The sequence below is a fragment of the Borostomias antarcticus genome, assembly GCF_949987555.1.
Source record: "Borostomias antarcticus genome assembly, chromosome: 17".
Classification (NCBI taxonomy): Eukaryota; Metazoa; Chordata; class Actinopteri; order Stomiiformes; family Stomiidae; genus Borostomias; species Borostomias antarcticus.
Window position 1 is genome coordinate 11708266 of NC_140250.1, and position 72089 is coordinate 11780354.

A 72089-nucleotide genomic window follows, 5' to 3' on the forward strand; every position below is an offset into this window, starting at 1 on the left:
AGGCGTGGCCAGGGGCAGTCCTGGGACAGCACCACAGGCTCTGTGAGTCTTGTTCAGTTGAATGCCCTCATGAGTATTAACAGAAGAGCACCATATACATATGCACACATACACTCTAACATGTCGCTCTCTCCTCAGCTCAGCCCAATGGTCTCTGATGGTTCTGTCTGGCCAGCCCTTAGGTGGAGAAACACCTGATCATCAATATAGGCAGGCACACGTAAGTACAAATGCACATATGTTTCCATAGACGGGATAAACAAATGGGAATATTGATATTGAGTTAGCGGTAGACATGTGAGATTCATAAGACGCATCACTGACGCCAGTGACGCCACAATATCAGGGAAATTGAGCAATTGCTTCCCTGTAGTGCAAACTTGCAAGATTCGCTCAGTTATTAACCCTTCTTGCCTTTTTTGTTGTTGGTTTTCTCTCTCCTCCTTCCTCTCTGTGCAGTTATCCTGTGTGCTGAGCCGCTATCCCATGTATTGCCACTGCTGACAGGGTAGAGCTCAGCCCCATGCAGAAGTGAGTGATGAGGAGAGGTAAGATCATTTTCCCGTTTTTTTTCCCTCCAGTTTTAGGAACCGTCTCAAGAATGTGTTCCCCACTTTTATGCCTTTAAATCAGGGTTGGAGTATTCCAGGTGTGTGGCCATGGCCATGAACACCAGTAGAGGAGGGAACCAAGTGTCTCATTCTCTCTCCACAGTTGTGTGGTTGTAACCCCCCACTAGCTACATATTCATTCAATCTTTATTTAACCTCGTGAATCAATTGAGAGTAAGCTCTCATTTACAATGACGTATAATCACTCTATATTTGAACTTGTACTACAGGTGAGATAATCCTTTTTAATGGTCTCTCTCATTGCTGTGCAAGACTTGGGTGTTCTCCTGCTCTGAGTGCCCATTCTCCTATACCTCCCAGATCTACCTCCACAAGCAAATCAAGAGGAGCCATGACAACCTCTGTCTCTGCTGAGGAACACACAGAGCATTATGAAGTAGCCAGTGCCTTGGCGAAGGTGTTTGAGCAGCAGTCATCAATGGATTAACTCCCAAGACACAAGGAAGAGACAGCGCAACACACGCTATGACTCCAGTGACGAAGGTAATATAATAAAGTGCATTCAACAGTCCCAAAAGAGTACTACTTGAGTTGACTAATCTGAGCTAATTTACCTCTACTATATGTTCCAGTGCCCAGGCAGCCGGTCGGCAGAACTCAGACCAGACCAGCTATGCCAGGTGCCAGAGCCGGAAGGCCTGCTCTGCCAGTTATCAATGCAGGTATCCATGCATGTTTGTGTTGGTGAAATGTCTATGCATATTTGCACACTTACAGTTAACTCAGGACTGTCTGAAGACTCATGTACTCAGTTCACTAATTCGCTCATCTCACATCTCACTACTCGGCAGTAGATGTTCATCGCCCGGGTCCTTTGAGCCAAGGCGCTGTGAGCCCAGGCCCTTCAGCCCTTCAGACGTCCAGGCACGAGCAGCATGCATCAGCGATTAGCACCCCGGCCAGACCAGGTCAGGGTCTGACATGTCTCATGTCGAGTTGATTCTTCCCCTTATGCCAGAATCACTACGCCGCCAGCACCATAGTTTCCTGCTCATCCCTTTATCCTCTGGTTTTCAGGTAGTTCTCTGATGCCATCGCCTGTGAGACCAACAGCTCCAGCAGGGTTGCCATCAAGCTCTGCAGATGCTGGTATGCTGAATTTTGTGAACTACTTCATGCTGCATGTAGGGATATACTTTGAGCTGAATATCCATTATGGGACCGTACAATTACTTATAGCCACATCTGTGTTTAATATCCAGACTTCCAGAGGATGATGTGTCAGCAGTTCTCCAGCGTCATGCAGAGTCTGAGGGAGATGGCACAGACAATGATGAGGCTGGAGCAGAGACTGGAGCAGAGACTGTCCGGCGAGTCTGCAGACAGCTATCGGGGAGCAGTACTGGATGACCTGCACCCTGCTAAAACGGAGGAGGAGCTGCTGGTCTTGGAGGAGCAGCTGAAGGACAAGGATCATCAAAGGAAGATGGTGAGTAACTTCAAGGCAGAACTTTGTTCCTTATTTTTGCAGAGAAGTGTTAAGGAAATGTAAAAGTAAATGATTGTCTTTATGTTTTGCAGACACGATATCTGAGTTCCATTGGCGGCAAAGATCTGCCAGATGTGGTCCGGCGGGTGCTGTCAGCCATTGCCATACACAGAGTGTGGTGTGTCTACAGCGTCCATGGGAAGAGGGGGAAGAAGCCTCTGAAGAATATGACCCTCTACAATGTCATATTACGTAAGGGATTGTTCATATTTTCGCAAAATAATACATTGTCTTTGCTTCATGCCATGTGCATTGAAACCATTCCCTTTTTGGTTAAAAGGTGCAGTTATGGCCTGTAAGCCAAGCACCACTGTGACGGAGGTGTCTGCCCAGCTGCAGGAGATGCTGAAACATGCCCCTGCTCGATGCAAAAAGGTATGTGATGTCAGGCAGTTAATTTTCTCGTATCCAGTGACATGGCACGCTTCCAATGAACGTATGCGACTTGCTTTTACAGCCATTTCATTATGTCCTTAGGCATCTGCTCCAGCCCAGCTGACCTCCCCAGCCCAGCCCCAGACCGCAGCTCCAGCCCTGACCACAATGGAGTATTCAGATGACCTCTTCTGCCCAGACCCTCGATTCAGATGTGGGTGACCCCCAGCCCGTCTCCCTAAACCTGCCTTTCCAGCCTGCCAGGATGGATGCCTTTTTTGTAAATAGTTTTTGTAAATTTTAACCTTTTTTTTGTGGGATACAACGGTCTGTTCCCGGTCTGCCTGCCACAGAATGCGCACTGTTTCATTTTTGTTTTTAGAACTTTTGCAATTGTCAGATAATGGGTTGCTAGCCAGAGCTTGTACATGCTTTTTTTTGCTTTTCTGGCTATGCGTAATGTGACAGACCGTAAACCTCATCCTTGTAAATATGTATACTTTTAATTTGTAATGTACTTTGTGTAATAAAATGTTCTAAACTGTTCAGTCTTATTTTGGTTTGTATCATAATGCTTGCTGCTATATCCCCATATAGCATTAATTCATTTTTGTACTGGTAAATGCTAAATATAGCCAGTGGTACTGCAAATGCTAAATATAGCCAGTGGTACTGCAAATGCTAAATATAGCCAGTGGTACTGCAAATGCTAAATATAGCCAGTGGTCAGTAAGTGACCATATTTGCACCGTGCGAAAAAGACGTGCAGACCAAGTCATATAAATACCTGTAAATCTAGTGTCAGCCAAGTGAGTTTATTACGGAAGTTCCTGCCCACGTTTTTTGCACGCGGCCGCACCGTATTTGCACCGTGCGAAAAAGACGTGCAGACCAAGTCATATAAATACCTGTTAATCTAGTGTCAGCCAAGTGAGTTTATAACGGAGGTTCCTGCCCACGTGATCACGTGCGTTCTTTGCACGCGGCCGCAACTTCGGAATGACGTGTCGTTCTTACGTAGCGTCTACTAAACGGCAGATCTCGCGTTTCCGTAAATGGCCGCGTAATTTCCGCACGCGGCGCAGACGAATCGTCACCTATAGCGGCCGTATGTCGAACGTTTGCGCAACCTGCGTGTGTTAGTAGGGAAGCTAGTTCTTGCCAACGTTGACTAAAAACACCCAAACTTAACCATGTAGGCTAATTATTGTGGATTGTTGAATGGCAGTGTATCGTTTCATCTTTATGCCTACATATCAACTCCTTTCCATTGTATGTGAATAAATTCCTGTTATTCTAAAAAAGATCCCGTTTCTGTCCATTTCTGGAAAAGGCTAATAATTGCTGTCAAATGATCACTCCAGTTTATCACCGTATCCCACTACCATTTCAACTATGCACAGGAGGTTGTCTTGTGGTCATTTTCATTAAAAAATGATTAGCCTGATCAGTTTGTTGTATGTATTAAGCCCTTTTTGAGCGGTGTGCTTTGACTACTCTCCTTTTTTGTGGTCATTTTCATTAACACATTTGATTAAACAGTCAATGGTATTAAAAGACTATATCCGCACTGGCCTATGAACGGCTAAAGATTCCCCAGGCAGAACTGGTTGATGCTGCTAGGGAAAGGGATGTCTGGGGCTCCCTGCTGGAACTGCTGCCTCCGCGACCCGACCCCGGATAAGCGGATGACGGTGGATGGTATTAAAAGACTTTAGCCGGGACCCCGTTGTTGTTAGAATTAATAGGCTACCTTGATTTGTGGTACTTGAACTTGTGTCTGCGTTGCTGGCTTGCCATCATGGATGTATTGTTCATAGGCTATGTTTATCGGATGAGATGCAGTTGTCCGGGCAGGTCAGCTAATGTGATTTATGAATGGAAATACATGCTTGGGAATATTTAGACATTATCAAAAATGAGGCAAAATCTATCTATGAAAATAACCTCAGATTGAAACATATTTTGTGGTGAATAAGGCGATATAGGCTTAATGTGTATTTATACGGAGATAAGATTCGATTGATCAAGGGCGAATGTGAAATAGCAGCCACGAACTCAGCGGGTTATCCAAGATGCGGGTAGCAGCGGCCAAAGCTCCTGCTGGCGGGGAGTGAAGCTCTTCAACTCGCCGGTCACTGGCTCCCTGGAGGAATTTAGCCTGGCTGCAATAACGTTATCACAAACGGAATGAATACCATCTACTAGCAAACAAAACATGTTCAGTTATATTTAACCTGTTAAAACTAAGATGCCTGGATGAAAAAATAATTTCTCCAATGGATATATTTGACAAAAACAGGTTAATATGCAAGCCGGTTTTCATTGCTAAATCAAAGTGGGGAGAGCCGGGAACGTGCGTCTACATTTCACATAAACGTGAACTTTTTCGTGGACGCGCGTCGGACAGAAAAGCTCAACTGCGCAAGTACAAAAATCACCGGAAGGCCAGCAAAGCACAACTGCGCAAGTACAAAAGTCACCGGAAAAAGTCAAATGACTACAAATTTGCCAAGATGGCGCGGTTCAATAGGGCGTCATTGTTGATAGCGGTCAGTGAATGGAGTGGCTGTATCCAGTTCTATTAATACATCCATGGTGCACGCTCCCGATAGCCGAAGCAGGAAGTGCACGTGCCAAATAGATGCCGCAGGAAACCACATATAAATAAAGTTCCGTCTTCCTACACTTTAATTATTTTAGATTATTTTACAGCATTCAAACATTTGTTTTTCTCACACCGATTTCACTGCATCAAACAAAATTGCAGAATATGGTGTCAAAAGATACAACCAAGTGATACAATCACTTTATCCCTAGATTACTTGACTTGTAGCAAACTCTTAAAAGCCTGTATTCATAGCCGACATAAAATAAATCTAAATAGGCCTAGGTCTAGGTCAAATGTACATCATATATTTTATATTTACAGGGACAATGGAACAGACAAAGCAGCTGATTAGGCTGCGATATGCAAATGCCTCTTCACAAAAGAAGGAATGCTGCCAAAGAGGCATGGGAGTCGGTTATTAATTTATTTATGTATTTGTCTCGGGACAGTGTTATAGTATTCATTTAGTTAGAGTTCATTTGAAAAAACATATTTGTGTTTGGATTTTTTACCATTTCTCATCATACATGGATTTAATTATAGTGATTTATATTTGTATTATAAATCATTAACATTTTCCCATAAATCAACTAAACATGCCATGGTGACGGCCCTGTCCCAGTCGGTTCCGGTGGAGTGGGGAGTCCGTCCCACATTTGGCTTTCCATTTATATACCCTCCCCCTCGATTGAGAGTGCCCTCCACAGCTGCGAGTGACCCTTAATATGGAGGGACACTCGGTGGCGGAGTGGGAGTGGGTAGGGGGTGGTTTGGGAATGGGCCGAGGTCGTTGGGCCCCTGTGTTCACAACTTTTGCGAATGTCGCCGCGTGGCGATTTCGGCAATTCGCGCCGCCCGTGACGCCCGCCGCCCAGTTTGCGTGAATTGTATTGATTTTCTATATAAACTCGCCGCGCCGCAGGAAAAATCCGCTCCCGGTGTGAACACAGCTGTGCCACTTTGATCATACCTATGAAAATATGAAAACAATAATGACTATACTATACTCATGTTAGCCCTTGATCCAAGACGGTCATAGCCTAAATGTATAGGCTACACATACTAGTGTATAACAGTCTTGTGTCAGGGCTACCTCTGATATCAGAGTAATCCAAAGATCTTTAGCAAAGTGTAGGCTACGCAAGATGTTGGCTATAACGTTAGCTAGCTGATGTTGGACTGATGTCTGAAATGCATGCTATAGCCTAACCTATGTAAACTAGACTCAAACAAGTCAGACACATCACCACACAATAGGAGCTAGCAAACGTGATAAGATAATAGTTTACAAACCGGTCAAGGAGAAATGAGGCCATGTAGTCAAACACTTTTTTGGTACCATCTGGGTGGGCAAATTCTAGATGTGATTTTTTTTATACCTATACATCCCTAGATTATGTTTTGATATGATAGACCTTTTGGTTTAGTAGCTTATTAGTGGTTATCACCTCCTAAAGGTATGGAGTGCTTTTGTTCAAAACCGGAGTTTTCGCAAAATAAGTCTCTTGCCATATTTTGCTCCCCTTCGCAAGATTCACTCGTAGATCGGGCCACGGGCGAATTTATAAGGGGGGCAGGGGGGGCAAGTGCCCCCCCTGATTGGCCAGCCCAACTCTGCTCAAATTAAAAAAAAAAAACAAATATATATATATAATATTTTTTTTACTAATTAACAAAATTATTAAATACATAATTGTGGTTTGTACCAGTTTGTGTTAGGTCATCATTCGTTTTAAAAGTGTATTTATTACTTAAACTAGGCTACCTTTAAAAATAAATAAATAATCATAATCCACGAATGGCACAACTCGTCCGTCGACCTCAAATATTTCCGGTTTGATCTGTTACCGCAAAAAAATGAGATCTGACTTTACTGCTCAGTGCTCAACAAGCTACAACTAGCCAACCTGCTCACAATGGCGAAATGAGCTATATAAATAATTGGCCACTTATTCATAACAAAAAAAAAAAACTGGCAATGCTAATGAAGAAGCTACCACTCGAAATGACACCGCAGCAGGTGCAATCAAATGCAGAAGTGCTCCAGAGGCTATCGAAGCTAGCACTAGCACTAGCAACATCACCATCGGCGAGGAAGCTAGCACCAGCAGGCAGTTTGATGTTGTGATGTTGGGTATGGCCTAGTGCTCGGTCATAACATCATATTGACATGCTCGTGGTGTCTAGATGAAGTTTGATGCGTTGTGCATATTGAATTGTCATACGGATTTCTTATTAGCATACTGTTCACAACTGGCATTCTTTGTAAATAGATGGACGGGAGAACTTTTTTTTTTTTTTCTCACGTCAAAATGTTGCCCCCCCTACTCTCAGTGGGTAAAATCGCCTATGGATCGGGCTGTGGGAATGCTAGAGACATGATCCTGATAGTTTGAAGCGCCCGGGTCTCCTGAACACGGGGAGATCAACCGCGAATCGATCATCAGACCTTCCTCCGCTGAGTTATGGCCACTATCCCTAACCCCGTTTTCCGGAGGTATTGTGCAGTAGGTGCGCGAAAGTTACCACAGCTCAGCGTAGGAGCTCTGATCGACTCGGGGTTTGTCCCTACGTGTTTGGGAGACTCAGCGCATTAAAACCCATCCAAGATCATGTCTATCACAACCTCAGCCCGAACTATGAGCGAATTACGCAAAGGGGAGCAAAATATAGCAGGGGCCTTTTTTCGCTCCACCAGAAAAGTTGAACAGACAAAAACATTTTACCTAATAGATACCTCCACGAAACTTCCCCAATTGATTACTCACATTGAGCCAATTATGTTTTGTATAAAAAGTTTTAAGAAATGTTATGTTTAAATATGCAAATTATGCATCATATACATAAAATATTATTAATTATGTTTCCAGAACATTGGTCCACAGATTGGATGAAGCCAGTAATTAATTTCTATACATCCCTAGATGATCTTTTAATGCGATAGACCTTTTTGGACATTTTTGTTGGCAGTTTAATAATAGTTAGCCTGCTGTATGGACTACTATCAATTCAAATAAAAAAATAAATTGAATTGTGCAATTTGTTTTATGATATTTATAAACTCACATATTGTCATGTTATATGTTACACGCTGCTGGTACCTGTCTGTATGTTTTGATGCTACTTGCTGTATGCAAGACAAATTACCTTTGGGGCAATAAAGCTTTTCATTCATTCATTCATTCATTCATTCATTCAAATGTGTGTTAGCCTTCGGGGAGTAGACCTGAATGCATGACACTGAGGCGGAGGCAGATGAAAGGTAAAACCCACCTACAATGAACCCAGAGGAATTTGGATGGAAAAAGGGCACCAGTAACAGGGCACTGATCCCAATCCACCTACCAGAAGATGTCAAACTTGTTCCAGACTACATCCTGAAGATGATCCGGTGTGGCTGCAAGAGTGAAACTCCTTGTAGCTCCAAGAAATGCAGCTGTAAAGTGCACGGTTTGCCATGCACAATGTTCTGTACATGTTTCAGGGTAGGATGCTCAAGACCCTAATACATAATATTACCATAACTTGGGCATAAATTGTGCTTCGTTGCCCACCCATTTTTTTGGGTATTTTCTGGTTGCCCACCAGATGATTTCTGGCTACGCCTCTGCAGTATTCATTTAGAATACATTACCTCCTTTATTAATAGTCATTGTAGACGATCCATTTGATGCATTTAATCCTATAATGCATGCAATATCATAAGTCTCTATTTTTGTGCGATTTTGGCATTTCCGGGCATAAAGGGGTTAATATCTGAAAATGCTCAAGGGATATCACCGAGCACCCTCCTGTATTTTGAAGAGGTACCCCCAAGATCTTTCTACTGAGGTGAATTCTGGGGGAACATGTAGTATGTAGAGAATGATCTGTTATAATTACACCACACATTAGTTATGTTTTTTTTCCATACTGTTTTTGTAATGCACATGTGCATAAGTGTGGGTGCATACTCACTGGGTGGGAGGCACTTGTTTGATTTAGTTAGATACATTTTGTGGGGGGAAGAGCTGCACCCCTTTCCTGTTGCTCATATCGATAAATGGACCAACACAATGCAAACTTGAGCTGTGTGTCACAGCTAATAACTCCTGCTACAAAAGTTGTTTTACAGGCCTGGCTTGAAAGGGTTAATACTAATCATTTGGAATGCAATGCATTTCCCATCACCCCTTGTATGAAAAAAACATTAGGGAATGTGAATTGGATGCATTTAATTTAGATATTCAGCATGGAATATCATAAGTCTCTATTTTTGTGTGATTTTGGCATTTTTGGACATGAAGGGGTTAATATCTGAAAATGCTCAAGGGATATCATCGAGTACCCTCTTGTATTTTGAAGAGGTACCCCCAAGCTACAAGAAACAGCAAAGAAAACTAGAAAGTACATTTCCTGGAGAAAATGTGATGTGGGCTAGCTGCTGCAGCTGTATGTAACAGCTACTGCTAGAACTATTACGGACCAGGCAATCTCCATGCACCCACCGGCGAAGACCGTGTGTCTCTATCCCACTCAGGGGCTTAGTTGTGGGGTCTGTGGCGTGGACAGTGGCGTGGTGGTGAGACTCCGCCCTCTCAGGTCAGAGCCAGTCAGGGACAGTGTACCCCTCAACGGGCCACCTACCTGCCCGCACCGGTGAAGACCATGTGTCTCTAGCCCACTCAGGGGCTGAGTTGTGAGGCTCGTGACGTGGATAGTGGCGTGGTTGTGAGACTCCACCCCCTCAGGTCAGAGCCAGTCAGGAACAGTGTACCCCTCTCCGGGCCACCTACCTGACTCCACCGGTGAAGACTGTGTGTCTCTAGCCCACTCACGGGCTGAAAAGTGGGTTCTGTGGCACAGTGGCGAGGCTCCGCCCCTTTTGGTCATAGCCAGTCAGGGACGGTGTACTCCTCTCCGGGCTACCCACCGGCCCTCACCCGTGAAGATCATGTGTCTCTATTCCACTTTGGCTGAGTTCTGTGCTACCACATTAGTTATAATAGGGTGCCTGTACCTTTAAGAGAGGCTGCACATGCACACAAATTCAAAAAAAGCAACAGCTGCCACCACTCTACTCCCAACTGACACTCTGATCCTAGACATGGTCTGTTTCAACAGCTCTATCGCGAAAACTATAAATGTTAAAGCTTGCAGAACATTTCTATGTATAATTATGTCCGTATAGCTTAAACACTTTAGGCATGGCGACAAGTTAGAAAAAAGGTAAAAATGCAAAATTAGCAGCTCAAAAGTTAGTGCGGCACCATATGTTTCAATGAGATTGACGGTGCATTAATACTAATTGTTATGCGGTCGCAGCCGTGGGTTACGGCGATTAATACGGAGTATTTTACAACGGCTGCTAGCCAATCAGAATCAAGTATCAAATAGTAGGACTACTGCGCTTCCCTAGGATTCCCCTACATCTTCAACGTCGACCTGTTCTGGGAGAGGCCTAGCCTACTGAAACGTGATGTTCTCCACCCCAACCGGCTGGGGGCCAGGCTGCTCTCTGAGAACATGGCTCCTTCCCTCAGGCACTGACATTGTACTGACATTTCTAGCGATCCATCTTCCTTAGGTCCCGACACTATTGACACAGTGTACACAAATGGATCTGGCCGGATTTTCGACATAGTAACTACCTCTGATCGATCAGTTTTAGTGATCCTAGTGTCTCTAGTGGTAGGCCTATAAACACTATCACACAATGCTTTGCTTTTACAAGATCCTACAGAGCTAATCACAGACCAAATGGAATATCCAAGGACAATTTGATTTCTGTGCCTCTAACAATGTGTAGCTTAAGGCAGTCCTTCTATCCAGAGAATATACAGTATCAATGGCAAATCGGAATATCAGGTCCCAAGCTGGGAAAATGTTTCTCATCAACGATCTTATATGTGAACGTAAATTAGACTGTTTTTAATTGAAACCTGGCTAAATAAAAATGGATCAGCAGCCCTTAGTGAAGCCTCTCCTCCCAACTATAGTTTATTTTAGTCTACTAGAAGTGGAAAAAAGGAGGAGGGACAGCCACCATAGCTACGGATGCTCTGAGCTGCAGGAGCATTTCCTTTGATGATTTTATCTCTTTTGAATATCATGCTGTAATTTAAAAGTTCCAGCCTCCAGTTCTGACAGTAACTGTGTATAGGCCACCCAAGCAATGTCCAACCTTCTTAGCAGATTTTTCTGAACTTCTGTCTGTTATCCATACAAACTATGATAACATTATCATCACAGGCAATTTTAATCGACACTAGATCATGATATCCTTCTTGGAAGACTTGAGAACTGGGTCGGCCCTCTCCAGTCCAGTCATTGATTGGTTCAGGAACTACTGTACATAATTGACCAAAAGCTTTTTGTCGCCCTTGGTGATCACAGCTCAAAAAATACTTCAATGACATTTGGGGTCCTACAAGGATCCATTCTAGGGACCCTACTTTTCAGTCTAAATATGCAACCCGTACGTCATTAGGAGGCACAATATTAGCTACCATAGCTACACAGATGACACCCAGCTCTCCCGATGACTACAGCTCAGTTGACCACTTGGTAGAATGCATTGCTGATATAACTGCATGGATGTCACAGAATTTACTTCAGTGAAACCAGGATAAAACTGATGTGCTGATCATAATGAAACAGTTGAAAGGGAGAGACTATCTGGGCACTTAAAAACACTGACACTGAACACCAAATGCCAAGTCAGAAACCTAGTTGTCAGGTTTGATTCAAACTTGATGTTATTGATTGATGTTAATTTTGAGGCCCATATTAATAAAGTGACAAGGACATCTTTTTATCACTTGAGAAACATTGCTAAGGTGAAACCTTTACCCTAAATCTGTTGTATGATTTTTGTTTTTATCCTCCTTTTTATGTAAAGCTACATAGATTTTTATGAATGGTTCTATATAAATAAAATGACATGGGCCACGTTTCCTGAAACCTTCTTAGCACTAAGAATATGGGACCTGAAACAGGAGACAAGACAAAAGGGATGACAAGGTCAGTCTTTAATGGCCAAGGCCCTGAAATGTTTTCATTTACCTTTTTCATAAAAACACCTCCCTTTGATCTTTTATTTCATTTTGGGGGGGGTTTTAACAAAACATCTTAAACCAGCCCCTGCAATTCACGGAAATAATATAATTTTCTCCTCACAGCGGTGAAATATATAAATACCAACAGTATGCATTGAAAAGAAAACTACTGTAATGTCATGAACATGCACAAAACACACAATTACTCTTACAGTAGATTAAAAACAACAATCATAGCAGGGAACACCATCACTCCCTACACCGAGGGATCAGGTTTTATTCATTTCTAAGGGTTTTCACAGTGGATGTGTCTAAACAGTGTTCAGTATTCATGTGGGTTTATCATTTTCCAATCACTGAAAAAAGCGGTAGCTCACACAGACTGCTGGAGGAGTTGTGAGGGTGATGTATTGTCAAACTTGGGATGTTAGCTCATTAGAAATTATTGTTCTGACTCATTAATGTCACAATTGGCTCAGTGTACTTACACACAACACGTACAAAGTGAATGTTGAATTGAGTCTGTGTTGAACGGAACATTCCTATACAAAATCTAAACTGGTAGATATATTTATACTTATTCATCCTTATTGATAATGTGATCCCATCAACTTAACAATGGTACTTGGTAGTTTGCAGCATTAAAGGATCATCTCTTAGCAGTTGATGGTTGGCACCACAACTATGGGATCCCTGACATATTAATCAGACAGAAAGCAGAAATACCATACGCCAAACGTCATCTTAAAATGCAGGTTATACCCACAAAAGGTTCCATAAACCATGCTTCTCAAATGTACCACATCCATTGAGACAATTATTGCAGGCCTAGACCAAGCATTCAAAAAGAAAGTACAATAATATGAAACATTACTCCTCACTCCAATTATAGGTAGAAATTCTAAAATGTACAAAAACAGCGGTTGAGTCACCATTTTCTAAAAATAGAGAAGACAGAGAAGCACTTAAAAAGCATCTCCTGTCAGGTACTGGAAAGCTCTTTGGAGTGACACCAGGAGAGGCATGTAGCAGAATAACAGCACACTTCCTGAAAAGCCATCTGTGGGATTTAAGAAGAACAAAGCAGTCAGAATGGAATAATTATTACGCTAGCCTGATTAGCTATCCAGTGTTAATTTTTTTTTTAAAGCACGCCTTTGGTCTGTTGTTTCAGCATCCTACAGCGGACTTAGATAATGACTTTCCTTGAAGAGGTAAGGGTTGAGTTGTACTTGCACTACCTGCACAGGGTTGACAGTTCACCTTCATGTATATATCAGGGATGACTTACGGGCCAGTACTAGAGCTCATCCTGGGTCATATTAAAAGAGGACAAGGAGTAAGGTATGGCAGAGGGCTAGAACAAAAGCCTGCATCTCAACAGCCACTCCTGAGCTGGGCTGAAATGGCTGCTACAGTGTTTGGTGTTGAAGTACCACTGCAGTACCAATACAGTAAAATACAATACGAATGCACATCAGGAAGGACAAGTATGTTTGGCATCGCAATGCAACGCTCCATCTGATAAATATCTCGAAGATACTCAAATACAAAGAAAAGACATGATTTGCAAACTAACAGAGCCGCTGTCAGTACAACCATTATCTATTATCCAATGGCACTAATAGAAGAAAGATAAAGTAAGAAAAAGATTGATATTTTTCAAACAGGTTCCTCATACACTTCAACATAATATAACTGATCAAACAGAACCATTTAAAACATTGGCTTGATTACAAAAATACCTTTTTGTTTTTCTTTAAAATATCAAAAAATGTACAGTATTGTCTTTTTTGGCAAAGTCATGCGTCATCATGTATGTAATAATCATAACATTATATCAATGGTATACAGAAAAGTTATAATTATAATCATTATTATAATATAACATGGTGACACTTTGCTCGCACTCTGACACAAAAGCCTTGAAAGAAACCTGCATAAGCTCTACGTTTGTGTTGCTTCTATGTATGAAATGCGCTATACAAATAAAGTTTGATTTGATTTGATACGTTAACCCCAGCAAACCTTCAAAGACATTCACCTCAACTGGCATCTTCTGATTTCAGAATGCAAAGCACTGCAGAGCATGTTCTCCACAGGCTTATGCTAATTACATCAGTTTCATCAACAGCAATGGAGGTTTACGTTATATAAGGCTACGCAGACCTATAGCTCTCACAGGTTGATATCAGGCTATGTAGACCTATCCCTCATGCAGGTTGATGTCAGGCTTTGTAGACCTATGCCTCACTCAGGTCTGTATTGTAAGGATCTTAACCAAAGTGTCACCAGAAGTATGTAAGTATGTAACAGTATACAAATGAGGGGGAGGGGGTCGATGTGTGATGGAGGCTGGGGTCTGGAATGTCCTGAGGCCTATGAGGCTGCTGCTGCCTGAGAGAGGGAGAGACAGGGGGTGAGGAAGAGAGAAAGAGGGAGAGAGGCTAATGAAAACACAAAGGCAGGGATGTGCACAGATAGACATGAGGTGGTGCTAGAGCACCTGCCCTCTGGAAAAGGCAAGTGCCCTTTTTTTTTTTTTAACAGTGTAGGCCTACTGTATGTGGCCCATGATGACATCGATCAATTATCAATTAAAAGCGTGTAATAATAATGCTCCTAAATGCGTAGTAATTTTGCCCCCCCCCCCCCCCCCCCCCGCACACACACACCCGTGCCCCTCCCCTCCCTCTCTTCCTTTGTCAACGGTAAACGCGAAAAGCGGACACAAACGGAGGCGCGCTGCAGCAGCACTGCACACAGCACACACACATCTCCTCCCCTGCTCTTTCCCCATCCAGAGTGCCTGAGTGATGACAGCTAACCAGCCAGGTAACACATGAACTCAACGAGTGTACTGTTTGCCCCCTAAGCCTCAGTTGCCAAACTATAACTTGCATTTATTTGTCTCTGTTGTGAAGTAAGTCTCATACAGCGGCAAACAGCTGAGCCTAAATTGGCCGAGTGCCCACCTGCTTAACAATCTAGACGCTAGGATTTAAATGGATTTAACGTAATGATGACCACCACACGACCAATGTCGGTAGAATTAGTTGTTGGTACAGCATGTGAAGCTATCAGTATACTTAAACTCGCGCACCATCAAAAAACTCTGTCAGCACCTCTCCCCCCCCTCTCCCCCACCAACATCTTGCCGCGCAAGGTGCCCTAATTTTTCACTGAGCACCTGCCCGCCAAAATGTCTGTGCACGCCACTGCACAAAGGACAGGGATTGGTAATGGTAAGACCACACACATGCACATACATACACATACACACACACACACACACACACACACACACACACACACACACATGCCTACATACCCCCCCCACACACACACACGTGCGTGCACACACACATGCACGTACACACTCATACACACATAAAGCTACTCTCTCTCTCTCTCTCTCTCTCTCTCTCACACACACACACACACCAACACACACCTATACACATCTGCACATACATACACATGTATGCTCTCTGTGCATGGCAGTTAGACCTCACACACTTCCACTCATTTCTCATCTCACATATATTTTATTCAGAGTCGAAACACAAAAACTAGAGTTGAAAACTAAAACACTCTGGGAAACCGTCAGAGTCAGTCTGCAGGCTTTGAAGCTCAACTCGGCAGATGTCTTTGGCAGCGCAATATTGTCTCTGAAAACTTTCCCCTCGGTTTTCACAGCTTTTTCCACAAATCTACACTTTCAAATCAAATCTTCTATCGGACTGGGGCTCAGCCACCACTGTAGGTGTGTTTAGCACGTTTCGGCTCTGCCTGGCACCATCTCAAGGCGTAAAAACCGCCAAGTGTTTGACCATGAACTCACCGACGGTCCGCTGTGCCTGAAAACAGATGATCAGAAGTTGTCCTGGTTGGACAGGACAAGAGAACCGCAGGCAGCGCCATCATGGCCGACCGCGGCCACCATCACACATCAGGAACCTGTGACCGCAACAGAGGAGAAGCGCCCCAGTGAAACAGGCTACAGAGTTTTCTACTACAGTCTACAGAGAAACACAGTGAGTGATGAAAGTAGTATATGCTGAAAGAAGCCGGACTTCTATGAGGAGTGTTTCCTGTGGTCGTATCAATGTACTGTACACAATGTGCAGAGTAACAATGTACAGTAAACACACTCTGCTTTGGGTGGTTGAGATAAAGTAGGCCGTTCTCAGTTTGATACGCTTCCATAACTTGATGCTGTAACATAGGATGAACAATAGTAGTAGTAGTGGGCAATCATGGTAAACAACATATGTTACACAAATGTGTCCAGGAAAATGCAGAAGAAGAATTAATAGTGAACTTCCTGTTCACTATTACTGTAAAGCACAGAAACCCATGACCCCCCCCCCCCTCCCCTTGGATCAATGAGAAAGGTCAACCTTCAGACCCTCAGACCCTGAGCCCCACAGATGTTTCACCCAAAATAGACATCACTCGTCAACAATCATGACGGGTCACTCTATGAAAATAAACAAAAAGCAACATGGCCATGAGAGACGACCGGGGGGGGGGGGGGGGGGGTCCTCTGACAGTCTGGGAAACACTGCGTACGTCCAAGGTAACATGCTCAGACATGGCTGGCCTGTCTAATGCCTGTTGCGTGTTCAATCAGGGAGAAGGAATCAATGCGTAGTGCTCCGGCTAAATTCCCCACACCCCCCCCCCATTCTTCTACACTTGTATTTGTTCAGACTGAAGTGTCAAGGTTAAAGATTGGGTTTGTCATTGACGTCTGTGTGGATTAAGGTTTAGCCATTTCCGGTTTAATGTGTTACTTTGCTCAGGTGTAGTGCACAAGGTTGCCAAACATGTTTCTGTTTGAGAACAGAGAATGTCTTTACTTCTCATGAATGTTCCCACTATGCAGTTCTTATCTGGGCCGTTCATCAGTGGTTCTTCTGGCAGTGCCATTTATCAAAGGCCTTGTAAATTGCTAATACTAGTACTTGTCCAGGGTGATGGCCTTCTGCAAATGTGCTGGCACTAAGGGGACGGGAGCAAAACAGAACAGAATCATAGATCTGAAAATGTAACAAGACAAATCCTCCATGTTAACTGATCTGTCTCCAGCAGGGGTTTTCAGCTCGCCAGATCACCCACTCACTGAATTACAGTAATAATCACACTTTGAATGGGTAGTTGGGTACGAGCGAACATCTTCAATCACTCTTCCACCCCTCTGTGGGCCCATGTGAGACCTCTACAGTACCTGGGTGACACTGTCATGAAAGGGGGAGGCCAGAGCCTCCTAACCCCATGAAAAGCCTTTAGGCTCGGGACGTGTCTCTCACATACCAGTCTGCTGGTAGGACTAGGTGCTGATGAATGCAGCTGTTGACATGTATCTACTGTAGCTCCTGATACAGAGCACAAGGACAGTGTGTGTGTGTGTGTGTGTGTGTGTGTGTGAGTGGGTGGGTGGGTGGATGTGTGTTTGTGGGTGTGTGTGTGTGTGTGTTTGGGTGGAGGAACCTGTGTGTGCGTGTGTGTGTGTGTGTGTGTGTGTGTGTATGTGTGTTCATTGTTGGGGAGGGTGGATCAAGTCCCACTTCCTTATTAAAGGGGCCACAGCTGGGTCAGTCCCCCACTCCCTGCTGGGAGTTAGTCAGAAGTTCAACAGGAACTGCTGGGCCTGTCAGGCTATTGGCCAATAAGCCCCTCAAGGCAGTCAGCCAGGCTGCGCGCACACACACACACTCACTCACTCACTCACTCACTCACACAGCCACACACACACACAGCCACACACACACACAGCCACACACACACACACACACACACACACACACACACACACACACACACACACACACACACACACACCACAAACCCAGATTACCTTTCCCTACAGTTAACCAGGCATTAATGCATTAATGTCTGTTATCTGCTTGTCTGTGCACCTCACCATGTATTGGGGGGTGTGTTAGTAGGGAATAGCAAATGGAGATCGCTTCTGACATTAAACAACCAGACAGAAAAGCATTTCAACCTCTAGACTGTGGTGCATGAAAAGAAAATACATCTGACAGAAATACTCTGAATGCCACAGCCATCAGCAGAAACGCCCTCTCCCTGGCCTGTTAGAACTCACTCGCATGTTGACGTGTGAAGGTTCCAGAATGGCCGCCACAGCAACAGGCAGGATGCCAGGTGATTAATAAAGCTTATTAGCGGCCTTGACTGAAGGCCTTTCCTGTGCAGGGCAAAAGCCTCGTTGAACTTTTCAGCTGTTTGCCGTCTCCCACGGTTACGCTCCCCTGGTGCGACCTGCATAGCATGACCGTGAGTGTGCTCCCCGTGTACAATACTCAAGACCACCACAAGTGGACTGTGGCCTTTGATGACTGCGCAGAAGAGAATTCCTGTTGGTTTGGACTCCAAAGTGAACGAACACTGAAAAAAGCTATATTGTAGCCAGGCTGCTCTGGTATGAGTGACGAATAGCGTATCCACAACTTTCAAGTCAATACTGATATAAGACTACAAATACCATAAGGCTGCCAATAGACCTTCAAAATGTAGTCAAAATTCAGGAAAGTGTAGTGTACTAGGTTATGCCCAGCTGCACTTGAAAGAATGTGAGATATGTACCACGCATAGATAAATATGTATTTGTTGCAAACATGCTTTCCCTCAAATATCAAATTGCCTGTCTTGACGAGGGCTTCATGCCCGTTTAGCCTAACGGGCCTGCGACAGCCGTGGGGCAACGTGAGGTCTGCCAGCATGTGCTGGTACCGCTAAAAAGGGTGGGGATGAATTAAGCCTTTATGCTTAACTTGGTTACGGGCTCTCCATCCGCTCTGCTGTACAGTACATCACAGGCGGCATGGGAAATGAATGGCGTTACATGTTACAATGAGGGACTATGGGTACTAAGCATCCGACTTAGAGTGCCTTAACACATTTGTTACTCGGCTTTGTGGGTGTGAAGAGGGGAAGGGGTGCACGTGTGTTGTGTGGGTGGGTGTGGGTGTGGTAGAGGGAAGTTATGTATAAATGGGTTGGGTGTGTGAGATCAGTATCTGTGTGTGTTTGTGTGTGTGTGTGTGTGTGTGTGTGTGTAGGTGCTTTGTTGGATGTGCCGATATTTCTGGTGGAATTTAAACAACCTGGTTAACCAATCTGACGATGCGACAACAGTTCCCATCCTGCCGTCCCCCTCCCCCTTACACCCTACACTCAGAAGCAGGATGTGGGGATGTTGTTTTTTCATCAGGGGGTTAAGATCGTGGAGCGGGGGGGTTCCCCTGTACACTTCCCCCCCTCCCAGAGAGAACCCCCCAGAAGACGACAGAGAAAATGAAAGAGAAAAGAGAAAAACATTTTATTTATCACCACTTTTCAGTCTCTTGTCGAAGTCTGTAAATAGCCATGTGCCGGGCAGGCCTGTCAAGGAGGGTTGGGGCGGCACAATGGGGCTAGCACAAATCAACACCCCATCCCTCACACTCCCCCCGCCTGCCCCCCCATATCTCCCTAGGGGGTCTTGGGAACATGTCTCATCCTGTCTGGAGACTTTGGAGCAAGGGGGGGGGGGGTTGATGATTGTGTGACTGGCGCCTAGTTTACACACTTACTACACCTACACACACACACACACACACACACACACACACACACACACACAGATACACTCCATACACATGCACTTATGCACACAAACACACTGTAGTAGACACATCACACACATACACACTACAGAGGGGGGATTTATCGGCTTAGTGGTTCCGTGGCTCTTTCCTACAGCAGTGTTGTGTTTGCCTAGCCAAGTCTAACCGGAGGAGTAGGGTTATACAGCAAGCAAATATTCTCTTGCATCTGTTACAGTAAACGATCTGCTTTCAGTGGCATTAGCATCATGCAGGCAATGCATACTAAACAGTAACATACAGCAAGTAAGAAGCAAGTTCCAGCTACTGCACATACTGTAGTTATTTCCTTAACTGACTACGTACGATGTACAAAAAATAACACAGTTTCTCCTCAATTTGAAATACTGCACTTCCAAAGCTGTTACAAACAATATTCCACTATGTCTTCACTTGCATCAGGCCTATGCAATCCCAAGTATGTACGAGTGATGTTTTGGACAGGTACAGTATGACAGGTGTCACACACACATGTGGATCCATGTAGCAGTCAGTCCCCTCCACCCCACCAGCACCCTGTATTAAACCATTGCTCCCAGGGCCGGCTGCAAGTCCGTCAGTGCGCCATATCTGACAGAAGAAAAACCAGCACCAGCACTCACAGCAAGAAAAAAAAAGCATGACATCAAGCGAGAGGGTGGCGCCCGCCATACTCCACCCGAGAGGCGAGGAAGACCCGCCATCGTGTCACCACCGTCGGGTGGGCGGGTGCTGCGTCTGGGTCTCACAGGTCCTGATCTGGCTCACAGGATGGAGGTTTTTGGGATAAGCCTCTAATTGGGGTCTCCCGGCACCAATCAGATATAATCTCCCAACACGATTTTGTAAGGGCACCATTGATATAAACAAACAAGCTTAGCGTCGCCCAAGAGGACTGTGACTGCTTTGAAGCCCCATTATGTAGCGGTCCAGTTTTGTGCACTTTAGCGGCCCCTAAAGGCCACTAGAGCCATTAAAACCGCAGTAACATTGTCGTAAAACGCTGAGAGACGCCTGTTACGCCTCTCACGTGCATTTGTTGACAACTGACAAGCTGAGGAAAACGGAGTCTGCCGGCAAATTGGAAGAGGAGAGCTAAAGGTAAAGCAGAACGTTCATGCGAGAGAAAACCGCGGCTCGCGGTCAAAAGTTACATAGTGCAAATACAGGCCACCGGACCCCTCTGTGGGAATGGAAGAGGTGCTGTTCTCGCTATAATAATCCAGCACACTAATAGATCGACTTTGAAACTGATATTTTAAGATGAAATCAACAACATAGTGGGGCTTTAAAGCAAAACAATGTTTTTTTCCCCCCTACTCCAGAATGGTAATGGGTTGCAGCCAGACCTTCCGACAGCGCGGTCACAGCACTAAAACCACGTGTGGAGACGGGTGTGGCTATGCGAGGCTCCAGACGTCCTGGCTCACTGGGTCAATTAGGCCCCGCCCTTATCCACTTCAGCACGTGTGTCGTATGCATAGGTTGAGGAGTCGACTGATACATGACACATATAATTCTGAGTGGGGTGACTCAGCGATATAATACAGCATCTGACACAGATGAAGGACAACGGAAATGTGTCTTCTGCTCTTCTTTGTCAGAGGAACAAAAAAATCACACAAAGATCCAAAACGAAAATAAAACAAGACTATAAGAAACATACAGTCCCCAGTGGGAATGGAACTGGCGACCTTTCGCGTCTGGTCTGATGCTCTAGCCGCTGGGCTACCTACTGCCTTGTGTGTGTGTTTGCATGTGTGTGTGTGTGTTTGATTTGGGTGTGTTTGCGCGTGTGTGTGTGTGTGTGTGTGTGTGTGTGTGTGTGTGTGTGAGAGAGAGAGAGAGAGAGAGACAGAGAGAGTGTGTGTGTGTATGTTTGTGTGTGTGTGTGTGTGTGTGTTTGTGTGTGTGCATGTGTGTGTGTTTGCGCGTGTGTGTTTGAGAGTCAGCTGACATGACACCATGTGTGAACATAGTTGGCCTTGAGCTCTCGTTAGGGTGAGAATGTGCTGGAACCGGCAGGCTACTGTGTTTACCATGAGAAGGTTTTATTGTTAAGGTGAGAAAGCTTTGGAACCGACAGGCTACTGTGTTCACCACAGGAAGGTTTTAGTAGTCCTTGTCTTATTCTTAACATGTGTTTAGGAAAGTTTTTGGACTGTTGTGTATTGTGTCATAATATTCACTTAAACATTTTCAAGGCATGTACGCAATGTATACCATTTGCGATAGAACCAGGCCATGTTTTTGTGTGTGTATGCGCAAGTGGGTGTCTCTGTATCCGTGTGTATGCGTGCATGTGTGTGTGTGTGTGTGTGTGTGTGTGGACATGAATAAATTGTTAAATGTGTGTGTGTATGTGTGTTGCTGTCATTACTCACACATACTTCAGCAGAACTGCCTGGACTTCCATCCCTGAGGAGTTCCTTCTGCAGGAGGGAGCCAGCGAATCTGAACACATGCACACACACACACACACACACACACACACACACACACACACACACATACACACACAAGATGACTAATCAACAAGTTGACTCACAAATTCCATTGACCAGACAGATAAAAAAAATGTCATATTCGTCGAACTTGCTAATGTTGTGTTCATGCTAGCCGTTATGGCTCAGTTCAAAAGTGTAGGGGCTTGTAGTAGTTCAAGCTACTGTCTCTCTCACCCTTTCAACAGCTCCACACCTGCTTCAGAGCCTTATCACTTACCACATGAACTGCACTTTTCAACCTTACTGAAAATACAAAACTCTATTGTCTCTCTCTCTCTCCTCCTCTGTGTGTGTGTGCACAAGCACACCAGAAATGAACTGCGTACTAAGCACTTTCAGCCCCAACACTCACCTCCTAGTTATAATATCCCTTTATCCTCAGAAATGTACAGTATCGTTGAACCTTACCACAGAAAATACATTACACATGGAAACGATTGCTTATGGTGGCGTTATATCCTACAAATGTACTATTATATGTGTATGTTACAGTTGCTCGTTTTCTATATGAAAAGACTCTTTGATCACAGACAAGCTTTCAGAACCACCTGAGAAATTCAAGAGACAAGGATTTGGACAGATCAATAATGAACTCCTGTGTGAACTCCAAGGTAAAGCCAGACAGATTATTAGGAGTTAGGTAATTGGGTCATGGTTGAACGAGGCTTTAATAGGTAATACTCCCGTGAATGATTAAAACGTTTCACATGATTGGGTGTTTCATTCAGCCTTTATTATTCCATTCTACTCTGTCAGGATGTACAAATGCATCAGCATCCATTCATTCATGATAAAGAGAGTTGTGTAGCTTTTTATAAACACTGCAAAAACACTGCAACGAGAGGAGGTACTTAAACCAGGCAGTAGCTGCTGGTTTTCCTGGCCCATACCAAACACTATGTGTGACCTATATCGTGTCATATTGAATGTATGTAGTATGTGTGCAGAGCGGTAAAAGCAGGAAACGAGGAGGGCGGTGTGATGTGTTTCGGATGGATGAGACAGTCTTGGCAGGGGGTGATGTGGAGAACGGTCTGGCGGTGGTGTGGGGGGAGTGGGGGCGTTACCTGAGCGTGGAGGGAGGAGGGGTAGGTGAAAGCGGGTGGGAGGGCTGGCGACAGCTCCGCCGGGTACAGCGGGTAGGAGGCCCAGACATCTGGGCTGCTGGGGTACAGGGCAGGCACAGTGAGCTCATCTGTGGAAACAAGAACAAGGTGGATGGATGCCCGGTAAGCTGGGCTGTGCCGTGGGGATGCTGAACATGGGTACAGACAGAGTGCGTGTGTGTGGGGGGGCTACAGGGCGGGTGGACATTGGTGTGTCTCCATAGTCTCAAATGGCTTCCTCCCCTCTGTCCGTCCTTATAAAACATGGAGCTCCGTATATACATGAATATATGATAAAAGCATGTCCTTGCTGCTCGACCATAATGCTCGTTCAGAGGACATGAGGAGGACAGCTGTGAGATGCTGGAAGGCCCCAGAGAGGGAGGTACAGTACAGAGGTGAGAAGGTGAGAAGACAGAGTGAGGAAGTGGGGGAGACCTATATAGACAATTTAGAGAAGCAAAAGCACAATTAAGAAAAGTGACTGTTGTGAGTAAAAACATCCCAAAATTGTTACTCAAATCAACTCGGCACAAACCTTAAAATATCAGATCGCTCTCTAATATACTGTACATTTTCTATGTAAACAGTGACAGAACTGTTTTTTGTCTAATCTAAGCCAGATCAAATAAAATGGCTGATTTTTAATTACCTCTTATCACAAAACTACACAGACATTCTCTTAAGCTCCTTACATCATGTCCTGATTAATTGTTTCCTTCCATATTCCACAGTGTGCTCCTCCCCTGCCTACTACACTAGATCTCAGATAGGAGTGTGCTCCTCCCCTGCCTACTACACTAGATCTTAGATAGGAGTGTGCTCCTCCCCTGGCTACTACACTAGATCTCAGATAGGAGTGTGCTCCTCCCCTGGCTACTACACTAGATCTCAGATAGGAGTGTGCTTGGTCATTTAGTAAGAATGTAGCCAGATCATGTCAATTCCTGCCATAGACTGCATGCTCGAAGCTTGACAAAATATTTAAATGAATTGTAGAGCAACATCCACAAATTTCACATCATCTCGAGACCCCATGAATACAACCAGGACTAAAAATGAAACGTTCATGAAACATTTTTTTTACTTTTTACATGAAACATTAATCTAATAAGGGGAATATGTAACTGAGGGAGTTTAAGATACAAAATTAATTATTTATTACCCACATTGGCTGCTCTGTATGTAACCACTGAATGTTTGTAAACATGTTTGTTGACGTGTTACAACACCTGGTAATGATGACAGCCTGTCCCAACAGAAGTATGCAGCAAACCCCATCTTACTGTTACCATCGTCAAGTCATACTACTCTATGTCAAGTCATACTACTCTACGTCAAGTCATACTACATACAACATACTACTATCACCCCCAAGAAAGAGGTTTCCACAGCAGTCACAGGCCCCTTCAGCAGCGACAGACAGACAGACAGACAGACAGACAGGCAGGCAGGCAGGCAGGCAGACAGGCAGGCAGGCAGGCAGGCAGGCAGGCAGGCAGGCAGGCAGACAGGCAGACAGACAGACAGACAGACAGACAGACAGACAGACAGAGACAGACAGACAGGCAGGCACAGACAGACAGACAGACAGACAGACAGACAGACAGACAGACAGACAGACAGACAGACAGACAGACAGACAGACAGACAGACAGACAGACAGACAGACAGACAGACAGCAGTACTCACATGGGAACTGTGGGCCAGGACTCTGCTGGGAGGGCAGTGGGTTGGGAGTGCCCACCAGCTTGTTCTTGGCCATCTTGGTGTTGGCCTTGGCGAACTCCAGACGCAGGGTCTGGGGGATCTCAGGGTCAAAGCGAACACCCTGAGGTCAGAATTAGGGAGGAGAGAGAGTGGATGGATGATGTCATGTCGGTCTGTTGTGGATGATAGAACACAGTGTTTCACAAGTTTCACAAACTTGGGGTTGTCTTTGATAGGGAGAGAATGTGAGGGGTGCTTAATTACAGACATAGTTTTTCCCCAAACTACTGATATACTTAGGTATTGTTTTATTCAGAGTTGGATAAGGTATTAGTGTGACCTGAAGCATAGGAGCTGTTGTCTTGATGGTCTGCGCAGGTATTAGCATGTAATTCAGAGACAGAGTCTGACAGAGGTGACATTACTGTGGTTGACATTCAAGGCTCGACAGGCGGGGACATAAAGTTGGGATACAGACTACACATGGTTGTCGTTCTCGTCAGCGTCGGAACACAGGCTGAACCACAAGGCCGTCGACTCGTCACTTTCCCTCGTGAACTCTTGAGCGTAACCCAATACCGTGACCCCAAACCTCCCCGCCATCACAACACAACACAGACCGCCACCGGTAAGAACAAGCCGGAAAACCCAGACAAGTTCTTGGCATAGCACAGCATAGCGTAGCGTCCGTCAGCCTGACATAACATTTGCCCTCCCACAAAAAACAAACGGAAGTTTATCTAATTTCAGTGATCAGTTTTAAAGGAGTAGTAAAGGGAAAATGCATGTTTAGCCCTGTTTTAAGGTTACTTATGATCAAATAAATCGAGATCGAATCGAGATGTTTTTGAATGATTTTTCAAGAAGCCCATCCACATCCATTGTATGACCAAAACGGTGGTAGAGAAATTATCAACTTTCTAGAAAATGCTAGCTTTGTCAACGTTTTGATCTGAACCATTGTATATGATCATAAGTAACCTTAAAACAGGGCTAAACATGCATTTTCCCTTTACTACTCCTTTAAATATTAAAAACCTCCAAACTCCAACCAAAACATTAAAAAAAATTATATTATTCTGTGCTGGAGTTCACCCCAGTGGACGAGAGGGTCGCCTCCCTGCGCCTTAGGACTGTGGGGGGGGGACTCTGACTGTGGTTTGTGCTTATGCACCGAACAGCAGTTCAGAGTACTCAGCCTTCCTGCAGACCCTGAGTGGAGTCCTTTTGGGGGCTCCTGCAGGGGACTCCAGTGTCCTACTGGGGGACTTCAATGCACACGTAGGCAATGATGGAGAAACTTGGAGGGGCGTGATTTGGAGGCATGGCCACCACGATCTGAACCCGAGTGGTGTTTTGTTGTTGGACTTCTGTGCTAGTCACGGTTTGTCCATAACAAACACCATGTTCGAACACAAGGATGCCCACAAGTACACCTGGCATCAGAACACCTTAGGCCGAAGGTCGATGATCGATTTCGTTATCGTATCATCTGATCTGAGGCCATGCGTTTTGGACACTCGGGTAAAGAGAGGGGCAGAGCTGTCCACTGATCACCATCTGGTGGTGAGCTGGTTTCGATGGCGGGGGAAACTTCTGGACAGACCTGGAAAACCCAAGCGTGTAGTGAGGGTGAACTGGGAACGTCTGGAGGAAGAGCCTGTCCGGAGAGATTTCAATTGCCACCTCCGGCGGAGCTTCTCAGGCATCCCTGTGGAGGTTGGGGACATCGAGCATGAGTGGTCGGTGTTCAAAGCCTCCATTGCTGAAGCTGCGGCTGGGAGCTGTGGCCTGAGGGCCATAGGTACCTCAAGGGGCGGTAACCCTCGGACACCGTGGTGGACAGCGGTGGTGAGGGAAGCCGTCCGACTGAAGAAGGAGGCCTTCCGGGTTATGTTAGCCCGGGAGACCCCAGAAACAGTTGCAGGGTATCGACTGGCCCGGAGGGCTGCGGCTGCGGCCGTGACCAAGGCAAAGCAGCGGGTGTGGGAGGAATTCGGAGAAACCATGGAGAAGGACTTTCGGTCGGCACCAAAGTGTTTCTGGAAGACCATCAGACACCTCAGGAAGGGAAAGCGGGGGACCATCCAAGCTGTATACAGCAAGGAGGGGACACTGCTGACCTCAACTGAGGAGGTTGTTGAGCGTTGGAAGGAGCACTTTGAGGAACTCCTGAACCCGACTAATCCACCCTCTACGATCGAGGCAGAGCCGGAAGATGATGGGGGGTCGTCAATGTCCTTGGAGGAGGTCACTGAGGTAGTCAAACAACTCCACAGTGGCAGAGCCCCAGGGACTGATGAGATCCGTCCAGAAATGCTGAAGGCGCTGGGTGTAGAGGGGCTGTCTTGGTTGACACGCCTCTGTAACACTGCGTGGAAGTCTGGGTCAGTGCCGAAGGAGTGGCAGACTGGGGTGGTGGTCCCAATATTCAAAAAAGGGGACCAGAGGGTGTGTGCGAATTATAGAGGCATCACATTACTCAGCCTCCCAGGGAAAGTTTACTCCAAGGTGCTGGAAAGGAGGGTCCGGCCGATAGTCGAACCTCAGATTGAAGAGGAACAATGCGGATTTCGTCCTGGTCGTGGAACTACCGACCAGCTCTTCACTCTCGCAAGGATCTTGGAGGGGGCTTGGGAGTTTGCCCAACCTGTCTACATGTGTTTTGTGGACTTGGAGAAGGCTTACGACCGGGTCCCCCGAGAGGTCTTGTGGAGGGTTATGCGGGAGTATGGGGTGAGGGGGTCCCTACTTAGGGCCATCCAATCCCTGTACACCCAGAGCGAGAGCTGTGTCTGGGTCCTCGGCAGTAAGTCGTCTGCCTTTCCGGTGGGTGTTGGCCTCCGCCAGGGCTGCGCTTTGTCACCAATCCTGTTTGTGATTTTCATGGACAGGATATCGAGGCGTAGCCGGGGGGAGGTGGGTTTGCAGTTCGGTGAGCTGGGGATCACGTCACTGCTTTTTGCAGATGATGTGGTCCTGATGGCATCAGCTGCCTGCGACCTCCAGCACTCTCTGGATAGGTTCGCAACTGAGTGTGAAGCGGCTGGGATGAGAATAAGCACTTCTAAATCTGAGGCCATGGTTCTCAGCAGGAAACCGGTGGCCTGTCCGCTCCGAGTAGGAAATGAGTCCTTACCCCAAGTGAAGGAGTTCAAGTATCTGGGGGTCTTGTTCACGAGTGAGGGAACCATGGAGAGGGAGTTTGGCCGGAGAATCGGAGCAGCTGGTGCGGTTCTGCAGTCGCTATACCGCACTGTTGTGACGAAAAGAGAGCTGAGCCAAAAGGCAAAGCTCTCGATCTACCGGTCTATCTTCGTCCCCACCCTCACCTATGGTCATGAAGGATGGGTCATGACCGAAAGAACGAGATCACGGATACAAGCGGCCGAAATGAGTTTTCTCCGGAGGATGGCTGGGGTCTCCCTGAGAGATCGGGTGAGAAGTTCAGTCATCCGGGAGAGACTCGGAGTAGAGCCGCTGCTCCTTTGCGTCGAAAGGAGCCAGTTGAGGTGGTTCGGGCATCTAGTGAGGATGCCTCCTGGGCGCCTCCCTAGGGAGGTGTTCCAGGCGTGTCCGGCTGGGAGGAGGCCGCGGGGTAGACCCAGGACCAGGTGGCGGGACTACATCTCCGCACTGGCCTGTGAGCGGCTAAAGATTCCCCAGGCAGAGCTGGTTGATGCTGCTAGGGAAAGGGATGTCTGGGGCCCCCTGCTGGAGCTGCTGCCTCCACGACCCGACCCTGGATAAGCGGATGAAGATGATGATGATGATGATGATATTATTCTTTGCCCAGAGGCCAATACTAAAAAAAATGCAGAATATCTCCAGTGCACTGATGTAGTGGAGGGTAAACCCAAGTAAACTCAGTTTACCCACCTCTTTAAAATGAGGCTGAGAGTTTACTTTATTTTCGGATCAACCGTATTAATCATTGAGGAGAAACAAGGTGGGTAAACTCTGCACTCGACAGAGTTTACTCACCTCTGCATTTACCACTACACGCCTGCTCCAGTGGTATTCACCCTCATGTCAACCCATGGCGAGAGCCCATTTTTCATTCCATTTTTATCATTGGAGAGGTAGCAGGAAAAAATGCAGTGCATTGTATCGTATTGCACTCGGGGCGACGCTGAGTCGGTACTGGGTTGGTATTGAGTCGGTACTGGGTTGGTACTGGGTTGGTATTGAGTCGGTACTGGGTTGGTACTGGGTTGGTGCTGAGTCGGTACTGAGTCGGTACTGGCTCGGTACTGGGTTGGTGCTGGTCTGTACTAGGTCGGTACTGGGTCGGTACTGGGTTGGTGCTGGTCTGTACTAGGTCGGTACTGGGTTGGTGCTGGGTCGGTGCTGGATAAGTACTGGGTCAGTACTGGGTCGGTACTCGATCGGTGCTGGGTTGACGGTGGATCGGTACCGGATAGGTACAGAGTCGGTACTGGGTCCATCGCAGCAGGCCCAGCGACAAGCGAGACTAGAAACGGAGGGCGAGATACAGTAGCGGTTCTCATGCTGGGGAGGAGGGGGGGGATTAACTGGGATTGCCAGGGCTCACTACACTCAGTACGCTTGACTGGAGCAGAGGTAGCAGGGTATAATAAGACAGGGCTATAATGAGGCCTGAACACCACTTTCATCTGAACCTGGAGGCTGGAGAGGTTTCAAGATGAGAAATTGATAGGCCGGCTCTCTAGGCTTGAAATGGTTATTCTTATCCCCTCCATTTTTTGACACGGCTGACTAGTGGCAGCATTGTGGAGCTAAAAATGGAGGAGGTTAATATTTGACCTGTCAGTCAAATGTGTTTTTTGTTGTTGTTGTTGTTGTTGTTTTTGCCACAGTTCTATTTAGCCAGGATTATGGTAATGTACAATCTCCCTTTGTTGGGAACTCATGAGAATATCACCACTGGTAACAAAATCAACATGCACCCTTGAACACATGCGCATACACACACACACACACACACACACACACACAAACACACGCACACACACACACACACAACCACACAAACACACACACACACACACGTACACACTCACACACACACACACACTCACTCACTTGCCCACATTTCAATATGCAGATAGATTCGGGAGATTCACAAGATCTGGCTTCTCCTACTGACCCCAGGGACGCTGTGCAGCAAACAAGAGTGCTGTTCAATTCACAGCCCTGGGGACCATTCCATCTGGAACACCCTCCAGTCCTGTCTGATAGGATAATAAGATGAGCTGTCTCTATGCTGTCTTTTATTCTTTCCTTCACCCTTTTTACATGACAATATCAGAACTTTTCAAAGTTGACTGTAATATTGTAATGATTAAATTAATCTATTTCTGTAAAGAAACAGCAAACAATTTCTAAATAGATAAGAGACAGAATACAAACACGTCACAGTAAGACGAAGACGCAAAAAATAAGATGCATTTGAGACTTTGCTTTCTCTCGTATGCTATACTCTATGCTAGACGCTGAGCATTTCGCAAACATCTGTCGGTCTGCCTCATCAAGACTTTGCTCTGGCAAGGCCAGTAGCCTTTGTTTGAAATAAGCGAGATTAAACCCCAAATCCTAGATCAACATACAGTATGTGAGTTTGGTGTGGAGGGAGTGCTACAGTAAGTGATTGACCTCCTGTGATCCATAGGGATGCTAAAACCTGTGCTTTATGTAAAACCCTTCAGAAAAATAAGGCTTATTCCAAAACCTGACGGGATAGACTCTCACAGATGTGAATTCTGAGATAATTTCTAAAATAAATGTGTTTGAATGTTTTTGTTTGTTTTCATTTGTTTTATGCATAAGGGCAGAGAAACATTGAGCATGCAGTCCTACAAATGTTAAGACAACTACACCAGGGGTATGACATCAATTGAAAGGGTTTATTAACATTTTAAGAATAGAATGATATTTTTATGAATGTATGTTCTGTAGACTTACATACCGTATACTGTATATTCATTAGATATGGTAAGTGAGTGTATTGGAAGAGATCTGGCCAAGTCACCATCAGAAGCAGCCAACCTGACACTTACGTTCAAGGCATTCTTCGCAGCTTCCGCCTCAGATCGACTGTCGAAGCTGACAAACCCGACTGGCTGGGGAAGCAGGGAGACACAAGGAAGAAAAACAAACATGCTTTAAGGTAGAAGATTACTGACTCCGTACTTCTGTCTGGAGTGACATATATACTGTTTTTGTGTGTTTTTTGCCTTCCCCACAGTGAGAGAGAGAGAGAGAGAGAGAGAGTCAGAGCGAATATGGGAGGCCTTTATTGAGAGTCCATGGAGAGTTTTGAGAATCCAGGGCTTCACACTGTAGCTCCCCCATGACCATATATGGGCAGCAGGGACTCAGGAGGGGAGAGGAGGAGAGAACAGAGGGGGGAGGCTGAGTGAGAGAAAGAGAAATAAATACTAATTAGTTAGGATGGCGTTTGAGTAAGACAGAGAGATTGAGAGGGGAATGGAAAGATTAGAGAGAGAGAGAGAGAAGAGAGGGGAGTGAAAGAGAGTGAGCTCACTTGTTTAAGACCACACTCAAAACAGACCTGTCAACTGCCTTTGCAGCATGCTATGCTGCTCGTTCCAAGTTTCTTTCATCATCACATTTGTACTCGTGTTACATGTTCAGTGACATCACCTTAGTCCAGGGACTCTGTGCTTAGGTGAGCAGGTAGTGTGAGGGATGGCCCAGAACATGAGATACAGCTCTCGAAACAGAAAACAGCTTTTTGGCACCGAACAAATTAGATTTTTCCTGATACCACACCAGACAGCTGAGAGATAGATTCTAAACTTTCTAAACTTGTTCTCAGAGGGCTGAGCCACAGTGTGCGATCTGGAAACCTTTCTAGGGTTATGGGAATTTTGAAATGAGGCAAACGTAGGGTAAAAAAAAAGAAGACAGGAATGGGGAAAAAAGACAAAGTTAAGACGTCAGGAAGCAAAGCAGGAGTATAAATAGAAAAGGGCCTGGGATCTGCCTCTTGCTATATAAGGAGATGGCTGCATACCCCCGCTGGGACGGAGCCTGCAATCGATTGATTTACGCCATGTACCTCACTATGCACTCACTATACACTCACTATGTACTCACTATGTACTCAATCAATCAATCAATCAATCAATCAATCATTCAAAGCTTTATTTGTATAGCGCATTTCATACACAGAGGCAACACAATGCGCTTTACAGAGAACAAGGGAGGTGGGCTCACTATGCGCTCACTATGTGCTCACTATGTACTCACTATGCGCTCACTATGCTCACTATGTACTCACTATGTGCTCACTATGCGCTCACTATGTGCTCACTATGTACTCACTATGTACTCACTATGTGCTCACTATCCTCACTATGTACTCACTATGCACTCACTATGTACTCACTGTGCACTCACTATACACTCACTATGCACTCACTATGCACTCGCTATACAATCACTATACACTCACTATGCACTCACTGTACAATCACTATACACTCACTATGCACTCACTATACAATCACTATGCACTCGCTATACACTCTAAATGTACTCTCTATACACACACTATATACTCACTATTTACTCAGTATACACTCAGTATACACTCACTATGCACTCACTATGTACTCACTATGTGCTCACTATACACTCAAAATGTACTCTCTATACACACACTATACACTCACTATGTACTCACTATGCACTCACTATGTACTCACTATGTGCTCACTATACACTCAAAATGTACTCTCTATACACACACTATACACTCACTATGTACTCACTATGCACTCACTATACTGTACACTCACTATGTGCTTACTATAGACTCACTACAGTATGTACTCACTATACTGTACACTTACTATGTACTGTACTTATTATGTACTCACTATGCAAGAGGCACAGAATAGAACCAAGCATTTTACACAACATTTTTATCAACGATCCTTGATAGCCTGAATGACAACTACATGAACTGTATGACATCTGCCATGAGCAAAGAGTACTGTATCATCCACCTTAATTAAGGTGTCATCCCTTTATGTAACACAGTGTAATGTAGTATTAAGGACACTCTGAGTGGAGTTATGCCGGGCTCATTTTTAGACCCCCCCCCCCCTCTCACCAGGTTGAAACTCTACCGTCAGAGAAGGCTTCTTGTCAAAACATTCACTTTTGACACCTCACATTTCTTTCCATCTTGCTTCCCCGGGCCCGGCCATCCCACTGGAGTGTCTTGTCTGTTTCTGACGGCAGGCTGAGATATCAGAGAGCCAGCAGCAAGTTGGTGCAAGCCCCCCCCTAAACTCCCACCCTGCCTGAAGACACTGTACGCTTTTTTTGTGCGAGGCATAAGCCGTCGCACCAAGAACAGCGAATGTCAGGTTGTCCCTCTCTTCCGTTGTTGATCTGCAGTTCTATGTTGCTACCACCAGAACCAGACTGGGACTGGGACTGGGACTGGGACTGGGACCTGGGACTGGGACTGGGACTGGGACTTGCTCTGAGGAGGTGAAGTATAGCCAATAAGGCCCAGTGTGGTATTCACATACTGTATTAACCCCCCTTCTCTCACCTCATCGGCCAGAAGCCAAGTCAGCTTAAGAGCAAGCAGTGGGCGTCTGTGGTACCCCGATTGTCCTATATCTACTTTCTTTATATCTGTCATTGCTCTCAAGGTATCTTTATATATGTGTAGAATAAAAGTATTTTAATGTTATTGTATTTAAAATAAAGGAACTATTTTTGTATTCTACACTGTGTCCAGCCTGCAAATTACCTGGGTATATAGGGTTATATATGTACAGGTATATATTGTCAAAGGGAGAATGATTTCCCCCCAGCCACACTCCATCCCTGAGGGGGTCAAACAGCTTCATGTGTTGAAGAGCGAGCGGCTGGGTGGTAGCAGCATGACAGTGTTGTGTTCATCATTTTTTTTACATACCTGTTTTGAAGTGAGTTTTATCAAGGATCCCTCATAGCCCTGAAACAGAGACAGAACACAAAACCTTACAATAAGCAGATAAAAACAGAAAGAATACAAGCTATATGTGATGGACAACTATGAATAATAACTACTAAAAAAGCAAAGAATAGCATGAATTGTCTGAGGGGGACATTTATTGCCTTGACATGTAGTGTCAACGGATACTGTACATCTGAGGTCGATATACAAGTATTAGTTTACATTGTGTCAGAGGTTCATAAATGACAGCACAGGCTTGTGTGTGTCTCACCAAATCCGTTTGAACTTACTACCTTTCACACCCAAATCATACAAACAATTTCCTCAAATACATACTAAGTGTATAGCTAACCTTGGATTAGATGGGAGTTCAGGCATCGTATTAAAACCCAATTCTCACGTGCCATTGGAACGCATGACTCAAGGACTACAATGACCCATGGTTAGTTAGCAAAACCAAACATAATGCCAAAATGAGAGCATCTTGTTTTTCCATAACAAGGCCTTCCCACGGATCAGTTGTGATTGAACCACAGACCTAAGGAGCACAGGCACTCGAAATGCCTGAGATTTTCCATTGCAGTTTATTTCATCACTATTCATGGAGAGAACGGTTAACGGAGGCCCTGTTGGCGCTAAAAATAATGTCAACAAACATACCTTAAATGGTCTGAACAGGAGATAGAGCTCTCTTGGTTTGATATCCAGAGGAAGTCCACTGACAAATAGTGTCCGAACCTGGAGAAGAGGAGAGAGAGCAGCGTTCATTTATTTTTAATTAACCTTCAGTAATTATAAATAGCTATGGTTCCTGACATTAATGGATGAGCCAGGCCCCAGAAAAGACACAGGAATGGGGTGATAGCTTTTGGAATAGAAGAGCATCGTAAAGGCTTGCAGGAAAATCTGAAATTCAATTCAGAACCAGCAAGACAGGAACATCACTTAGTTCCATAAACACACACACACACACACACTCCTTTATATTTGTATTACAGGTATATTCTCTCTAAGTAATGTTCGGTCTAGTGAGTTTTGTAGCACCCCCTCTCCCAGCGGTGCTGCCCAGAGTTTTACGCATTAACTTTTCAACTGAAGGAACTTCAGCTGAATAAAAAGGGGAATTGTGATTCATATGTTCACTAAGGAATTATATTTATATTATATATATATATATATATGTTCAATAAGGATCATATTTATATTATATGTATATGTTCACTAAGGAATTATATTAATATTTATATTATATTTATATGTTTACTAAGGAATTCTGACCCTCGTCCTCCATGAGACAGGAGCTCAGTCGAAAACTACTTGAGCAATATCATAAAAATTATAGCAATCCAGGGAGGTGGGTTCATATCATCATACAGTGAAATATCCTGTGGGTTGACTGGTTGAGTGATTAGGTTTGAGTATGTTATCAGGAGTTTGATTGGTTGATGAGGTCAGGTTTTAGTGCCAGAAACTTAGGTAGGGTTCATAACGATAAGGGTCTCTCAGGATAAGTAAGGGTCATAAAGGGAAAGGATCTCTCTTATCCAAAATAACTAACAGTAGAGTGATGACAGGATCTATTAAAACTGCTCAGTAAGCTACAGGATATTTTACCAAGTATGAAAACAGACACTGAGAGGAGTCAATTTCACAACTCACCAAAGAACACAGCAACAGCAATTTAACTGATGGGGCGATACCTAGACTATCATTCATACGTGGGAACACAACACCCCTCTGGCTGATGCCAGAACTCTGATGACACAAACAGAGAAGCCTAGCAACGCGAGAGCTGGCTGGCACTCAGATGAGCCATCTGGCCAGATTCACCCTGGTGACTCTCTCACCTTTAGGCCTTTATCTTATCAGAGCCAACCCTGACTCCAGAGCGCTGTCGCTGGAGTCTGTCAGAGGCAGGTTAGTTTAAATGAACTCCTGAGCCTGTCTTTTTCAAATACACTGCAGAGTCTGACGGAGAAAGCATCTAAGAGAATACCACCAGCACCAGATAATGACAAGGGCAAATGCAGTGAGTCACTGAGGCTCGTAAAACCCAGAGATAATGTCAGAGGAATGATAAAGAGACAATAGCTGCTAAAATAAGGTGCTGGAGATATGATGTAGTGGTATAGGCTAACTGTTGTTGTTAACTGCTATGGGATTGGGAAGTCTTGAGGAAAATCAAAAGTTGATTTAGTGTTAGGAACCCTAAACCTCTTTCAGTTTGATAAAGCACATCTCGGTCTCATCTAATTTAATTTTTCTTAGTGAATTATTGCAGCCTACAGCTCTATTTACAGTGAACCGGTCTAATCCTTCGCCAAATCTTCCCACCAAACCACCCTAAAGAGTCTTTGGCAAAATGACAACAATACTGAATCATCTTCTTTGCCAAGCTGTCCTCGTAGACCTACACAGAGATTTGATTTAACGTCCGTTGTGGTCATGAAGTCAAACTGACTCAACACACTGCAGCACTCTGGACAAGTCAAGTCACGACAACGAGTCCACAATCCAGACAGGGCAATGGGGTCAGCCTAACTTCTAGTTGGACTGCGCTCTCCCAGTCCAGAGCTGTTATGACGTTAGGTATTGTGATACACAATACGCTGGAACGTGTTTGATTCTGAGCCGTGTGTGGGATGTCAGGTCACGCCATCAACAGTTCTCCACGCCCATCTGTTGTCAATTATGTCTGTCTCAGACCACTGTGAAATGGAACAGCTGTAGTAAACAGTTGGTTTTTCACTTTGAGTGAAGTGAGAGATTAAACTTTGTTTTTTGAAAGTCAAGGCAGAGATCTTCTTAGTAAGACTCGATAACACTACAGAAAAACCACAAGAATTTGTCACAGACTGTAAAACCTATGTAACTCTCGACTGTATTTTTCCTGGCTTTTAGAGCATTTAGTAGTTCCTTGTGAGTCACCAGGATCTTTCCACATACCTGCCTTTCCAAAGTGCTGAGTGTGGGCCTGGCCTGGGCTTTGAATCACCGACCATTTAAGGTGTTCTCATGCACAAACATGCTACATGATCAAAAACAGGCAGACCTCCCTAGCTCCCTGCCCACCTACCGCCAGCCAGCTGAGAGCTTTACAAACGGCGTGCAGCTTGGTTACCTGGTAACGGCCCCCAAAGCTCTGCGGAGCATGGTGCCCTGGGCCAAAAACATCAGATCATATTAGGGCCACCTTCACAGCGGGTCCCCAGGAGTCGAACTCAACATACCTCTAATCAGCTCTACAGGACTCTACAGCTTGTGGATGAAGTCAACATCGCTAGCCAGGCATTGTTGGCTTGCTAACTTTGGTGCTGTGATCCTTGTATAACAATATGATTATGGTTACTGTTTTGAAACTACCAAAACTATGTATTTAGCCCACTTTGAACATAGGCTCAGGAGTTTTTACTGACTTTGGGAACAATAAAAAAGTCTAGGGCCTAGTAACACACTACAATTTAAACAGTCCCACCCGCAAGAGATGTTCACATAAAAACTGTTAGATCTCACAAAAACACTGCTGAGATCCAATCAGCAACACATTGTTCTATGGCCTTATTGGAGTGTGAGCGTACCCAAACCCCCAAAGGTGAAGCAGACTGAATTTACCCTGGCAGGCGGATATTTTTTTCTCTTGCTACTAGCTTATAGCGCATACGTTACATACTGCAGCTTTAAGTGTAGGTCAAGCTTGGAGGGACAGGGGGGGGGGGTTTGGTAGGCCGACGGGGGTTGGGGGAGGGGGGGGGGGTCAACAAGGGCAGGGGAGTGGGATTGAGAGACTGGTCCGTCAGAACAGAGCAGTCAGGGGGGGGGGGGGATAATGGGCCGGGGGGGGGGCTGGTCTGACCAAGGGGTGTCTTCAGTGTCAGTCTACGGCAGCTGTTGGCTGTTGAGCCTGCAGACCGCATCAGGACAGAAGCTGTTGTGGAACCTCTCCTTCGTGGTCTTGATGCTCAGCCATCTTCCGTCTCTACGGCGAACAGGTGGTAGCTGGGATGGTTGGTGTCTTTCGTGGCCTTCCTGCAACAGCGCTGGTTATAGAGATCCTCGATGGCTGGGAGCTCCACACCGATGATCTTCTGCAGTGTCTTCACCACCCTCTGGATGGCGTGCCTGTCGTGGGTGGTGGTGTTGCCGTACCAGGCTGTGATGCTTCCAGTCAGGATGCTCTCAATGATGCTGCAGTAGAAGTTCACAAGTGTCTGTGTGCTCATGCCTCATCTACGCAGGCACCTCAGAAAGTAGAGGCGTTGTGGTCCCTTCTTTAGGATGGCCTCTGTGTTGTGTGTCCAAGTCAGGTCATCATCAGAGGTGATGGGGGCAGGTGGGGGGGGGGCTTTTTCCTCCTCTCTTGAAGTCCACAATCATCTCCTAGTGTTCAGGGTAAGGTTATCTTAACACCATTCAAGCTAGTTACAGTGGTCAGCCTTACCAGCAGAGCCCGGGTAGCAATTTGGTGTTCAGTGTTTTGCTCAAGGACACTTCGACATGCTGTCAGGAGCTGGGATCGAAACGGGGACCTTCCGATCCCCAGACGGCTGCTCTACTGACGCCCCTTCATATAGAATAACTTTATAAATGTATGTGAACCATGTTACCATACATCATGCAACTCAAGGTGTTCGAGTTCAATATAGTAAAAAAAAAAAGAGGTTCAGAGAATATTGCAAAAAAGCAGCCGCAAACTGCAGGAAATAATCATCTGTCTAGAAATGAATTGCAAAGAGAGCAGCAGTCTGATTCTTCAGGAAAGATACAGACAAAATTCATCAAATTATTAAATGATGTGTCTGAGATTTAACAATCATCTCATTGCCGTGCAATTATACTGACCAAGCCAGCAATTAATCTAATAAACCAATTATTTCTGAAGTGCATGGCGTGCAACTCAAAGTTTCCAATGGGTCTTTAACCTTTAATATTAGTAGTGTTTTGGGGGCTGAAATGGGAGAGGTGACCTTGCTTGTTTAGTGAGATGAGTACTCTCTAATGTCAGGGCCAAGGACTGAAGAGACTGTGGGTCTAAACCATGACCTTGGAGTGTGTGAGTGCATGTGCATGTCTGGATGTGTTGACAACATTGAATACATGCCTCCTGTGCGTGTTTCTGTACACGTATGTGTGTTTCTGTGTGAGTGTGTGTGTCTTATTCCATACTAAACACAAGTGCAAAAAAAGCCATCAATCTACACACCCTCACTAGTTGCCTCTCAATCAACACAGCCCTTCTTCTGATACACATATCTTATCAAAGCACCACACTCAAGGCAAAACTGGGCTGACTGTCTTGCATCATTCTAGCACTGCCACTGAAAATAACAAGTGGTAGTGTTCTGTGTTAGTGTCATTCCTTATCATCCTCAGCCATTCTTTTTTTGCGATTGTGGAGAGTGTGAAAGGGAGAGATAGCAGCTAGGTGTCACATTGACATAAATGGACCACTCCGTCTAAGTGGCTGTTAATCCTGCCTGAGTCAAAGGGGTCAAAAGGTCAAGTCCCACATTTAGGGTTGGGGGTTACGGTCAGGTTGGTGTTTGGGTCAGTGGTTATGGTCAGGTTAGTGTTTGGGTCAGGGGTGACAGTCAGGTTAGTTTAGGGGACTGAAACCTAAACATTACTGTTTGGATGTGCACGGGCACAAGGTGTTTGGGTCGGGGGTGACAGTGAGGTTAGTGTTTTGGTCGGTGGTTACAGTCAGGTTAGTGTTTGGGTCAGTGGTTATGGTCAGGTCAGTGTTTGGGTCGGGGGTGACATTGAGGTTAGTGTTTTGGTTGGGGGTTAAGGTAAGGTCAGTGTTTGGGTCGGTGGTTATGGTCAGGTCAGTGTTTGGGTCGGGGGTTATGGTCAGGTTAGTGTTTGGGTCGGGGGTTATGGTCAGGTTAGTGTTTGGGTCGGGGGTTATGGTCAGGTTAGTGTTTGGGTCGCTGGCTATGGTCAGGTTAGTGTTTGGGTCGGGGGTTATGGTCAGGTTAGTGTTTGGGTTGGTGGCTATGGTCAGGTTAGTGTTTGGGTCGGGGGTTATGTTCAGGTTAGTGTTTGGGTCGGTGGCTATGGTCAGGTTAGTGTTTGGGTCAGGGGTTAAGGTCAGGTTAGTGTTTGGGTTGGGGGTTAAGCTGTGAGGTTAAACATATTCCAAACATCATGACAGAACCTGAGAAACAGTGTTTTTGTTTTCTTGAAAAAATTGCTGACCAAGTAACTTCCTAGATTTTGTAAATGTTCATCATCATCATCTTCATCCGCTTATCCAGGGTCGGGTCGCGGATGAATTTTGTAAATGTTGCATCAGGCTATCCTGTAATCACAAAAAATGACAATAACACAGAGCAAGCTCTGGCCCCTTCTCTCAATCCTACATCCTTTTCTCATCTTTCCCTTTTTGCCGGTATTTCTTTCTGGTCATGGTCTTCCCCTAATCTAGGAGGCTACACAGGACTGGCAAGCTCAACTCACAAGACTTAGATTCAGAAGGGGTGCGGAGTCTAGGATTCAAAAACTGTGGGAAATAAATCAAAACTGGGGGAAATCTGCACTCACGGAATAAGTTTAAATGATTGAAAAAAATACAATAATAATAATAATGCATACCAGACACAAACGAACGCGTTTCAGCCCTCTGGCCTTCGCCAGTGTTTGCCATTTCCCCATTACTTCCCCCCTAATCTAACCTAGCCTTGATAATGCCTCCAGGCCATCTTTAAAGTCGCTAGAGTAGCCAACATGTCAAGTAGATATTCATAATTGTTGGGATCGATGCCAACTTCTGAGGCATTTAGCTCTTCCTACAGTACATTTATCTTGTGTGCTCTTCTCCGTTGTCTCTGATGTTAAGTCTCCATGGACAGGCTTAATGGCAAACTTAACATTCCAAGTTAGTCACTAACACTGGCTAATTGTAGCAGCCCATGGCTCTCTTTCCAGAAGGCTCTTTGTTGCTGCTTTCCCAACTAGGGATCCACTGTTTGGTTTCAGGGTTGGGTAGGCAGGGGTTAAAATTGGTCAAGAACAGAGAAAGACAAACAACGGATACTCTGCTATACAGTGCCTGCACATAAACCTCAGTTGGAACAACCCTTTAAAGGTCAGGACATCGGAGTGGAGTTCCTAGCCTCTAAACCAACCCTTTAATCCCTGAGGGGAACCGAGAACCACTCCTAGCTACAGTAATGCCATGGCGGTAGAGACACCATTCTCCAGAGTGCACCAGAACTCAGAATACTCCTGGCAATGAGCTGATTGGTCAACCGTCAAGCCTCACATCCTGCCTGGCTCGCTCTCTCATATTTATCGTTCCCCCCCTTTTCCCATGACCATAAACGGGCTTCCTGTTCAACGCGCAGAATCACGCTGTCAAGTTATAGACCGATAAGGAGGTAGTCTGAGAGGACAGAGACAAGGAGGGAGAGAGGGGGTAATGGAAAGGGGAGGGGGAGTGGAGAGCAGAGAAAAGGAGGGAGGAGGAGAGAAGTAGGGGAGTAGATGAGAGAGATGGTAGAGGGTTCAAGCTATATAGGGAGACATTTCAGTTCCTGAGTGTATGAGAGGGGATGAGAGGAGAGAGAGGGGAAAGTATGTTAAGAGCGATCTTAATAAGTAGTTAATTATAGCCTCCGGCTGAAAGAGAACCAGTGTAGGTGACAGAATAAGCACATACACACAGCATGACAAAGCAAACCAACATGGCTGACTTTGTTTGAGCAAGTGTTCCACTTCCTCCCCCAGACTATCTGTGATCACACAGCATCGCAAGACGTGAACTACAAGTCAAGAACAACGGGGTACTTTTAAACAAAAGCTGTGTTGTTTTTTATACAACAGCGTCTTCCTCTTCACCTTTCAGTGGCATTGGCCTGTCTCCGAATTGTAATTTTTTTTAGATACAATTCTTCACAGTGCTTCCCTTTTTCACAGCATCACATCACTGGGTCCCACCAGCCATTCTTGATGCTAAGCCTTGTTGTCTTTTCAAATACCTCTTGTCGCACAGCTGACAAATGGCCAAGATAAGATGACAATTCCCTGAGCGCTTTTATAAATAAACTCCAACCCATCGACTGGGGGGAGGGGTGTGTGTGTGTGTGTGTGTGTGTGTGTGTGTGTGAGAGACGCTAGTGTGTTAGCCTATGTAGCCTAGCCTAAGTAGATTATGGCTCCAGCCACATGGATGCTTGTTGTGCCCCCCTCTACTGATATGGTCCATGTCACAGACAGTTAACGTATCTCTGTGCCCTTTTCATAGACACACACACACACACAATTTCTCTTTAACACATACACACAAACTACTGCTGCATAACTCCCTGCAGAGATGCCCCCAGTGAAAAGGTCACGCTGGCCCACATGACCTGCCATTTGAAGAGGAGATTCTGTAGACACCCCCCTCCCCCAAAACTGGCCGGCACAATTCAATTAGAACCCAGAGAGGCACCGAGCGTCTGCTGAGCCCTGCCCGTATGAGATTCTTCTTCTCTCTTAAGTATTGATAAAGCCCTCTGCCTTCATTTAGGTTAGTCATGAGAGTGAAATCGACAGATGTGTCTGTGTGTATGTGTCCGTGTTTGAACCGTGAGGACACATTAGCCGGTTGATCCAGAGTCCACAGGCATCAGGCATATGGGTCTGTGTGTGTGGGCCTCTAAACCTTTGGTTTAGAAATCTAACACTGCAATCAACCCCTACAATTAAGCAGTTTTGTAGCAAGTGAGATGGTTAAGATGAGGGTGGGTTTCAAGGCGGAAGCATGGTTGAGGCTTTCTGCTGAGGCCTGGGGGGGTGGATGTAAATGTAGATGTGGAAAGGCTGTCTGAAGGGTGAAGACAGAGGTTGAGACATTTGGGGGTGGAGGAATTTCTTTGTTCTAAAAGATTGCAGTATGAGATGTATGCAAAGAGATATACAGATACAGATACAGATAGCTTTATTTGTCCCCGAAGGGCAATTCAGTTTCTACAGTCCACTGACTACATATACACATTCATACTGCACAATCATCATCAGTGACAGAGGAAACATGATAAATGGCATGGAGTTAGGCAGAGAGCAGAAGAAAATTCTTCACTAAGAATATAAGAATAAATAAAATAAAGTGCCAACAGGGGCAACCAACATGTGGTTTGTGCAAAATAGGTGCAGCAAACTCTTCATTCAAGAAAGGTACATTCAGCAGCTTAATGGCAGAGGGAATGAACGATTTGTCTTCCTGAGAGGCGGCAGATACAGTAGCGCCGTCCTGACGGCATTAGTGTAAGCTCACTGGACAGGATGTGGTCGTGGTTAGTAGTAATACTTTTGGCCTTCTGGAGAACAAGTTTCTCCCAGAGAGAGTTTAACTCACTCTGCTGGGCTCCAATGATTTTGGAGCAGAATTTTAACAATATTGTTAAAGGAGAATGCTCGTTTTTTACAACCTGGACCTCATTTACGGCATATTATAAGACGTTTGACTCACCGAGATAACTTTGGTGTAATTCGGAGGCCTGTAGAAGAAATTTAAAATCCAGCGCGAGCCAAGTATATCCATGTATGCGCACAGCACGTAGACTGGCTATTCTCCGTTACGTCTGTAGGCTACACTCGCGGCTCACATTCTCTACTCTACGATCGGCTTGTTGGTGCCTGGAATATTGTGTGCAATATGCCTGAATATTTATCAGATTTTGAGGATATAGAAGATAACTTAGAATATAATGGAAGCCGATCGTAGCGTAGAGAATGTGAGCCGCGAGTGTAGCCTACAAACGGAGAATAGCCAGTTTGCGCGCTGTGCGCATGCGTGCTGGAGCAAGTGGGGAAGCTATTTAGTTTCTAAAGACGTTTCTAAAGATCATATTACAGAGTCATGTGAAAAACCACAACAAGCCCTCGCTCTATGTAAGCACAACTAGCGATTCATAATGACAGATTGATGAAAACAACCGTTTCGCGGCAGAAAATAGATTTTTTAGAAGCTGCATTCTCAGTGCCCCGTCCACTGCCATTACATGGATATACTTGGATTTTGAATTTCTACAGGCCTCCGAATTACACCAAAGTTATCTCGGTGAGTCAAACGTCTTATAATATGCCGTAAATAAGGTCCAGGTTGTCAAAAACGAGCATTCTCCTTTAAGGCAGTTTCTGTCCTTCACGGACAAACCGTTAAACCAACAGATGAATGAAAAAGTTAAGAAACTCTCAATATAAGACAGATAGACGTCTATCTGTATCCTGTACAGTACACAGGATGGATTTACTCACACCAAAGGAGTTGATTTTCCGCAACAAATAGATTCTCTGTTGATCTCATTCAACAATTGAGTGTTTACATCAAACTTAAGATAAGAATCAAACACTGTGCCCAGGTACTTGTAAGAGTCCACTATTTCAACATCTTCGCCATGAATTGTACTAGGAGTGGCGTTAGTTTTTTGTTTTTTTTAAATCAATCGCAAGTTCCTTAGTTTTTGAAACATTGAGATCAAGGACATTTTTGTCACACCACTCGACAAAAGAGGCTAACCATGTGTAGTAAGAGGCTTAACATTGTTTTGTGTCCAACTTTACTGTCAGTTGCAGCATATCTACAGAAATTAGATGTTGATTATTTGGAAATCATACAGAATGATGTCTATTGACACCTTAACATAACCTTATACCTGTGTTCCATAGCTGGAACAAAGGCCTGCATACACCAGTGCCTGGAGTTGGTGATGCTCGACCCTTGGTCAATCAACCAGATTAAACCTGGTCTAGGTCCAATGGTGTCAGATGGAAGTTAAATTTGATGCAGAGAGGTGAAGAGAAGCTAAGCTTGCCTGTAGCGCTCTGGGCTTAGATCGCTGATCCATTGTGTTCTATGCTATAGCACTGCTTTGCACAGGCCACAGCTGGTGTTTGTCACATGAGGGGTCATGCCAGAATAGTAGTTAAACTTTGTCTCTCTAAACGTAATGGTTTACCATTACTATGGTTACCTGTTAAACATAAAACCATTTAACACTTTAAATTGCACTGTTTGCAGTCTTATTGTTCCATGTCCGTGCTCAAGGAGTTGACCAATATGTGCAGTGCAAAAACAATAGGCACATAGATGGTTAAACCGGAACCAGCTTTTTGCTGTTTTTTCACTACTGCTATATCTAGCTTTAGTCACCATGACTTGAAAAATAATAGATCTCAGAGAATATTCTACTTGGGATTTTAGTGAGCAACCAACAAAAAACTGCAAGTCATGCACAGTTGAGGGCTCTTTCAGGACCTCTAAAACTTCTAAGAGACAAGTGTGTGTCTGTGTGTGTGTGTGTGTGTGTGTGTGTGTGTGTGTGTGTGTGTGCGTGCGCGCACGCATGTACACTACTGCCTGGAGGCAAGAGTGTCAATGCTTGCCTATTGTGTGTGTGTGTGTGTCTGTGTTTGGGGGGGGGGGGCTATGTCACATCAACAACTACTACCCCTCAGCATTCTCCAAATCTTGGGACAAATATAATTTATCTGTCGATTTAATTGATGTATTAACTTTGGTGGGAAAGCTGCCAAACAATCTCCATTCATTAGATTCCTTGTGGTCTGTAATTCCTCGCTCCAACGCTTTTGTTTATACACCATAAGAGATGAGAGCTTCTCCACTTCACCTGCACTGGTATCTCTCAGTGTACACCTTCCACAAGAATAAACAATACAAGAGAATGTCTGCTTGAAAAAGAGGCAGAAGCCCAGGTTTAGTTGGTTTAGTACAAAGCCCATTGAATACTTCAATGTGGCACATCTTTTCAGGTTATTCTTGAAAGTTCATATGTTGAGCTACAGCGTTTTGATTGATGTGAACTAGGTTATTGAGATAAGCCTACATTCAAGGCTCCAAATGAGGAAGTGTGTGATGGAAATTGGACTGCATCCATATCCTAATCTAAATAGTAGCCCATATATGGAATTGCATCAAGTCGGAATGTTTGGCTGTGCTGTTAAGTGACTTGTCTTTAATCAAGTCCCTCCAAGAAAGAGAACTGATAATCTGATATGGTTTTCTTACATCAGTTGGAAAACAGAACGGAGTGCTGAAATAACAAGTGTCATCTCGAATGCAGATGTTTGGGTGCCAAAGTAAATACCCCCGATACAAACGACACTACAAACATAGTGTGAAATAGGAGGAAATTGGATAGGCTACAGGGTTGCGCAACTGCGTTTATGGTTTTTGTGTGTGTTTTATTTTATTTTATTTTTTTTGGGGGGGGGGGCGTAACCTATTGTCCAGCCGTTTACTGAGAAGAAATTCGATTTTCAGTCTCAGCTAGTTTGATTACATTCTGGACAAACAATAACACCGTGGGATATTAAAACTGTAACTAGACCAGCTACGGGCCATTCACCACGCAGTTCAAAGACGTAGGCCTATTGCCTACATTTTGCAACAGCCCTGAGATGCTCCCTTCGCTTCAATGACATAGTGCGTCTTCCTCACACTCATAGGCCTATCTACTCGAACGTGTCGGTTGACTCGGTTGTTTCATGTAGCCTACCGCTCGCTTTGTCCTCCACAGCCATCATACAATCACTGGCACTGTACTTTTCCCCAACTGGTTCCTTCACCAGAATCATTTAAATGATGTCTAAGTGATCAGTGGAGTCGTAGGCCTACTGCTGACATCTATGCTTTAGGAATAACAAAAACAACAAACAAACAAACCAAAAACTTACAGCTGCAAACTCTGGCCACAAAGTGACCACCAATTTCAATCTGTCCGACTTTCTAAATGATGGGCTCAGTTATTGTTGCTCGTCTCTCCCACGAAGCTATTAGTGAATCACTGCCAGAATGAAAACGCGCAAGTGAAGGTGTAAATGCAAACATGGTGACCGGTCTTACCTCTTCTTCGTGATTGGTGTATTCATTTTGTTCGTTCTCCTTTTCGATTTTGTTATTATTCATTCTGAAATAGTTGTTGATCTTGGACCGTCTTTTGTTTTGTTCTACCCCTCTCCAGAGAAACTGATAGAACAAGCCGTCCGACGCTGTTCTGTACCGCGATATCTCTCTCTAGTTTGGCGACATCAATTTATCAAGTAGTCTAAATCTTAAAAAATCAAATGACGCAAACTGATGTGTGAACCCGTCAACAGAATAAGATATTCCTAATTGGAATGCAATATTCCCAAGGAATTTAGCCCGCACCACTTCGCGTCCCGACGAGTGAAATAATATTTTATTTGACTACACTCCGGCACAGTGGACCTGGAAGAGGAAAGTTCTCTCATCTCCTGGAGGGGGGAGGGAGGGAGGGATGGGGCGTGGGATATGGTGTGATACACTGTTCCTCTCTCCGGGGCGTATGAATGTTTTATAAGATGTCATAGCGTCACCACAACAAAGGAAAATGTTTTACTTTTTGACCCTGAAATAGCCAACAAGAGTGCGTCATGCGCGTCACGTGCGTAAAATGCTTTTATGTTAACAGCAGGCTAGGCGATCGACTTTTATATGAAACTTAATTAAAATGATTTCTAGTCAAAAGCCAAACTTGATTAAAATGATTTCTAGTCAAAAGCCAAATATAACCTTGCATTTTCAGTCGGTGCATATTGGCTTGAAATCCAGTATGGACTGTGACATTCCAACCAATGAGCTGCTTGTATAAACCATTGTAACTCTATTGGTATTGGATTAAGCATTAACCAGCTCAGATTGCTCACCCCCCTTCTGTCAATTATAAATGTTGCAACTCGAGGTTCCTATAAGTCTTTAACAAGCTGTTTTGCAGTAGATATGCACACTCATGAGTACATGCTCTCTCTCCTTTCAAAATCACACTCTGTATATCAGACAGCTGAAGTCTTTCCACTTAACTGCTCAAAATATGACACCATATTTGTCCTAGACAAAGATACAAAGACAAATGGATCTAGCTTTAAATTAACCTGGCTGTTTATACATTCAACCATGTTTTCTGTGGGTTCATCTTAACATATAGCTACCTACCTACCTATAGCTATTCTACATTTGTGTTTTCAGGCAAAATACTTGTGTGGAGATATCACAGACATCTCTGTGTTTGTCCAGATTTACGATGACCATCACCTAACCCATAACCCTGGGAGGTGTTAGAGAACAACTCCTGTCACTCTAGCCAGATTAGAATATGATAACCAGAAACATAACTCCATTGTATCCGTGTCAGCCCTTGTGGATTTGCCCATTGTATCCGTGTCAGCCCTTGTGGATTTGCCCCCCAGCCCCAGGCACTGAACTTGAAGCATCGATTTTGACATATACTGTATAATCTATGACTGCTTGAAGCTCTGGTGCAAGTAGGCCCATCCACCACAGTACCTTACACAGCCCTAAACTACCTTCAAGTTACGGAAACTCAAAAAATCAATTATATAATTCTAAAGCCAATGTTTTGAGAAACTTTACTTTTTTAAAGTAACATTTTACTGTACATCATGAATAAATCATTGAGACAGCTGGTAGAGTAGGTATCACTGGAACCCTGACCTATATATATATATATATGAAAATTCAACTGTTTTCTTATATTTACTGTATCACTTGAGGCGCAGGACGCGGGTTCTGTAAATGTGAGTTACCATGTAAATAAAACTAGGCTATATCTGTCCTGCAGCACTGCAGCATGGTTATAAATGCACCATAAACGCTTATGCACAAACCACTGTTATATATAAAATGTTTTCCCAATATATATACAGTTTACCATTTCTAATTGTAGCTTAACTGTTGACAATGAAGCCTGTGGTCCATATTTATCTCCCTTCCTTTATCTTCCCCCACACACTGAATTAACGTTTCTCATCAACATTAGAGATGCACTTATCTAATGTTGATGAGAAACGTTAATTCAGTGTGTGGGGGGAGATAAAGGAAGGGAGATAAATATGGAAATGTTCCCAAAACCTTTATGAAAGCTCTCTGGCATGCTGGGGCACTGGGCCGGGAGGTGGGAGAACAGAGAAGAAAGAAGGGAGAAGTGCGGAGGAAGGAGTCGGGGAGGAGGGAAATGCCCCAGCTGTGTTTGACAGGCCTCAGAGCTGTGTGGTCTGCTGGTCTGACAGTGGAGACGTTCTCTGAAGAGGAAGGAGGAGGGCCTGGCCTGCGTATCCAGGGGAACACGTCAGCAAGCCTGATAACAAGGAGCTGGACCACGAGATGAAGATATGCAGTTTATTTTGGAGAGTGGCAAAACAACAGAACAAGAGAGATACAGAGAGAGAAAGAGAGAAGCTGAATCCCAAATCGCGCACTTAGGCGAAAGTGCAGAGCACTCGCGGCCTTGTGGCCTTACATGCGCGTTCCCGCTAAGTCCACAAGGGCTCAGGGTAGTTCCAAAACGGAATTGCTAGGTCCACAAGTGCGCCACGCCGCCATTTTGCGCACTGTAACCGCACTTACCGAAAGTCCGCAATTTCACGGACTTAGGAGCAGAAAATACCCACAGCCCACCGCGTCTCATGTGACACAGTGCTTGAGTGCATCCGAGTCATGATGACATTTGCAGATAACACAACATTTATCTTGAAATCCACATGCTGCAAACATATCCCACCCAACCTAATATTTTAATTATTATTAAATTAAAACAGACGTCAATCGGTCAATTTGCAGAGCTGAAGGGAGCGTCAGAGCAGCCTCTGCGTCGGAGGAACGCGGCAGCCAATGAAAACGAAGTGGGAGGGGCATTGAGCGAAACTGGGAGTGCTGTCCCATTTAATTCACGGCCCTGCACCCTCTGGCCCTTCCAGCTGACGTCAATTAAGTGCTCAGGCCTCAGGCCACAAGTGCGAGGGGCCGCAAGTGCGGTTTGCGCACTCAGATTGGGATTCAGCTAGAGAGAGCAATAGAAATAGCCTAATAGTGATCTATTTTCTTTTGCAACAAATGTATGTTTTCATAGTTAAGAGACAATCTAGGCACTTAAAAACATTGACACTGAACACCAAATGCCAATTTAGAAACCTAGGTGTCATGTCCTTGTGGTCTTTAATCTCATTGCTCAAATTAAAGATCAGACATTTACATTTTTGAAATCAGAAAAAATGACTTTAAAGGAAAATGCTCGTTTTTGACAACCTGGACCTTATTTACGACATATTATAAGAAGTTTGACTCACCGAGATCACTTTGGTGTAGTTCGGAGGCCTGTAGAAGAAATTTAAAATCCAGCGCGAGCCAGTATATCCATGTAATGGCGGCGCACGGGGCACTGAGAATGCAGTTTCTCAAAATCCATTTTCGGCCGCTAAACGGTTGTTTTCATCAATCAGATTTCATGAATCGACAGTTGAGATTCCTCAACGCGAGCCATTGTTTCGGTTTTCAAATACGTGGTCTGTAGCCTCTGTAATATGATCTTTACACGCCTCTCCCCCACTTGCTCCAGCACGCATGCGCACAGGCCAGCGCGCAGACTGGCTATTCTCCCTCACATTCTCTGCGCTACGATCGTAGTTGGTGCCGAGAATATTGTCGTCGTCATTCGTCAGCAACAATCCGAACGTAGCGCAGAGAATGTGAGGCGGAGAATAGCCAGTCTGCGCGCTGGCCTGTGCGCATGCGTGCTGGAGCAAGTGGGGGAGAGGCGTGTAAAGATCATATTACAGAGGCTACAGACCACGTATTTGAAAACCGAAACAATGGCTCGCGTTGAGGAATCTCAACTGTCGATTCATGAAATCTGATTGATGAAAACAACCGTTTAGCGGCCGAAAATGGATTTTGAGAAACTGCATTCTCAGTGCCCCGTGCGCCGCCATTACATGGATATACTGGCTCGCGCTGGATTTTAAATTTCTTCTACAGGCCTCCGAACTACACCAAAGTGATCTCGGTGAGTCAAACTTCTTATAATATGTCGTAAATAAGGTCCAGGTTGTCAAAAACGAGCATTTTCCTTTAAAGTAAACTAGTGATTTAAAAATGAAAAAAAATAAATAAGAAGGAAGCAACAGAAGTGGAGGTCCAGCATTTACAACCAGCACTGCAGGTGCTCTCTTACCTCTCTGTTCTCTCTCTCATCCTGTCAGCCAACACGGTTCTCCTATCTGACAGGGTGTCGGCCCAGCCAGGCAGCCAGTCAGCTCTTGTGCTTAAGCAGGTTGCATTTCTGAGTAGTGAGGTAGGACACCAGTTTACCCTCAAGGGAAGGACAGGGGTCAATGAGCCTGCTATAGACACTGTCGTCACCCGGCCCAAATGAAAGTGTGTGAAAGCATCCATGGATCAGTGGACCAGATAAACGGTTGGCTCATTGCAGAGAATAGAGACCAACTTAAGTAAATCTTTTAGGCTGCAGTTCATAACTGCTGACACATGTCTATATAATGGATTAAAATGCCCCTCTGGAATGCTTTTGACAGCTAAAATGTCTAGAAAGCATGGTGAGAGAGAAGGGAATTAGAAAGGGAGAGGACATAGGGCTATTAAGTGCTGCAGAGGACAAAAGTTCCCAGTAAAGTTATCCTTTTTCCTTTGTTTCCTTGTAGTGTTGTAGTCAAGACCACCTAACCCGAGACCAAGTCAAGGCCAAGACCAGAGTATATCGAGATCAAGACAAGACCAAGACTTTTAGGGGTTGAGACCAAGTCTAGACCAAGACCAAGGCAGAGCGAGACCAAGTCAAATTTTATGATGGATGAATTTGACGACATCCTTAGAAGTAGACAACACCACCTGTCTCCCTCAGTCCAGTGTTTCCCATACGTTAATTCATCCATGGCGGCCCGCCATGGATAAATTTGTCCCGCCATAGCTGCAAAATGTAGGTTATCTTACTTCTCATAAATAAATAACAAAACTCAAACGCTGTTGTGTTTTGCGCTGTGCTCATGGTACCTGGGCCTCCCCCTCCCCATCTCCCGCAAATCGCGTGGATTGAAATAGGTCGCGTGCCAATCACACTTGTTGGAAGTGTGAATTGCACACAGCTGCATTGATTCACGCTGGAATTCCACACGGAGTTGAGATATGGTTGTTTGAGGTAAGTTAACTTTAGCTACTTACAATATATACAATACAATCCATATTGAATATCCACTGTAGTTGTCTACTTGTCCAAACATAATTTGGGCTATGCTGCAACGTTTTTCCAGTCTATGTAACGCAAATTTTCCAGCTAGCAATCTAGACTGTTAATTAGCTACCAGCAACGTTACCTAGCTAAAGTTAGGCTAGCACTAGCTAACGTTAGCTATATAGGTTTGCATGTAACATAAGTCAGGCCAATGTAATTGAAAAACGGGACTGTCTTAAGTTTAGCTAATATGTTTGTACTCTTGACTTTCAGGTCATGAGTACCAGACCAATATATACATTCTTCAAGAAGAAAGTGAGAGTAGAAGCAGATGAAGAAACTGCTGCGGAGCCTGAGGTACCGTTGGCTTGCTAGCTAGGATAACGTAGCAATAGATACCAAGTCAATAGCCAAACATATTGCCTATAAATAATTATAATTCATACGCTTTTGTCAAAAAATAAAGTGGATTAATGTTTATTTACAACAGGAGAGACGGCTTCTCCAGGCAGCAGAGCCAGTGGCGGGAGAGGGACAAAGAGAGAGGGGCCGTGCCCGAAATGCATACTACCTGCTATATAGTAGGCGAGATGCAGCATGCTACATCAAAACTGTGCATACTGTATTTCGCCTACTATATAGTAGGTACTATATAGCAGGCGAAATCGGCGAAAAAATGGCCGAAAATGCAGCATAGTCCAGCGCATACTGTTCCGGAAGTCGAGACGTGATACGTCACTGGGCAGTGATAAAAATAAAAAAAGATGGCGAACGTAGAGGTCACCGGGACCGCAGCGGGAACTTTCAAATGTAAGTATTGACTTAATTTGTAGATGAAAAAAATATTTTTTCTGTCAGATATCTTAGTTATAACGACACTGAGCTACAAATGCAGTTTGTGTTGTGTATATAGGTGGGGTAGAAATGACATTTCGAAAAAGAACGTCATGATAGCTAGCTGCTAGCATTGATCTCTGTGGTGGACGTTACGTTAGCTAGCTAGCCCAGCAAACATTAATAGGCTGCTAATGTTACAGATGTTCAGACGGCTCTTGCTCAAAACGTATTCATGTCATATCTTAGATGTTTATATAGCTAGAATCGAGACAAACAGACTAACATTTCCATGTAATATGACCATGATTGCTTAAGAAATGTGTAAGAAATGTCGAAATTGTGACGAGTTGTTAAATGGTTAACCTAAGCCACCGAGCCTAACGTTACTTGACGTTGTTTAAACAATTGTCTGTTCATTCCGTGATTTAAACGAGTTCAACTGTTCATATATCATATGTTCATATATTAGTATTCATTGTCCCATAATACTTCTGGATGTATAACAGTGACTGACGACCACACCAGGGACGATGATCCTCTGGAGGACGGCCAACTCCTCCCTGTTCACAGGGAAGAGAAACGTTGCTCTGAAAGGCTACGAGTAAGTTAACTAATGTATGCATTGTTGCTCAGAAGTGATCCAGTGATGTAGCCTTTCTGTTTACTTTGGATATTGATTTATGTAGGACCTACATCGTAGAAGCTGGGCTGCAGGGGAAGATTGAGGGGCCCATGCTCAAGAGGAAGTGGGAGAACCTTGTAGCCAAGTACAAGGTGATTTTGATCTACAGGCTACATGGTCAGGCTACATGATAGCAAAGATATTAATAGGGATTCACAGTTTGTATGACACTAGAAATCGTTATCTAACCTCCCTTCATAGGACCTAAAGAGCCCCAGAACTGGGGTAAGCACGGAGGGAGGGGAGGCCACAGCCGCTTTGTGGAAGTAGTGGCCTTGGACGAGGCGATGGGGGCCACCCATGCGGTTACACCGGTGGTTCTCATCTCCTCGTCCGCCCCGTGCCCTCCACCGGCTGTGGCCTCCCCTTCTGTGGTGCTGACCCAATCAGGTGAAAGCCAGGTGATGACAGAGAGCAGCGGTGAGGCGAGGCCAGGGAGAGGACAGAAGAGGAGGAGAGAGAGTGAGCTGGAGAAGTTGCTGGAGATGCTGGAGAGGGAGAAGAAAGAGGAAGAAAAGAAGGATAGGGAGAGAGCGAGACTGAACAGGCAGAGGCAGGAGGAGAAGGAGGCTGGGCATAGAGAGGAGTGGAGGGCGGAGAAGGAGAGGATGGAAAAGGAGAGGGCAGAATGGATGAGAGAGAAGGCAGAATGGGGGAGAGAAAGGGTGCAGATGAAGGCAGAATGGGGGAGAGAAAGAAGGTATGAAGGCTGAGTGGAGGGAGGAAAGAAGATTGTTCAAGGAGAGGGAGGAGCAGTTAATGTTGCTCCTGGAAGCCGCCGTGAAGAAATATGTGTTTATTTTTTATTAAATGTTTTTTTCTTGAATTAAATTGGTCTTTGTGTCTCATTCCTTGTAATGTATTCCCAGTCAAAGGAGAACAAATGTCACTATACCTAAAGCCAGTCATTAGAGTAAAAGAACATTCCTAATGGACATTGTAGTTTGCAATTAGGCATAAAAGTATGGAATACCAAATGTGCCAATATTAAATAAATAAATATCCCTTCATTATATAAATAATCATATCTATAAATACAGGAATATAAATAAATAAATGGATACATTGTGAAATCGCTAAATAATTAAATAAAATACAAACAATTAATATTAAATATTATTTCATAATGTATTTTTTATTTCATATTTCACATTTTCTTTTCAAATTGCACTTTTTATTTATTTCATAATGGTACTTTTCCGAAGGACACTTTATTTCATAATGTCACATTTATTTATTTCATGTTGACTCTTTTCATAATGACAGGCGTTGCTGAGAAAGTCCCCGTCACTGCGCATGCGCGGCATTCGAGTGCTATGATTGGTCACCGCTTCTCCCTTCAGCTAACGTCCTTCCGCGCGGCATTCGTGTGGGCTCAACTGTCTTCTTTTTGCCGCTAGTCTTTTGTCATTGTCGCCCGCATTCACTCCATTCCACTTCACGGTAAGCAAAGTTAACTTGCTCTCGCTATGTTCATAATCTGGTGATCACTTCTCGAAATCTTATTTTCGAAGTATACTACATAGTTGCCATACAAGTGTGTAATGTTATGTGTGTACAATCACGATTTGCACACTGAGAAAACAAAGCTAGCGATCGGATTGTGATGAGAGACTTGTTTCTGAATAGCTAATGTTACCTGGTTGTCATGTTTCTAAGTTTGCTAGTTATCATACTCGATCATACTAATGAGAGACTAATATTGATTGATATACACAGTAGAGAGGGAGGGGGGAGAGAGATGGTGTAAATTACTGTACATGTTGGTCAAAAAGCAAGAGGAGGTGTTGGATGAGAAGAGGTGAGGGGAAGAGGAGTGACGGCAAGTGTGTGTGTTTGTAGTTTCCTCTGTGTGTGTGCTCTGTGGTTTCCTGACCTGGACTGGTCTTCATAAAGTTAGCTAACTTAGCTAGCACTACTAGGTCAACAAGTGAGAGACAATTACATTAACATTAGTGAGTAACTTACATTGAGTTGCTAGCCAGTACAGTTAGCTAGCACGTCCAAAGTACTACACACTAGGTCAACAAACAAGTGCAAGGATTTGCTAGAACGGTTTGTTCTTCGATGGCCTGAGGAGCTGAGGTGCTGGAGCTGAGGAGTTGAGGTGCTGGTCTGAGGAGTTGAGGTGCTGGAGCTGAGGAGTTGAGGTGCTGGTCTGAGGAGTTGTGGTGCTGGTCTGAGGAGCTATGGTGCTGCTCTGAGGAGCTGTGGTGCTAAGCAGCTGTTTAGGCCTGGACCTGGGCCCAGTTCCCTTTCCCCTCACCCTAACCCGGGTCCGTATCCTTTTCCCACCCCCACCCTACCCCTGACCCCTGCCTCTAACTGGACCCAGGCACACCTACACTCACGCTCACACACACACAGACATACACCAGTCCTGGGCTCGGATCCCCTCCCCTCACCCTAACCCGGGTCCGTATCCTTTTCCTATCCCACCCCTGACCCCTGCCTCTACCTGGACCCAGGCACACTCACACTCACGCTCACACACACACCGACATACACCAGTCCTGGGCTCAGATCCCCTCCCCCTCACCCTAACCCAGGTCCGTATCCTTTTCCTACCCCCACCCTACCCCAACCCCTGCCTCTATCTGGGCCCAGGCACGCACGCACACACACACAGACACACATCAGTGTTTGCCACACCTCTCCCATGATGCTCTTAGCCTTTCCTGCTCTGAAAATGTAGTTGACGTAATGTATTGCTCTATATATGGCTCTGTGTGCTACTAACCCTGTTCTGCCTCCCCTCTCCCTAGTGCCTCTCTCTCTCCCTCCTATCTTCTAACCAGGTCCAGTGGATGCCCCACTGTCACCAGCAGACCACCCTGAGTCCGATAGATACCCCTGTGTCTGCTGCAGATGTCGTAGCAAATTAGTTAACACACACACACGTACACACAGACATACAACAGTCCACTTCCGGCATTAGGCCTGGGCCCAGTACCCCTTCCCCTCACCCTAACCCGGGTCCGTATCCTCTTCCTACCCCCACCCTACCCCTGACCCCTGCCTCTACCTGGACCCAGGCACACTCACACACACACAGACATACACCAGCCCTGGGCTCAGATCCCCCTCCCCTCACCCTAACCCGGGTCCGTATCCTTTTCCTACCCCGATCCTACCCCTGACCCCTGCCTCTGTCTGGGCCCAGGCACATTCACGCACACACAGACATACACCAGTGTTTGCCATGTCTCTCCTACGATGTTATTAGCCTCTCTTACTCTGAAAATGTAATTTAATGTAATTTATTGCTCTATAAATGTTCTTAGCCGGTAGACAAACCGATCGCTCGATCGCCTCGTTGAGAGGGGTCAGGGAAGAATTTTTACAGCTCACTTATCTGGCCCCCGGGTGATTACTGTTTTTTTGCTTCCCTCTGGAATATGTAGGGGTGGGATGTCTGCCCACCTCCCTTGTTCTCTGTAAAGCGTATTGTGTTGCCTCTGGGTATGAAATGCGCTATACAAGTAAAGCTTTGATTGATTGATTGATTGATTGATTGATTGATGGAGCATGTTATTAATTAATACAAATCTAAGGATAGAATGTTTACACTGAGAAGAGTTTTAAAATGTTAGATGATATTTATTCAGAGATATCAGTACTTACCAATGCCTGAGCTGTGATGGGTGAAGGCTCGGTAGGACAGCAGGTGGTGCACGGCTGTGGACCTGGACAACCGCTGCTGGATGACCGGAGCTGGACAGCTGTGGTTGTGGACAACAGTTGACTGGAGGTGGATAGCTGTGGAGGTGGACATGCAGCCATACATGACACTGCACTGCTTGTTGCTAGACACAGATATCAACCAATATATATAATATATCAATCAATATTGGTCTCTCAATAGTATGATCGAGTACGATAACTAGCAAACTTAGAAACATGACAACCAGGTAACGTTAGCTATTCAGAAACAAGTCTCTCATCAAAAAATCCGATCGCTAGCTTCGTTTTATTAGTGTGCAAATCGTGATTGTACACACATAACATTACACACTTGTATGACAACTAGGTAGTATACTTAGAAAATATATTAAATGAGAAGTGATATCACCATATTATGAACGTAGCGAGGGCAAGTTAACTTTGCTTACCGTGAAGTGGAATGGAGTGAATGCGGGCGACAATGACAAAAGACGAGCGGCGAAAAGAAGACAGTTGAGCCCACATGAATGCCGCGCGGAATGACGTTAGCTGAAGGGAGAAGCGGTAGCACTCGAATGCCGCGCATGCGCAGTGACGGGGACTTTCTCAGCAACGCCTGTCATTATGAAAAGAGTCAACATGTAATAAATAAATGTGACATTATGAAATAAATAAAAAGTGCAATTTGAAAATAAAACGTGAAATATGAAATAAAACATACATTATGAAATAATATTTAATATGAATTGTTTGCATTGTATTTAATTATTTAGCGATTTCACAATTTATCTATTTTTATTTATTTATATTCCTGTATTTATAGATATGATTATTTATATAATGAAGGGATATTTATTTATTTAATATTGGCACATTTGGTATTCCATATAAAAGACAGAACACACATGTTGGTTCACAATGCTTCATTGGAATTATTCAGAGACGGTTATGAAAGCATCACTGTTTTTCAAATGTGTCTGACTAACGACTACTTGATAAGGGAGTTACATGTCCAAAGCTCTCTGCATGTTGAGTGTTAAGACCTTCCAAGTTACTGTACATGACATGTAGACGTATCTAGACAATGTGTCTGATGTGTAGATATTACACTTTGTTGAAATGTTAATACATCAAGAAGTAACCTTTACATGTATAATGGAATAAGCACAATCATAAACATTTCTTGGATATTTTTATTACACAATGGTCTTCAAATGTACTTTTGACTTGTTTATATTTGGTCAGATCATTAGCTTTCCTTGCAAAAGGTACTGACAGGAGACGCGACGAGAACGCTGATCTGTTGTCTCCCCCCAAAAAACTTAGTAAAGAACTGATTACTATGTACAGTGCTAAATGAAACGCATACATTTAAATACAAATACATTTAAACAAATGCCTCAAGGCTGTCTATAACCAACTGATTGATGTTTAAAGCCTCAAGGCTGTCTATAAGGAACAAGGCAAAGCACACTCATGAACTGATAGACTGACTGACTACTTATGGCAGGATGGGGTAGTCGTGCTCACCAAGAGCTGGGACCCAGGCAGCTTGTGCTGGTGCTGATGCTGCCGCTGCGAGACACTTTCTGAGGCCATCTCCAGGGTTGGGATGATCTGCAGCAGCAGGACCATGGCCACCATCAAGGTCTTCAACCTTTAAATGGTTAAATGCAATTAGGCCTACTGTAAGTCGATTAGCAGACAAGTGTCTGCTAAATAAATGACTAAGGTAATGTTGGACAAAAGTGTCTGCTAAATGACTGATGTAATGTTACCTCCAAAGACTAGCACCTGTGTGTGAATGACAAGACCATTGTAAAGGGTGAGTACTGAGAAAAGCTCTAAATGCAATGAATTATTATTATTGTTATTGCTATTATTAGCACCTCCATGGTCTTGCCCCATCCTCCCTGACCATCACCAAGGCTATCAATGAGGTTCCTCGGTGTCGAGGACAGGTGGACGTGGAGGTTGACTTGGGTGTAAGGACCTCTGTCTTCCATGCGAGCCTACAGGGGGAATATTATTAGGGCAAACTTTCTCTTACTTGTCAATATGATAATAGATAGATGTCATCTGTAGAGCAAAAATTTAACATTACAAAGCAGGCGTGTAGTGATGAGTAAACCCAGGTAAACTCAGTTTACCCACCTCTTTAAAATGAGTTGAGTTTTATTGTTTTGTTTACCTGCCTCCTCTCAGAATCTATTTAATATAACATCCCTGGTACAAATGTAACAGTATAGCTAGCCCCAAGCCAGCACATGCGGGGCTATCAACTAGCGTAGCTAGCAAGCTAGCGTTCAATATTTACCTCAGAACTACAAGCATGTCGAGAAGATCTCATGATGGCTCTTCTCCTTGCAGCGTTAACATGACTTCTCCTGGCGGCAGCAGCAGCCGCACATCCCATGCCAGGAAAAGGCAACATTTTTGTGGATAATACACAAAATGATCACAGAAAACACCGGATAATTGAACCACAGCTTCGCGGGAGTAAACAGTATCTTGCCCCGTCACTTCCCGCTGGATGACTTGAGTAGCATGCTGTATTTTCTCGCATACTACACGCGTTTTGTGGAACAGTAGGTACTATATAGTATGTAGTATTCCTACTATATAGTGCCTACTATATAGCAAGTAGCAGGTAGAATGCATTTCGGACACGGCCAGGGACTGACTCCTGACTCTCAGGCAGGAGAGCTTCCTCTCCATCCAGCAGCCTCTCAGAGAGGGACAGAGAGAGAGGGACTTGACTCTGACTCTCAGATGGCAGGAGGGCAGGTAGAGGCAGGAGGGCAGGTAGCTCCCTCACTCATCATTCTCTCTCTCACACGCACTCTCTCTCTCTCACACACACACACACACACACGCACTCTGTTAGTGTCAGAGGCTCATTAGATGGTAGGAAGGAAGGAGAGAGGGTGGGAGATATATTAGACCAGTAAGATGTCCAGGCCCTCTGCCCTGGTGTGTGGCAGCTGTTGGTGTCAGAGGGGAAGTCTCATTCAGACTGCATGATTGCCATCTCTGAGGGATCTCTATTAGATGATGGTCAGCTGGCTCTTTTTAGCAACTGCAGTCATTTCAGCTTCCACTGGCACATTTTCTCAGATTTCTTTTTCAGAACTGTTGCATTAAATAGCCTTTTGGACAGTAGATGGAAATGTGGTCTTTGGCACATTGAGTTGTTTGTCAGGGTGTTACCTGTATTTTCATTTAAAAAGACTGGGCACGACACTGGATGTTATTTAATATTGATTATTATTTATTAAACTCATGTCTCGTTTACCATGATTTGTGTATGACTACTTCTTTGCCATCCCCTTTCATAACCAAATGTGGTCCGATGATTAAATTGCTATCGCTTCTTGATTTTGCTCTCAAAGTGCGCCAAATTGATGCATTTAAATTAACAATGTTAAAAATAATACACCGGGGGGGCATGCCCCCGGAACCCCCTAGAGGGTCGGAGGTCCACCCCCCATAGCTGCCCAAAATCCTGTGGGAAACACTGCAGTTAGACTGAGCGCGAGAGGTGGGTTGATGACACAACCGTTACATTTTTTCAAATTAGTGACATTGGTTGCATTTCAATCGGGAGAGTTTTACATCTAATCACAGTAATGATGTTAACAAATAAATTAGACAATGCACAGACATTCCCACAGTTGTGGTCTTAACCGGTCTCGTGTCCTTTGTGTCCGAGACCGAGACAAGATTGAGTAAAAATGCGGTCAATTCCGAGTCGAGACCGAGACCTTCAAAAAGTAGTTTCGAGACCAAGACCGGTCTTGAGTACTACAACACTATTTCCTGGTAAAACTAGTGTTAACGTGGACTCTTTCTCTGCCCTCCACTTAACCCTGAACTACATCAGGCACTCAGCACAGGTGTCTTTTTCAACGTACCTTTGGCCTGTAGGCTGCACAACTGTTCCTCTTCTAGAAAAGAAAAAGAAAAAAGGGGGATGTCTACTGTAGTAACCAGCAATGCCTCTTATGCCATAAAGCATTCATAACAACATATCCCACTAAACATTACACCTGTCTTCATAACCCTTTTGGACATTACCAAATGCTTTATTGCACTCATTAAGCATGCCATAGAGCTTTGCTTACTGGCCATGTCTGTCACTGGATAACTATTTCTGACTACACAGTATTGGCCCATTCAAGCAGAATACATTTTGTAAACATAAAACCTCTAAGTAGAAAATTAACATACTAATAAACTAAAGGACAGAATTGCGGCAGGTTCATTATTGTATTCCTCACTCTGTAATGTGTGTATTTGCCTTAAAATGTTTTATTTTTTTTACTGATACATAACAGTATATGGGGCCCAAGTCAATTTCCCTCTTTGGGACAATAAAGTTTACCCAAGAAGCTTGCCATGTTTGTATCACAGTAAGTTAGATATGTTTTTTGTTTAAATATCATCAGTAATATCAGTTACTTTGATGCTGAACGCTCTCAAGACAGCCTATCAGGATGAAGTGAGACAGAACTGCATCAGATTCCTCATTTCAGAGTTATCCACCTGTAGATGATTGTGTGGCCCTTGTTTACTGAAACAAAGACAGGCACACAGACATGACAACCCGTAGTTTATAGTCCTGTTGTGATTAAGTTAATTATTCCTGTTGAAAAGCAATGGGTGCCACTGTGCACTATAGGTCACATTTCACATTTCAAAAGGGAGGCAGACCAGGATGAGAAGGTCAGCTGTCAGAAAGCCTTTAACTCCAATGGACAAACCACTGGCCTTTTTTGAACAGGAACAAGACTATACTACATACTGCATACTGTATGTACTGCATACTGTACTGATTATCATAGCAGTATGCAGTATGCAACAGCTAAATTGCATTGGATTCATTTCTGCAGTATGCTAGCCCAGTACATTGCGTGCATGATTGTAATATGATGCTACGAGACAGATCAACTCATTTTGGCTTTCGTGATTGAAATATAAAATGACACACTGAGGCATATTTTATTGAAATTATGCAAGTATAAAATGATCAACTGGACAAATTTTATTGAAATTATGCAAGTATTTTAAGTAGCCTATTACTGTATCGCTTTGAGATCTGTTTCAGATGTAAAGCGCAATATAAATATAAGTAGGCTATTAGATGTAGGTCTATCAAAGGGAAACGTTTATAATACGACCAATAACAGCTGGCCATTAACATGATTGTAAATCCATCAGATCGTGGTTAATCTAAATATTTAAGAGGACATTATGAAAACCGACTCGCATTTTGCATGACATTTCAAAGACAAGAAGCTCACTGAGGGTGTAATTGGTGTCCGTTGGTGTTCTGACATCAAATTTGCCGCAAAGTATGAATCCTGTAGGGTTTTATTGATCATTTCATGAAATCCATTGACTTGTATTGAAGCGATCGTTGTAGATGTGTAGATCAATCCACAGAGGGGATTCAGGAAGCAGAACTACTTACGGTAGCTATTGTTATTGTTTATGTTGCTAGGCTACCTAGTTTGCGGAAGTGTACACACGTATATGCTGCGACTAAATAGTTCTATGCTAGATGCAGGCAGATGTCTCGGTTCACACGCTTTATTTTGTCTTGCACATGAAGCACTCAAAAGCAGACAGGGCCGGTGATGGCGTGGATGTTTATCAGTCTTTGTCAGGAATTAACACCATGTTCTGTCCCCTGTCCGCCATGAGCTCCAGCCTGACGGGCAGACCCCAGGCCGGTGGAGAGGAGCCCCTCTTCCTGACGGGAGAGGTGAAGCCCATGATGAGAGCCTGATCCGCCGCTGGCACCCTCTGCCTGGCGTGCGGGCTCCAACCGGACCTGTACACTGCGCACTCCCTCCGCATAGGAGCCGCAACCACCGCTGCTTCCGTCGCTCCGGTGTCCACCCTGAAGTCCATGGGCAGATGGTCTTCATCGGCGCACGAACGCTACCCAGGCCCGGCGTCCGGGCTGTCTTGGATGCTCAAAGCTATGAGCGGCCTGTAACCGAGTTGTGTAATGGTGTCACTGCAGATTTCATGTGATTGCACAAATTTAGCACTTATTGTATAAATGCATAGTGTGATTGTTGCGTGAAACACATGGATGTATTAATAGAATGGATACAGCCACTCCATTCACTGACCGCTTCGGAGGTGGGGGCCCGTTGGGCCGAGCCGTCTTGGTGGTTCTGCGTCATCTGGTGTGTGTCCAGTGGCTTTTGTGCTTTTCTGAGAGGAGCGCGGCTGCGTGGGCGCGGGGGCGTTGGGCGGCGCGGGGTTTGCCGGGATGGCGCGGTTCGGTAGGCCTTCACTTTTGAGGTCGAACCCTGGGGGCTCGGTGAAATGGCATGTTTGTTGGTATGGGCTCCCCCTGCTGGCTATTCGGGTTCTTACAGGCTGCAATCGGCTTGCCCATCCTAGCACTCTCCGCCGACCCCTTCATGTGGCATGAGGGCCTCGACGCTGCGGTGCGTGTTCGTTTTGGGGGGTATTTACTGCATTTTTCTGGTATTCCACTATGCGTCGGCTAGTGGAAACCGGGGAACTCGACTTGGTTAGTCTTTGTGGCTCTCCATGGTGATCGTGGGCCGAAACATCTCCGAAGGGCTTTCCTAACGGTCCCTCCGGTCGCCATGGAGGCAGAGGCTTTAGGCTGTACTCCTCCGGACTCCACGAAGCACCGCTCTAATCATCTAGCGGAGCCGGCCGGAGTAGCGGTACATTTTAAATGCATACATTTTAAAATACATTTTAAAAGTATTAGTTAAATTTGTCCATAAAAAATCCATTTTTTCTAGAAATCTCTTAGTTATAATGATTCAGAGCTAGCAAGCATTTTGTGTTCATACGTGAGGTCAAATTTTGATTTCGAAACGATTTGCTGATCTCGTTGCTAGCTGGTACCATTCATTGACCCAACGTTAACTAACGTTATCTATCTAAACATTAGCTAGCTGGCTAACCCCCAGCATCTTCCAACTCTAATTTTAACTAACGTTACTGACTAGCCAATTGAACCTACTTGTCGAGCAATTCAATTTATTCTGTGATTTAAACGAGTTCATATTAACGTTAGTATTCATCCAAAATAAGCCCCTGATTGTTTGGGAGTAATCTGATGTATTATGTTGCCTACCTTTCCATTAACTTGATTGTTGATTTTGCAGGACCTACATTGAAGAGAGTGGCCTGCGGCGGAAGGTAGAGGCGGGCTACTTGGAAAAAAAAAAAGGGAGAATCTGGTAGCAAAATATAAGGTGATTTTGTCTTACAACATTGTGGCATTCATTCCTCTTAGGTGATGGATTAACATTTCGTTGTTCAACTGTTTAGCTCTGTTCAATGTCAGGCTGCATGTTAGCAAATATATATATATGGATTCTGAGTTTATGAGAGAGAGATTGAGGAGAGAAAAAGAGAGAAGGAGGCAGCTTACAGGGAAGAGCTGAGGGAAATGAAATAGGCTGCACTTGGGTTGTGTTGTGTTCATTTATTTATTAAACTTTGTTCAATTACATCGGCCTCGTCTCATTCCTTATAATGTATGCCCAGTCAAAAGAGAGCAAATGTCACTCTTCCTAATGTCATTCCTCCTGTTCGCTGAGTGATTAGACCCTCCAAGTTACATGACATGGATCTTAATGGACAAGCATGTCTGATGTCCTCAATGTGTAGGTGTACAGTAGATACTGCAGTTTGGTAGAAATGCTATACAAAAAGAGGGAACTTTACATGTAGAGTGGTATGTATATCCCAGGTAGCCAACAAAGATGTTGACGAAGCGACCGTCATGGTCACATACAGCCTGCAGCTGGATGGAGTGGAGCTTGCTGTTGAAATAGCTCCGTTGCTCTGCCGCTGGTGGAATGAAGCGGACGTGTGTGCCATCGATGGCTCCGGCCGCACGACTGAAGGCAGGAGATCCGGCCAGGCGGGCAAACCCGGCCACGTCCTCCTCCAGCTCTGCCTCCGTGGGGTAGCGTATCACACGGCCTATGATGCGCTGAATCCCTCTGCCCACTCTGTGGACCACATCGCAGACCGTTGACCTGGGCATGTCGAAAGCCTCCGACAACCCGGTACGAGGTTGCACTGGCCAGCCAGTACACAAAGACGAGCACCTGTTTGTGAATGACAAGACGGGCCATTGTAAAGTGTGGGTGCTGAGAAAAGCGCAACATGTATATAAATTCAATGAATTATTATGTATTATTATTATTATTAGCACCTCCATGGTCTTGCCCCATCCCTGGAGTTGACCACTCTCCAGGGTAGCCGTGAGGTTGGTCAGTCTGTCTGGACAATCTGAGGTCCCTCCCGGTGTCACCGCCCTCAAAGTAGGTCCTCAACAGAGGGACGTGGAGGTTCACCTGTGCATAGGGACCTCTGTCTTCCCTGCGGGCCTAGAGAAGGGAACATTTAGGGCAAACTTTAACTCATTTGTGCTGATGGCATATATTTATTTAGTAATATGATACCAGATACATTTAGTTCTAAGTTACAGGTAATGATATCTGTAAGTTACAGATAATGATGTCTGTACAGATCAGGGGGTGGATTTAAAGTAAATGAGGCTGGGATTTTACTATTTTGTAATCACTTGTATTAATCAATGAAGGGAAACAAGGGGAGTTCAACTGCACTTGGCAGAGTTTAACTAGCTAGCTAGGCTTACTATACCATTACATTTGTACAAAGGGTGTAACGCTAGTGTTAGGTGAGTGGGTAGGGTTATGCTAATCGAGTGCATTACGTTAGCTAGCTAGCTAACGTTAACGTTAATATTTACCTCAGCCTCCAGTAGGACGAGAAGCAATCACATGATTGCTCCTCTCCTTGCAGCACGAACACGCCGTCTTCTCCTGGCGGCAGCAGCCGCACTCAAAACGGGTGGGAAAGGCAACATTTTTCGTCAAATGGAAGGAAAAAGGTACCACATTTTACCGGCACAGGTTCAAGCTGGGTATGACGTAGCTACGCACCACTGTCATTTCCGCTGGAGACTCAAAGTAGTATACTACATTTATTTTGCATACTGCATGGAGTAGTAGGTATATAGTGGGTACTATATAGTAGGCAGTATGCACATTCGGACACGGCCCTGGACACTGCCACGGCTACTAATAAGAGGTGGATTGATATTAAAAGATGTGCGAACATTCCATTTTAGCATGGGGATAGCGTGGTTATCACCACGGCTGGAATGAAAACTGACCAATAGAGACAATGGACCGGATCTATACCGTTGTATAACATTGTATGAAACATCCATCCAGAACAGAAGTAGGCTAGCTGTTGAATGACTGGCTGGCTAAATACGGTTATGATAATAATAATAAGCTAATAATGAGATTGTCAAATGACTTGAATGATCTTAAATCAGAATGAATATGTTATAGATATGGGTCTGTGTTAGGATTCATCAATCAGAATGAATGCTATAGATATGGGTCTGTTAGGATTGATGAAGGGCAAATGGAAAATAGCACCACAAACTGATCTAATAGCCCTGTGCTTGAGAGAGACTGACAGAATCAGTATTCTACGCAAGCTAGTTCTTAATGCTAATTCAGCACACTAAAGCTGTGTCCGAAATGCATACTACCTGCTACATGCTATATAGTAGGTACTATACAGCATGCATACTACATGCTATATAGTACGTACTGTTTCACAAAACAGGTGTAGTATGCAAGAAAATACAGCATGCTACTCGAGTCATCCAGCGGAAGTGACGGGGCTAAGATGGGGTACGATACTATTTACTCAGACCGCAAAGCTGTGGTAAAATTCTCTGGTGTTTTCTGTGATTACTTTGTGTATTATCCACAAAAATTTTGCCTTTTCCTGGCATGGGATGTGCAGCTGCTGCTGCCGCCAGGAGAAGACGTGTTCGCGCCATCATGAGATTTGTTTAGACATGCTTGTAGTTGTGGTAAATATTGAACGTTAGCTTGCTAGCTACGTTAGTTAGCTAAGTTAGTTGATAGCCCCGCATGTGCTGGTGACAGTAGCTGGCTTGGGGCTAGCTATACTGTTACTTCAGTCGAGATCACTTTTGTCAAAATTGACCCATTTATTTTGCATGCAGCAAATACAGCATATTAAATTTTGGCGGTGTGCTCTGTTCGGGGGCCCCCTGCCTTCCACAGCATGTGGAAAGCGCGATAGTAGGGAGAGGCGAAATCTAGATCTGCTGGAAGAGGGAACGGCATCGATTTAGCTCCCTGCCTCTATGACGATCAGAGTGGGCCGCGATCGGGAAGTCCCTCGGAGGTAACTCAGCCCACTAAGACCGTCAAAGAGAGCCACAGGGGGACTGCTGTATGTTATAGTCCCTGGCCTCCACGGGCCGACGCTTTGTGAGTTCCTAAGGAGTACAGCCTAAAGCCTCTGCCTCCGTGGTGACCGGAGGGACCGCTGGATGGCCCTTCGGAGATGTTTCGGCCCATGATCACCACGGAGAGCCACAGAGTCTAAGCAACTGAAGTTCCCCGGCTTCCACTAGGAAGGTAATGCAGTTCCAATTCTGCCAGTTTCACATTTCAGCTAAGCTTCCAGGTTTTCCAGCCTACAAGCTTTTTATCAATAAATTCCATCATTTATTCCATGTTTCAGCTTTGACAGTATTACAGTTTATCTTCCAGCTTTTGTAGCAATGTATTTAAACTTTTAGCTTATTTAGGCAATGCACTTCAGATTCCAACTCTCCCAGTTTCATATTTCAGCTAAGCTTCCAGGTTCTTCAGCTTCCAATCTTTTTAGCTATACATTCCATCATTACAGTGTATCTTCCAGCTTTTGTAGCAATGTATTTAAGTTCTTAGCTGCTTTATGTAATGCACTTCAGCTTCCAATTCTGCCAGTTTCACAGTTCAAATAAGCTTCAAGGTTTTTCTGCTTCCAGGCTTTTCAGCTTTCAGGATTTTCAGCCGTTCAGGTGTGATGCATTTGACATTTCAGATTTTTTACATTCATGCATTTTCAGCAATGCTTTTGCTATTCCGTTCAGCTGCTCAGCATTCACACGCATTTTCTGCAGGAATTGCAATTTTCTAGTTATTACCTAAATTCCAACTTAAATCATTCTTACCGCCTGGCAGAAGCTCTTCAACCAAAAATACAAACGCTAGCAGCGGTCTAAAACTGTATGGCTGCGAGCATGCACCTGAGCGCACCACCGGCCCCAATAGCCAAAGAATGAACTAGCGCAGGTGCTACAGTCACCTGCTTAACTAGTAGGAGATGCGATCAGGGACTGCTCATTGCACTCCAACAGCTGACAATTAACAAAGTAAATCATTTGGATCTAAACCACAACATTTAACAATAATTCATAATTCATAATTCAATTCATAAGTTTCCAGAACTTAAACTCCATCAATTCATCATAAATCAAATAAGAAATAGGATCAAGAAATCAGTACATTCAAAAACTTAAATTGGCTCCAACATTCCGGCCCCTAATTGACATGTAGGAACACAGGGCAATTACCAACAAAACATAAAGGAGCCATCAAATTCTCTCCTTTTTTTTTTTTTTTTTTTTTTTACATTTCATTACTCATTTCTTTGTATCAAAGAGTTAATTTCTTTGTATCAAATAGTTCATAAGTTCATAGGTCCTCTTGGTTCCATACATGAATGCAGTAAAAGTTCATAAGTGTGCACGTGCGCACGGGGGGTACGCATGTGTCATGTGTCACAGTTCATGAGCACATGTGTGGGGGGGGGTGTGAGTGTGTGCATCAGACTCCAGCCGGAGCCTCCAGGAGAAGGGCAAGTTTGGTGATGGGCCTGCGGAGGGTGTTAGTCTTGGTCCGAACATGAACCTGGTCGTACTAGCCCCCTGGAGTCTGGCAAGGTCTCTGTCACTTGTCCCATTATCCATGTGTTTCTTGGCATCACTTCGTCAATGATTAGGACGATGTCTCCTTTGACAAAGTTTTTTGTTTTCCTTATCCATTTGTGTCTTTGTTGTAGTTCTGGCAGATATTTTTTCGTCCATCTCCTCCAAAAGGTATCTGCCATGTATTGAACTTGGCGCCATCTTCTCCTGCTGTAGCAGTCATCCTATCCTGGCTGTACACTCCTGGTGGTATGAAGGGCATAGTTTTAAGCAGCAGGAGATGATTTGGGGTCAAAGGTTCCAAATCCAGTGGGTCGTTGGAAGCCTTGGTGATGGGTCTATCGTTTATTATAGCTTCCACCTCGTAGAGAAGGGTGGCCAGTCCTTCGTCATCCAACGTTTGCTGGTGTAGGAGAGCGCCGAGAATCCGGCGTATTGTCCGAATTTGTCTCTCCCAGAGATGTGGTGTGAACCTGCGGGAGGATTAAACCGCCAACAGATGCCGTCACGGAGTGTAGCGTTCTGGATCTTAGTGTTGTTGAGACCCTGAATGGCCTCACGCAGTTCACGTTCCGCACGGACAAGGTTGGATCCATTATCTGATTTCATAACTTTGACAGGGCCTCTCCTTGCGACAAATTGTCTGATTGCATTTATGCAGGAGTCTGTGTTCAGAGTTTGTGCAACCTCTATGTGAACCGCTCTGATGTTTAGGCATGTCGACACAACTCTGTAGCGCTTGACAGTAGTCCTTCTTCGTTTTATTTGAAATGGACCAAAGAAATCCATGCCTACATTAGAAAAGGGTGGCTCATCTGGGGTGACCCTTTCCTTCGGTAAATCAGCCATTAACTGCTCACCCTTTACAGCACTCATCTTCCTGCAGGTGACACACTGTGAGATAATCTTTCGGATGGCTGAGATAGCTCCAGGTATCCAGAATCTTTGCCTCAAACGTAACAGTGTGTGACTTCTGCCACTGTGTCCAATGTTCTCGTGTATGTGTCTGATAATGAGTCATGTCACGTGATGGTTCTTCGGCAGGATTATAGGGTGCTTGGATTCTGAAGGCATAGCAGACTTATTTAACCTGCCGCAGACTTTCATCAGCCCTTCCTCAAGAATTGGCGAGAGCCTGAGCAGCTGGCTGCTTGTCTTCACTGTGTTGCCTTTGCTTAAAGCAGTCATCTCCTCTGCAAAACATGTCTGCTGACAGAACTGAAGGATGGTAACCTCTGCCTCTTGCAGGTCTTCCACCGAAAGTGTTGGTCGTTCTGTCTGCTTGTCTCCCTTATTTCCATGTGGATCCTTTTTCTTGGCACTTGCTCTCTTTAGAGCAGTTTTGACACGCAGTATCCAGGCCACAGCCCTCTTAAGACGGTGCCAATCTGAGTACCATGAGAGCAACCTGTTGATGGTGTCGCTGCTCTCCTCCACTACAGTCACATTAACTGCCAGCGCTTTCACCTCTGGATTCTCCAGTGCTAGAGTTAGATCTGCATCCAGGCTCTTGGGCCACTCCGATTCAGGTTGCAGAAGGAACTCTGGGCCTGAGATCCAACTTGAAGATCTTAAATAGTTGGGCACTGAAACACCTCTTGAAGCGCAATCAGCAGGATTCAAGTTGCTTTGCACATATCTCCACTGAGAGACTTGGGAAGCAGATCGAATGGTTGTGACTCTGTTCGCAACAAATGTGTTGAATCTAGAGGTCTCATTCTTTATGTATTCAAGCACTGAAGTGCTGTCGGTCCAAAAAACTGATGGCACAAGAGAGACCTCGAGCTCAGCTTGCAGCATTTGATTCATCCTCACGGCCACAGTAGCTGCCGTGAGCTCCATTCTTGGGATAGTAAAAGGCTTTAGAGGGGATACCCTGGCTTTGCCAATGAGAAAGGCACAGTGAACCTGGTTTTGTCTGTTTGACATTCTCATGTAGGACACTGTCCCGTAGCCACTCTCGCTTGCATCAGCAAAATGGTGTAGCTGCGCTGAGACAAGGGGTCCAAGTCCATCAGGTTTCATACATCTTCTGACCTTGTAGTCATCCAGCAGGTTCAAATCCCTCAACCAGGTGGACCATCCATGTTTGAGACTTTCTGGAATCATCATGTCCCATTCCAGTTTCAAACAACAGAGCTCCTGCAAGATCTGCTTAGCAGGAAGTACGACTGGTGCCAACATGCCCAGCGGATCATAAATGGAACTAACCATTGATAGAATCCCTCGCCGAGTAAGTGGTTTATCTTGGAGCTGGACTTTGAATTTGAAGGCATCTGTCTCCATGCACCATTGTACACCTAGTGCTCTCTCGACAGGCAAGATTTTTTGATCAAAATCCAGGTCCTTGATCTTCTTGGCTCGGTCCTCTTCCGGTATGGAGAGGAGAAATGCTCTGTTGTTACTGACCCACTTGTTCAGTTTGAAGCCGCCTGTGGCGCACAAGGCAATCAGGTTGTGAGCCAGGGCCAGTGCTTCACCCTCGCTCTCCACAGATTTGAGACAGTCATCTACGTAGAAGCTCCTACGCACTGTTGAGATGGTCTCTGGGTCAAATCTGTCTTTGTTGTCCTTCGCACACTGCCGCAGAGCAAAATTCGCACAACTGGGAGAGGATGTCGCTCCAAATATATGTACGACCATTTTGTACTCCTCAAGCTCCTTGCTGTAGTCTAAGCCAGGCCACCAGAGAAACCTTAAAAGGTTGGTGTCTTCTTCTGGGACCCTAACCTGATGAAACATCCCTTCAATATCTGTCATGAAGGCGATAGGTTTCTGGCGCAGTCTGGTTAGAACTCCGACGAGACTATTTGTCAAGTCAGGGCCTTGTAGGAGCTGGTCATTAAGGCAGGTGCCTCGGTAGCCAGCACCACAATCAAAGATCACTCTCAGCTTGTGCTTCTTCGGGTGGTACACCCCGTGGTGCGGGATGTACCAAACCCTTTTGCTCTGGCTTGCCTT

General features: G+C 44.8%; 1 protein-coding gene and 1 long non-coding RNA gene across 2 annotated transcripts; one reads left to right on the forward strand and one right to left on the reverse strand.

Moving 5' to 3' along the window:
* Window positions 1-2214: 2214 nt before the first annotated feature.
* On the forward strand, window positions 2215-2636 carry LOC311320552. The gene is made up of 3 exons (XR_014630847.1): window positions 2215-2313; window positions 2402-2496; window positions 2599-2636. It is a non-coding gene; the product is annotated as an uncharacterized lncRNA (long non-coding RNA).
* Window positions 2637-12197: 9561 nt separating this feature from the next.
* Window positions 12198-47233, reverse strand: LOC311320502 (RNA-binding protein with multiple splicing-like). Its single transcript, XM_084452264.1, has 8 exons — window positions 46941-47233; window positions 34751-34828; window positions 34070-34108; window positions 31164-31226; window positions 25105-25243; window positions 23374-23501; window positions 22184-22253; window positions 12198-13204 (listed from the first exon to the last, which is right to left on the reverse strand). Exons 1-7 carry the CDS (start codon window positions 47001-47003, stop codon window positions 22191-22193), a joined length of 573 nt encoding a protein of 190 aa, XP_084308390.1. The 5' UTR covers window positions 47004-47233; the 3' UTR covers window positions 12198-13204; window positions 22184-22190.
* Between the last annotated feature and the right edge of the window lie 24856 nt (window positions 47234-72089).

Coding starts and splice junctions, on each gene's coding strand:
- LOC311320502 (XM_084452264.1), bottom strand. CDS start 47,003: ATGAATAATAACAAAATCGAAAAGGAGAACGAACAAAATGAATACACC. Junction 31,227..34,069: donor TAAAACTCACTTCAAAACAG/GTATGTAAAAAA, acceptor CTGCTTCCCCAG/CCAGTCGGGTTTGTCAGCTT. Junction 23,502..25,104: donor TCCTGGCCCACAGTTCCCAT/GTGAGTACTGCT, acceptor TTGTTTCCACAG/ATGAGCTCACTGTGCCTGCC.